This window comes from Akebia trifoliata, chromosome 5 (assembly GCF_017979445.1).
Source record: "Akebia trifoliata isolate Shusen 1 chromosome 5, ASM1797944v1, whole genome shotgun sequence".
Taxonomy (NCBI): domain Eukaryota; kingdom Viridiplantae; phylum Streptophyta; class Magnoliopsida; order Ranunculales; family Lardizabalaceae; genus Akebia; species Akebia trifoliata.
The window spans coordinates 33,718,937-33,790,316 of NC_141379.1; the positions used below are offsets into that span (position 1 = coordinate 33,718,937).

The 71,380-nt window shown below is 36.0% G+C and overlaps 5 protein-coding genes, 4 non-coding genes and 2 pseudogenes across 13 annotated transcripts in view; 6 read left to right on the forward strand and 5 right to left on the reverse strand.

Annotated features, from left to right (window-relative positions):
• Positions 1–584: 584 nt before the first annotated feature.
• LOC147402411 (U2 spliceosomal RNA) lies at positions 585–735 on the reverse strand (annotated as a pseudogene).
• A 505-nt stretch (positions 736–1,240) lies between these two features.
• Positions 1,241–1,400, reverse strand: LOC147402412 (U1 spliceosomal RNA). The gene has a single exon (XR_015178988.1). It is a non-coding gene; the product is annotated as a U1 spliceosomal RNA (small nuclear RNA).
• Positions 1,401–1,596: 196 nt separating this feature from the next.
• LOC147402413 (serine/threonine-protein kinase VPS15-like) lies at positions 1,597–8,775 on the forward strand. The gene is given in 6 exon segments (XM_086444058.1): positions 1,597–1,763; positions 1,765–1,798; positions 1,873–5,076; positions 5,167–5,414; positions 5,501–5,600; positions 8,281–8,775. Coding segments are annotated over 6 exon segments (3,915 nt in total). The 5' UTR covers positions 1,597–1,611; the 3' UTR covers positions 8,458–8,775.
• A 7,716-nt stretch (positions 8,776–16,491) lies between these two features.
• LOC147402414 (U1 spliceosomal RNA) lies at positions 16,492–16,652 on the reverse strand. Its single transcript, XR_015178964.1, has one exon. It is a non-coding gene; the product is annotated as a U1 spliceosomal RNA (small nuclear RNA).
• A 682-nt stretch (positions 16,653–17,334) lies between these two features.
• Positions 17,335–17,495, reverse strand: LOC147402415 (U1 spliceosomal RNA). Its single transcript, XR_015178966.1, has one exon. It is a non-coding gene; the product is annotated as a U1 spliceosomal RNA (small nuclear RNA).
• Positions 17,496–20,319: 2,824 nt separating this feature from the next.
• Positions 20,320–29,240, reverse strand: LOC147402416 (uncharacterized). 2 transcript variants are annotated; one of them, XM_086444060.1, is made up of 3 exons: positions 29,094–29,240; positions 25,460–26,227; positions 20,320–22,410 (listed from the first exon to the last, which is right to left on the reverse strand). In XM_086444060.1, exons 1-3 carry the CDS (start codon positions 29,094–29,096, stop codon positions 20,770–20,772), a joined length of 2,412 nt encoding a protein of 803 aa, XP_086300186.1. In that variant the 5' UTR covers positions 29,097–29,240; the 3' UTR covers positions 20,320–20,769. The 2 variants fall into 2 exon arrangements, with proteins under 2 accessions (XP_086300186.1, XP_086300188.1); XM_086444062.1 differs by lacking the exon at positions 29,094–29,240 and adding an exon at positions 28,944–29,082.
• A 3,026-nt stretch (positions 29,241–32,266) lies between these two features.
• On the forward strand, positions 32,267–47,490 carry ABH1 (ARM repeat superfamily protein). Of its 3 annotated transcripts, XM_086444064.1 has the most exons (20): positions 32,267–32,328; positions 32,476–32,572; positions 32,669–32,728; positions 32,846–32,902; positions 33,000–33,071; positions 34,335–34,397; positions 38,234–38,410; positions 40,009–40,140; positions 40,536–40,602; positions 41,081–41,280; positions 41,441–41,511; positions 42,034–42,118; positions 42,514–42,582; positions 42,859–42,977; positions 43,850–43,988; positions 44,490–44,990; positions 46,026–46,325; positions 46,575–46,753; positions 46,853–46,967; positions 47,235–47,490. In XM_086444064.1, exons 2-20 carry the CDS (start codon positions 32,489–32,491, stop codon positions 47,343–47,345), a joined length of 2,601 nt encoding a protein of 866 aa, XP_086300190.1. In that variant the 5' UTR covers positions 32,267–32,328; positions 32,476–32,488; the 3' UTR covers positions 47,346–47,490. The 3 variants fall into 3 exon arrangements, with proteins under 3 accessions (XP_086300190.1, XP_086300191.1, XP_086300189.1); XM_086444065.1 differs by having other exon boundaries at positions 32,277–32,572; positions 46,856–46,967; XM_086444063.1 differs by having other exon boundaries at positions 32,278–32,572.
• Positions 47,491–48,850: 1,360 nt separating this feature from the next.
• Positions 48,851–48,924, forward strand: TRNAT-AGU (transfer RNA threonine (anticodon AGU)). Its single transcript has one exon. It is a non-coding gene; the product is annotated as a tRNA-Thr (tRNA).
• A 3,785-nt stretch (positions 48,925–52,709) lies between these two features.
• Positions 52,710–56,925, forward strand: LOC147402419 (FACT complex subunit SPT16-like). Its single transcript, XM_086444066.1, is given in 3 exon segments — positions 52,710–52,861; positions 53,378–56,196; positions 56,199–56,925. Coding segments are annotated over 2 exon segments (3,195 nt in total). The 5' UTR covers positions 52,710–52,861; positions 53,378–53,486; the 3' UTR covers positions 56,684–56,925.
• Positions 56,926–60,926: 4,001 nt separating this feature from the next.
• Positions 60,927–62,146, forward strand: LOC147402420 (nuclear transcription factor Y subunit B-4 pseudogene; annotated as a pseudogene).
• Positions 62,147–66,274: 4,128 nt separating this feature from the next.
• Positions 66,275–71,380, forward strand: part of LOC147402421 (cyclin-H1-1-like) — a 6,007-nt gene continuing 901 nt past the window's right edge. Inside the window, exons 1-11 of one of the 2 annotated variants that reach the window (XM_086444068.1) lie at positions 66,275–66,451; positions 66,667–66,717; positions 67,451–67,529; positions 67,622–67,737; positions 67,833–67,906; positions 69,157–69,277; positions 69,367–69,435; positions 69,548–69,589; positions 70,339–70,416; positions 71,086–71,144; positions 71,266–71,350. In XM_086444068.1, the coding sequence (XP_086300194.1) occupies positions 66,392–66,451; positions 66,667–66,717; positions 67,451–67,529; positions 67,622–67,737; positions 67,833–67,906; positions 69,157–69,277; positions 69,367–69,435; positions 69,548–69,589; positions 70,339–70,416; positions 71,086–71,144; positions 71,266–71,350 (834 nt within the window). In that variant the 5' untranslated portion in view covers positions 66,275–66,391. The remainder of the gene's footprint in view (positions 66,452–66,666; positions 66,718–67,450; positions 67,530–67,621; positions 67,738–67,832; positions 67,907–69,156; positions 69,278–69,366; positions 69,436–69,547; positions 69,590–70,338; positions 70,417–71,085; positions 71,145–71,265; positions 71,351–71,380) is intronic. The other variant, XM_086444067.1, reaches the window with a different exon arrangement.

Below are 71,380 nucleotides of genomic sequence, written 5' to 3' on the forward strand. Positions count from 1 at the left end.
AAATAGTTTAAAAGGATTTCTCTCCACTCTTGGAGAGAGAGAAAACTCACATTTTTTTTCTCTCCTTTTCTCTCCCCACGTAACAATCCAAATAAGAGAAATAGAGAGAAACTCATATATTTTTTTCTTCTATTCTCTCTATTTCTCTCAATCCAAACAAAATGTTAGGGAGGACCAAAGTTAAAAATACAAATAAAAAAATCTTTTTCTGAGGGCACACCTCTTGTGATCTCTCTCCCTCTCTCTATTGTCTTCTTCTTCTTCTCTTCCTAACGATTCTTTCGCTCTGTTTTCTTGATCTCCTCATCCTTTTATTTCAATGTCTCTCCCTTTATTCTTCTTCTTCTCTGATCCCCCTCCCTCTCCTCTAATCCTCCTGCTCCCTCTCCTATGATTCTCCTCCCTTAAATGAGTCGAAATTAGAATTTCGTCAAAAGTTGATCGCTTGAGTCATCGAAATTGTTGGAGGGTGAGAGGAGTGCCCTTTGACATGGAGTGCTCGTACAAAAAAATCGATTGTGAAGGGCCCTTGGAGTTTCATGGTGTGTCAATATAATTTCCCAAATTTATAATATAAGATTTGGTAGGTGGGAGCCAGGCCATTGCAATAGTGCAACACATGAGCGACTCATGAGAACCCCAATAGCAAGTTATTGTTGTGGGCCCAATATCAAATATTAAACTGATAAGAACAATTATTACACTTGATCTTAACCAAAAGGCCGGGAAAGATATGCTTTGAAATATGCCTCGACCTACCAATTAGGGTATACTACACCTTCAGTCCTTTCTATATCTAGTCAATGTGGGACTATGTCCATGCCATGAATTTATGGCAACCAAAAGAAAACAAACAAGCTTCCAAGTTCCAACGATTAAAAAGTTAATTAAGTTTAAGACCCTCTGATGTGATCAAATCCCAAAATTAAACCCTCAAAATAATCATAGCCGTTTGATCATTAAATGTGGCTTGTAGCCTATATGCAAGTAGTTGAGAGAAAAGAGGTCTCTTCTGAGTGAGTGCGGAAGTACAAGACCTGTCAAGTGGGGCATCACTAATAATAGAATGGTGTAGTCCATACATGTGCAAGAAACACATTAAAGAAGTTTGATTCTAAGAACTCCCAAATATGCCTCAAAGGGATCAAACCGTTCCAAATATTACCACTTTGGTCATGATTTCCATGAATCATATTATAATTAGCAGATCAGGTAAACGATTTGAACTAAGAATTTGGGGCAGGGGCCGCGCGAACGCGTACCCCCACAGTAACAAATAATGACGTAGACTCTCCCACTTGGGGAGATCTTAGGCGAACACCCCTCCTAAGTGCAATGGAGGTCACTAACCTAGGCCATGAACCTTCTTGATCGCCCATTGACCCCGTCCAGGTAAGTATGTTTTACCCTTCATCTTTAATTCTATTTTATACATCACCAGATGCTTCTCTTTCCTCATATGTTACCGATGTGGGACTAAAAGTAAAGCACCTGCAACCTTGAACTATCATACTTTTTAGATAGTTTTATGACAGCATGAATAAATATCATACTTTTTAGATCTTTTTGTCTATTCTCACTTGAGTTATGTTCATAATCATCCGAGATGCTATGCTATGTTTGTGGGTGCAGATTCCAGATTCTGGAATCCGCAAGATGATACTTCATATGATTCAGTTGGATCCAGATTCCCGACTATCTGCTGAAGGCTACTTGCAGAGCTCTGCAGCTGTTGTGTTTCCTTGCTATTTCTCCCCATTTCTTTTCCTGCTTGATTCCTCTTGATTCTGATACGAGGGTAAGGAACTTCTGCAAACCTAATTCCTTCTGATGAGCGAGTCCTAGTGACTTCAACTGTAATTTTTGTTGTAGGTTGCAGTGACGCAGAGCGCCTTCCTTGACATACATAAGCAAATGATGATCAATAGATCAAGTGAGGAGATGGGCACTGTTTCATGCTTATCTCCCAACTCTATAAATAATGAGCCTTTACAACCGATGGAGAATGCAAAACAGAACAGGAATTCTCTGAAGGATTCCTTGGGGAAGAAAGGAGAACTACATAAAGGCCTCTTTGGTGATCAGTTTCGTCTTGTTGGTGATATTAGTACACTCCTTAGGGATGTAGAAAAAAGTAACCATAGTTCTAGCACTAAGTCAGTACTTGAAAATGTGCCTAGTATTGCTTTGGGAGGTTCTGATGCTGGATCCGCATTTCCACAAAATCCTGGTCACATTAGTAAGCAATCTCCAGGCGAGCTTCTCAAAACTATTTCCAAGGGATTTAAGGGGAATGAGCATCCCCTTTTGAGAAAATTCACTAAAAGTGACTTGGATTCATTAATGTCCGAGTACGATAGCCAATCAGATACTTTCGGAATGCCTTGCTTTCCTGTCACCCAACATAATATGATCTGTGAAGGTATGGTCCTGATTGCATCACTATTATGTTCATGTATACGAAGTGTTAAGTTGCCACAGTTGCGAAGGGGGGCTGTACTCCTGCTGAAGTCATGTTCCTTGTATATCGATGATGAAGATCGCTTGCAGCGTGTACTTCCCTATGTTGTTGCGATGCTTTCTGATCCAGCAGCAATAGTGCGCTGTGCTGCCTTGGAGACTTTGTGTGACATTTTGCCATTAGTTCGAGATTTTCCTCCCAGTGATGCCAAAATTTTTCCTGAATATATTCTTCCGATGCTATCTACAGTTCCAGATGATCCAGAGGAAAGTGTGCGGATTTGTTACTCCAGCAATATTTCCAAACTTGCACTAACTGCATATAGATTCTTGATTCAGTCACAAAACTTGACCGAAGCGGGAGTTCTTGATAGATTGAATCCGCTCCAGAAATCATCAGCTCCATCTGTTGAGACATCGGGACGACTGCAGAGTGAGAGCAGTGATGCACAGCTTGCACAGTTAAGGAAATCCGTGGCAGAGGTTGTTCAAGAATTGGTAATGGGCTCAAAGCAAACTCCAAATATCAGGAGAGCGCTCCTACAAGACATCGGAAATCTATGCTTCTTCTTTGGCCAGAGGCAGAGTAATGACTTTCTGTTACCCATCCTTCCGGCTTTTTTAAATGATCGGGATGAGCATCTAAGGGCAGTTTTTTATGGACAGATTGTGTTTGTCTGCTTTTTCGTGGGTCAAAGAAGTGTGGAGGAGTATCTTTTACCTTATATCGAGCAAGCATTAACTGATACAATGGAGGCTGTGATTGTTAATGCATTAGAATGCTTGGCCATGCTTTGCAAATGCAATTTCTTGCAGAAAAGGATATTGATTGGCATGATTGAGCGTGCTTTCCCATTACTATGCTATCCAAGTCAATGGGTAAGAAGGTTAGCTGTCACTTTCATTGCGTCTAGTAGTGAGAGTTTAGGTTCTGTGGACTCCTTTGCTTACCTAGTTCCGTTAATACTTCCTTTAGTCCGCAGACAACCAGCTTCTCTAGCTTCAGAGAAGTCTCTCCTTTCATGTCTCAAGCCTCCGGTCTCAAGAGAGGTATTGTACCAAGTCTTGGAAAATGCCAGGAGTTCAGACATGATGGAGAGACAGAGAAAGATATGGTACAATTCGTCGCCGCAATCAAAACAATGGGAAACTGTGGAGTTGAAAAGGAGAGGATCAGAGGAATTAAATCCCATGAAGATATGGCCTGGCAAACAACCTGATTTGCAGGGTCACAAACCTGCCATCGGTGTCACGCATCAACTGGGGCTACCTGAAGCTGAGGATGATGAGGCTAAGTTAAAAGCAATGGCAAGTTTCATGCAAAATGCTTCAAGTGCAATTGACATTCGAGATCCTCTATGCTCGGATAAATTGCAGTTTTCCGGATTTACTTCCCCACATATTAGCGGTGGAAACAGTTTCAACTGTGATGGATCATCAGAAGGCATACCTTTGTATTCCTTCAGCACGGACAAGCGAGCCATGGGAGTTACATCTGCTGGATCTGATTCTTCATCTCCGGGAAGCTCCGTAGGAATTGGCTCATCATCCTTGCCTTGGATGGATACGGGTAACAAATCTTTTAGTTTGGCAAGTTCAGTTGTAGCACCTAAGCTTGTTTCAGGATCTTTCAGCATCAGTAATGGCTCCAAACAGTTCTACAAAGTTGTGAGGGAAGCAGAAGGTAGAGAAAATGATCAAAATGCTTACATTGGGAGTAAAAGTCAAGACATGGGTATCTCTGGCAGCCTAAAGGGGAGCTCATCCATTAATGTGGATGTACCCTCACCAACTGATGTAACAGTACTGCCACCTTTTGGGCGAGCATCATCAGTTCCAGACAGCGGATGGAGGCCTCGTGGGGTTCTTGTGGCACATCTTCAGGAGCACCGGTCTGCTGTTAATGACATTGCCATTTCAAATGACCATGCCTTTTTCGTAAGTGCATCTGATGATTCCACGGTCAAGGTATGGGATACCAAAAAGCTGGAAAAAGACATCTCTTTTAGATCGAGGCTTACTTATCCTCTACATGGAAGCCGGGCACTCTGCACTACAATGCTCCGGGGTTCTGCACAATTCGTTGTAGGAGCATGTGATGGCACATTACATATGTTCTCTGTTGATTACATCTCCAGAGGCCTGGGCAGTGTTGTTGAAAAATACTCGGGCATAGCTGACATAAAAAAGAGGGATGTGGGTGAAGGTGCCATTCTCAGCCTGTTGAATTACTCTACAGATGGCTGTCCGAGTCATACAGTTATGTACAGCACCCAAAGCTGTGGAATTCATCTATGGGATACAAGAGCAAATTCAATGGCGTGGATGTTGAAAGCAACTCCTGAAGAGGGCTATGTGTCTTCTCTTGTAACGGGTCCTTGTGGGAATTGGTTTGTGTCAGGGTCTTCGAGGGGTGTGCTTACTCTTTGGGACCTGAGGTTTCTTGTACCAGTTAACTCATGGCAGTATTCTCTGGTATGCCCTATAGAAAAGATGTGTCTGCTCATCCCCCCTCCAAATGCCTCGCTGTCTGCTACAGCAAGGCCACTGGTTTATGTAGCTGCGGGTTCTAATGAAGTTTCTCTCTGGAATGCAGAGAATGGAAGCTGTCACCAGGTAATTGTTAAAAACTATTGTTTGTTTTGCTATCTTTAGCTCCCATCCCAACGTTACTCCTCTCAAAAGTGATACTACCATTGTTTTCAGGTACTGAGAGTGTCAAACAATGATAGTGAGGCTGAAATGTCAGACCTTCCTTGGGCCTTAGCTAGACCTTCTAGCAAGTCCAATTCTAAGCAAGATATGAGACGGAATACGAATCCAAAGTATCGAATTGATGAGTTGAATGAACCTCCACCGCGTCTTCCTGGTATCCGTTCATTGCTGCCCTTACCTGGGGGTGATTTGTTAACTGGAGGAACCGACTTGAGGATTCGTTGCTGGGACCATTTCAGGTTTTGGTTGGAATTCTATTTTCCTCTTGGTGTTCTATTGTATATCTGTTTGGTCTAATCAACTCCTGTTTGACATTGTGTTTCAGCCCTGTTCGTAGTTACTGTGTTTGTGGGCCATCATTAAAGGGAATGGGAAATGATGAGTTGTATGAAACAAGATCTAGTTTTGGGGTGCAAGTTGTGCAGGTATGTCAAATAATTGTGGCAGATTCGGCTCCCCCTTTGAGAAGTTTGCTAAGTGATTGCATTTGCCTTTGTTTGTTCCTCTTCTTTGTCAAAGCTAGGATCAAAATTTTGGTGTCGGATCTTAGCCCCAATGTTCAAACGTCCATCTATTGAACAGTACCATATGTTTAAGCTTTGATTTCTTGGCCAAATCTACCACTTTCCCATGCTTAGCCTGAGTTCACGTTCTCACCCTGGGTGGAGTCTCCAGACACACTACTCGGAGAAATCAATGTCAAAATCTTGGCTTATTTTTATTGAGCTTCGACGGTTTGGTGTTGGTTGGAGTCTGGCAAACCAGCTTACTATGCACGAAGTGCTCTAAGAGGGAATCAACGAATTTTTATTTTTTTGATAAGAACAGATTTATTAGAAGAGGACAAGACGTCCTCAAAGAAGAGTACCACTTATTTATCATCCTAGTGTGGAATTTTCTCTTTTCTTTTTTTGAAAAAGAGTCGTGATGAATGAACGTGGTTTTTGGTATGTGGCAAGGGCACAGTACCATTTATATTTTTCTTCGGGATACACAGGAAAAAGATCTGCAATTCTTTGCCCTTGCCATGTACCAAACGCGTACCAAAAACCGTGTGCATTCATCATTATTCTTTCAAAAATCTAGTTTTTGGCACCAATGAGTCTGTCCAAAAGAATTTTGGGGTTATTTTATTTTGTTTTGCAAGGTTGTTTGGTATGTATGAGGGGTGAAATCTTCTGAAGATCCTGATGTCCTATGCTGGGGTTAGTAGGAAAGATTTAAATATTAGGATTTTTTATGATTAGTACAAGAGATCCTTGCCTGAGGTCTGTTACCTTATTGAGGATCTAATAAGGGACTGGATGCCTATTTCTAAAGAATTTCAGGATATCAAATTGGATGATTTTACTTCTGATTGGGAATTCTTCCTGTTTGTTTGAAAAAGATGTAATGGAATTAAGAAAGAAAGAAAGCTGCAGAGAGACGAAGCAGCCATGGCTGGACTCTGGAGTTTGAATAACCAATAATCTTTCCATTGACTTGTCGTCTCTATATTCTTGTTTTCTATGATATCTCTAATTTTAATACTTTTGTTGGGATACTAAAACAAAGACAAACAAGAAGCAAGCAAGCTTGATGTTTCAAAATTTGAGACTTGTTCTACAGGAAAGAATGACCACTTCTTTAGGTCATAGTTAACAAGAAACTCCTCCTCATCATGAGTGTGCACATCTCTCACCTCTTTTGTGACATTATTATTGCACTCTCCGGAGTTTTTTAAACCAACTTGTTTCTTGTTTGAACTTCTTTCATTGTTATGTGATCTATTTATCACCTAGGAAACTAGGTACATGAAAACTCTGAAAACCGTAATTTGCACCCCAAAGAGGAATGGCGGTTTGGGGATTAGAGTTTATCTAATAGAGCCCTTCTAGGCAAGTGGTTATGGAGGTTTGGAGAATAAAGGGATAGCTTGTGGAGGAAGGTGGTTTGTGCTAAGAATGGGGAAAGGAGGCTCGGGTGGTATAGCGGGGAAGCCAAAGGGACTTTCGGTTGCAGTGTGTAGAAGGGGATTCTCAAGGTAGCCGGTGATTTTGAGAAAGAGATCAGTTTTAGAGTGGGTTTAGGGGATAGAGTAAGATTTTGGGAAGATAGGTGGTGTAGGAATTTAACGCTATTAACTCAATACCCATCTTTGTACGTTTGTTCTTTGTATAGAAACTGTTCGATAAAGCATTGTTCGATTCGTAACGAGAACACTATTTCTTGGGATTTGGGGTTTGAGAGGAATTTCAATGATTGGGAGATAATCGAGGTAACATCTCTTCTAAATCTCTTGAATGAAGTTCAAATCAGAGAGAGCGATCAAGATAGGTGGGAATGGGTCAAGACTAAAGACAGGAGATTCACTGTTCGTTCTTTCTACAAAGCCATGATCCCAAGGTCGAAGACTATTTTTCCTATTTCTCTTATTTGGTCATCTCTTCTTCCCTCTGAGGTATCCTTCTTTGTTTGGCTTGCCTTCGTAGGGAGGATTCTTAGTTTGGACAATTTGATATCTTGTGGGTGGATCACTCCAAATTTTTTCCCCCTTCGTATGAGTGATGGCGAATCTGTGGACCACACTCTTCTTCATTACTCTTTTTCTAGTGCTATTGGACGTTTGTTTCTTTCTTTATTTCATATGTATTGGGTTCTCCCCAACAATTTTCTCTTGATGCTTGAAGGGTGGGCTTACAACATCTTCTCTAATAGAAAAAGACGCCTTTGGGCTATTCTTCCAACGGCCATTTCTTGGGGTCTTTGGAAAGAGAAAAACAATAGGGTGTTCCGGAGCAAGGAGAGCAATTCACATATGGTGTACATGGAGATTTTGGGCTGCTATTTTTTTGGGCCAAGTTAAGCAAGGATTTCTCCAGGATCTCTTTCAAAGATTTCCTATTTATATGGGATAGCCTGTGTAACTAGTGGAATTTTCTTTTGCTTTTATTGTTTTATTGCTTTTCTGCCTGGGGGCTTTCTCGGCCTCCATTGTATTGTTTTTCTCCTTTGTTTTTTATAAAATCTTATACTTATTCCAAAAAAAAAAAACAGTTTAGTAGCTTAGGAAAGAAAATAATTGATTTTATGAGACTAAATATCAGTTCACTTGCTATCAAGCAGGAGACGAACAGGAGACCTCAGGCTAGCAAGTCGACACAGAAAGCGCTCCTCACAGTTGCGGCCACTGATTCTGCTGGTTGCCACCGGGACTCTATACTCTCTATGGCTTCTGTTAAGTTGAATCAGAGACTCCTGATATCAAGCAGCAGAGATGGTGCCATCAAGGTTTGGAAGTAGCGCCCAAGCATTTAGGAGACTCACTGTATATAGGTTGGTGCAGTTCATTAACAAATGTATATTATGTAGAGGAAATATAACCTTATATGAAATGATGATTTGGCACATTTCTTCGCCATTTTGAAGAGTTCCTGATTTGCCCTTGTATGGCATGCAGGCAGAGGGACAGATTGAACTTGAAACCCAGCTATTCTCTCCTTCTTTTTTCTAGTAACAATTATTTTTTTGTGTAATAGAATTTCATCAATTGGTGCATGCAGAAGAAAAAAAGGTTGATATGGCAATATAATCTATCAACTATTATTATTTGCTTTGCCACCTTACGTGTTAATCTTGCCACCCTTTTTGACACTTCTCTGGTTTAAGGTTTATTGAGCCTCTTGTGTCAGCTTTTGAGGATTATTTTTTTAAACTTTTCAAAACATCACTGAGATACAAGATCACATTATTTATGGTTGTGCGCTCGATGGTTTTTGCTGAAGTGCTCACAAGATATACTGGCACAGCTTCCATGTTGAGGCAACGTTTGGGTGAGGAGGAAACAGAGATGATCTCGGCCAAAACATTCCAAGATATTCTAAAACCTTTTTTTTCTTTTTTCTGGGTTTAATTTTTGTTATGTTTTAGGTCGAAAGTAGAGTATTGGATCAACTAAACATTTTAAAACAGAACTAAACTTTGAACTATACCTCTAGATGCCTCTATGTTGTCCTTGTGATATATTGAATGGCTATATGGATAGGAACCCAATAGCTGATTTTCTGTTCTTTCATTTGTGTTTTTTTTAATGCCACTCGGATGGAAATCAAATCTTCTATAATTGAAATTGTGTTTATATGTGTTTTTACTGTCTATCCACATTCTTTTGGGTCGGTCTTCAATTCCTTTAGAACCTTCAACTTGATTATTTCTTTTAAAACTTTATCTTAGACAAGTGGTGCTAGTGCTCTTAAATCAATTAATTAGTAACTGAAGCTTAATCATTTTCTTCTTAAAGAGATCAGTCTTTCAAGCTCATAACTAATCAAACCATTGAAGGTTTAGCTCGATGTGCTTCGGGCCTTGGGGTCTTCTACTATGTTGCAGACATGCGTCTTGTAAGGACTGAGAGCAGCCATTAGAGGCAAAATACATGGCTACAATGTCCTAAAGCTTTAAAGTTTGTAGAAGATTAAGTTAGCACCGATGATTTGGTTTGTTTTCACTACCAATTTTTCTTCCATTTGTAATAAAAGGTACGATCGATCGATCGGCCATGAAAGTCACAATACCCACAATCTGTAGTTCATGTCACACCAAATAGTGGGCCACAAGTTTGTCAACGTTGGATCAATTGACTAGTTTGATTATAATTCTAAATTGTAGCTTCCTTAGGACCTGTTTGGATTAGCTCCGGAGAAGTTATAAGCAGCCTTAAGAATGTTTTTTTCAAAAACAAGCTTCGAACTCTAACGGGAACGCTCTCATCAGACTTATTTACTAAGATTACAATATAATACTGTATAACATGTCTCTCTGCCTGATTACTGAGTTTGGAGGTCACGCATAATCTTTCGAAGCTAGTGTTTTTTTATAAAATTATAAACTCGATAATCAAAAACAACAGAACCAATTAATCAGATTGCAAAAAGATCAAAAAAAAAAAAAAATTGTATATCAATGATAATGATATAACCAGTTAATGTGACCCCTGGCCCATTAACGACCACCACCCTATATATTCCCTTCATTTGATCTGATGACTCTTGATCAAGGAATTAGATCAGGGTAGTGATCCAATAAGCTAATTAACTAACGCTTCAATGGATAAATCTTCCAAAGTGCTCAAATTGAATGCAGATCAATTTTCAGTTTTCGTGAATATTAATAATTAAAAAAAATGGTTTGGATAGATTTTGCCCAACATACATACTTTTGGTTCTATTAGAACACTTAACCATAGAATAGAGTGGGTTAGGGCCTACTGAAAATAAACCCATATAGCTAATCCAAATTATTCCATGTAAAAGAGTCGAGTGATAATTAAATGTTTATAATCATTAATTATTAACATGAACAAATTGCTTCACTATGAGTATCAAAAAAGATGAATACAAGTTCTAACTTCATAAATCCCAACCCTCGAACTCCTCCATACACAACCCTCCTTCTGGCTCTCTCTCAAGCTGCTCTTGCAAAAGATCGATGTCTGATGGTAACATTGTTGAATGGTATTCACAATAATTTGGAGCAAATGTCGTCGATGTTAATGGCGGTGGTGGCGTGGAATTGTTGACGTGGACTGGGTCAGTACCAATGTAGTTTCCTGCTGAATTCATTTGGAAAGATGATGATGTTGGTGCAGACAGGTCGAAAAACTTATTATTGGTGGTATTGCTAATGTTGGTGTTGGAATTGTCTTCAATAATGGATGAGTTGGAGAAGTAAGTAGGTGGCAATGGAGGAAGCAATGGCATCGGAGGTCGAAAAAATACTGACATATCACTCATTATAATCTTATGCATCGAGGAATCATCAACGCTACAAGTAAGAAGATCATGTACTGGTGTTGGTGTACTCAAAGGTGTAGATGATGACATATCAGTACGCATGATGGGTGGTGGTGCTGCTGGAGCTGTATGATCACATTCTCTTTCTTCATCTGCAAGTACTCTTCTTCTTTTTGAAGATGACGATGACAAGATTGTATCCTCTTGAAACCCTAGTCCTTTTGGAATGTGCCTTGTGATCTTACATAGAACCCATTTGTTGTTCTGTACCACCCAAAAAATAAAAGTTACCAAACATAGAATTAGATACCAAACAAAGAATGAGATATTTAAGTACGTAGTAGTAAAGAAGATACATAAAAGGAAAGGAAAAGTCATGCACCTGTTGTTGATAAGAAGGGAGGGTATATTCGATCATTGTAAATCTCACTCTATCTTTACTTGAGACCGTATGATCTTCACTCTTATGATGAGTGAAAGTCAAGTTGGCCTTCATTCCAATAACTTGGTGTTGTGAGTCGAATATTTTGATTTTTGATCTTTGAATCTTCCACGTTCCTCGTCCAACTGTTCTATTCTTCCTCTTATAATCCTTGCAATCATCATTATGGTTGTTGTCTTTGTCTTTAATCCGAGTAAAAAAGAACATCGTATTGTTATCTGCAGAAGTGGCTTCGAATAATACGGATGGTTCTTCCTCTCCGTACAGATCTCTTTCAATTATTGGACAATATTTAGGTAAGAAAAATTCATCAAGAACCTTATTACGAAGATAATGAAAGATGAGTTCTTGATCGGTCGGTTGGAAATGAAAACCCACTGGAATTTGCATCTTATTCATCTATCGATTATCAGTCTGTAACTTGTTTCTTTTCTACCAAGCTTAACCGTAAGCTAAGATGTTCGTGTTCTTGATGAGAAAATACGGAAACACGTAGCCTAGGGTTAGGTCAGGTCTAAATATTTATCAAACTTTTTCTCTCTACTTAAGATTAATGCAAATGAGAGGAGTATGGGTGAACCTACATTTATAAGTAAATGTTTCCCAGTTAGACTTGGACTTCGACGAGTCGTAATAAGATGGGCTACTATCAGCTACTACTTCTATTAGAAATGGGATCGGATTTGCTTAGTACAAGATTAAATGGATAATTATGTCTAATTAATCTGTTCCTTTAATTGAGGATGTGCATAATACTTACACGTTCTTATCTTGATTTTTAATTAAATTTTTTTTTTCACTCATTCGTGAACTTGAAACTTGGCTGAGTTGACTAAACTTGATTGGGTATGGAATGGACCCAAAACTTGATGAAATAAGTTCCGTGTCAACTCATCTAAGTCAGTTAGAAAACATAAACGAGCTATTTGATTTTATAAAATATTTTTTTATGGAGAATAAAAGATAAATTAATATATTTTTTTTATATTTGATTAGCGAGTTTTTTTTTTTTTTTTACTCAACTCATTGGATATTCTACTTGGGTTGATAATAAATTATAGTGTCCTCTTAAGAGTTTCTATTACAATACCAAATTTTACTAAGTGCACCTCAAGATGTATGCTAATTCTTTGATGATTTCATATGAATTGAGATGCTCATGGAAAAAAAGTTAGCATGGCAATAGAATCTCTCTATTTTAATTGGGAGCCGACTATTAGTTGCACACCTATCTGGAGCCAATTGCATTCCAATCCAAAAAATTGCTTATTTTTGCTTTTAAAAATTAAAAATTGATCCCATCTCTCTTGATTATATATTTTCCACCAGTCTTGGATGGGTCGTACCCTAGTTAAGTCTCATGACCCTCTTATATTCATAGTTCTCCCAATCTCCATAAGATGGTCTTTTGGTGTAGTTGGTTGGTTAACATTGTATCAGAGCATTAGGTTCATATTAATTGTGGGTTCGAATCTTTCCACTCTTATGGGTGAGGGGGAGTGTTGAGTGTATATTTTCCCCCACTCTTGGATGTATCATATCCCAATTAAGTCCCGTGACACTCAAGATTGATCTTTTAGAGTAGTTGGTTGATTGACAATCCCTACTTGTTATGTCCTACAACAAAAAAAAAAAAAAAAAATTACGCTAATATTGAAGATAAATATTTCATCATTAACCACGGTTCCTACAAATTTATATTCTACATATAGATCACAAAATTTTAAATTTTGAATTTATAATTTATAAAGTTTTGATGTTGTGGTCGCTCTATGAAATTTCAAGATGAAGAAAAACAATGCAACTTTTAGTTTTTAGAGATGAAATTTTGACAATGTAGTTCAAGTGGATTTTTTTTTTTTTTTTTTGTAAGTAGTGAAGTGCAATTAGTACTGAGTGATCTGCAACTAGACAGTCCATCATAATTATCTTTCACGTCTATTGAAAGGGTGCCTTTGGGGTGTCAATGGACTGAATTTAAAAAGAAACTTAATATTGCAACTATATATAATTTGATAAAATCTGCAGAGTCAAGAAACATATAATGTGATTTTTTCAGAGAGTTCATATTGTAACATCAACTTTTTATAACTATATGTAATTTGATAAAATCTGCATGGTCAAGCACATCCAAATTATATTTTTCTCTCGAGCTTCTACTCAAGTGAGAAAAACTATTTGAACTCCAAAGGAATTGATTACAAGGAAGAAATTGAAGGTTGGCTTTTGTCATATTGCCATTGTTACTTATCCCTTCTTCTTAAATAAGTTTAACGGATGATTATCTTCTCATCATCTCAACCATTTAAAAAATAGTAGGACCCCAAAATGACTAACACTCTTGTAGTCTGAAATTTTACGTGTGTTTGACTATATTTTTAACTCATCGTGTTGTAATACCACTGAGTTGGCTAAACTCGATTGGATTTGAAGTGACTCACCCACCCAACCTGATGTAATAAACTTTTTGAGCCAATTAGTATGAGTTGGTTCCCTCTTATTCGACTCAATGGAGATCTAACTTGAATGGAGTTATGAGTTTTAAAAAATGGGAAAATTTTTTAGAGACTCTGGCAGAGGGATTTTTTTCTAAATAACTTAAAAACTGTATCTGATTGATTGTTTATAGTAAGTAGTAATTATATAAGAGTTATGCTGGGGTGACATTAGATTTACTACGATATTTACACTTCTGACATAGCCTACACACATAACTATAGACGCATTTCCTCGAGACACAAGTAAAAGTATTTACAATTATGTGGGCGCTTTGACGTCAAAAATGTAAAAAATCATAGTAAATCCAATGTCACCCCAGCATTAGTGAGCATATAACTACATTGAAAAGGTAAAATTGTCTTTTACTCATTTCTTATGGAAAATACTTTTTTTTTGAAGTAAATGGCCATTAGTCTTTTTGTAGGCAACTGGACCGTAGCACCCATGAGTTTGATAATTGGGAAAATGATGGTGAGCTGACACATCATCCTATTCATTTTCACTTGTGTCTAGAATTTGACACTTTTCCATGCAAATCTTCTTGGTTTATTTTTCTTACAAAGTTGAGAGTTATTGATATGGTTGGATTTAAAAGGTTGATCAGAATATGAAACATTTTTATGTATCATTTTCAGTGGTCGTCTTCTCTCTTCCTTGTCGTGCCAAACTACTACAAAGCCTCACATTTTTGTTCTAAACTGAAGAATTTGATGCACCAAGAGAAGCTATAGAGGTGAAAATTAAGGACTTGGAGGCATTAAATAGAGGCTGAAAAATACTAATCTGAAACTTCTAAACCCATCAAAAGTGATTTACAAATTATTGGTAAAAAATCAACAGTCCACATTCTAAATCACTTTTGATGGGGTTAGAAGTTTTAGGTTGAGCTGATTTTGAGGATGATCTCTATGATGAGAAGATCATCCTTAAAAAAATCAGCCCAATCTAAAACTTTTAACCCCATCAAAAGTGATTTAAAATGTAGACCATCGATTTTTTACCAATAATTTGCAAAATACTTTTGATGGATTTAGAAGTTTCAGATTGGGCTGATTTTTTGTGAGGATGATCTTCTCATCATAGAGATCATCCTCACAAAAAATCAGCTCAATCCAAAACTTCTCATCATACGTATGTTTTTACTTAAGTCCCATGATCCACCCTCATATATATATCATGAGGAATTGGTGTATAAATCAAAGCAGTCTTTAAGTGCTTTAGGCCAGTTCACGATGTAGGGAATGGGAGAAGAGTAAGAAATGCACCAATCCTGTAATAAAATGAAAAATTACAAATGTTTAAGATATTGTATGTTTCGAATATTTTAGTATTGTTTCGGATTCTCAAGAAATCAAAACGAGATTTTAAACTATGAACAAGACCCATTTTAGTATAATCTAAACCTTCCATTCCAATCATGAATGTTGTTCAGACCCACAATATTTAACAAGGATCATTTTTTTCAATAGATTCTATGATAGGGATGTACATTTTACCTGAAACTCGAACAGAAAGATGGACTGAATCGAAATCGATAAATATCGGGTTGAGTCTGGGTTTGCCCCTCCAAAACCAGATTGAATCTGCTCTAAGGACTGAAACCCAAATCTAGAACCGATTTATTATATTAGGTTTATTTTTACTAGTTTTAACACAAACTAGTGCTTGGCGAGTTGGTAAGACACGGTGGCCATACCACATCCAAGGTTTGACTTCACTAAATCCCATTTTATTTAAAAATATTTCAATACAAACCTTTGAGATTTGGTTCTACCTGGACCAAACCCAAACCTTAAAAATCCCAAAAAAAATTGGTTCGGTTTAGATTCGGTTTTGACCTTTAATATTTGAACCTAGACCGAAACCGAGATTTTCGGGTTGGTCTTGGTTTTAGCCATACCCAGACCGAACTCGAAAATTCGGTTCAGTCCGGTTTGGATTTACCCAAATGTACATCCCTATCCTATGATGCTGTGTTTGGTTACATGGACATGGATGTCCAACTCTAGGATGAAGACCTGTTGACAATTAGAACTATGTAACGGACACTTATAAGGCCATGAAAATCCCTGAAAGGTCCAATTGTTTCCACTCTAAAGATATTTGAGGAATTCGCATATCTTTTTTGCGCGTAGCAAATCCCTGGTCGCCATTGAATCCTAAGATATCTTTTCTTCCTCAAAAAGAGCTTGCCCGTCTTATCCATGCACCCCTCTCCATCTAATTGTCTTGTCTCGTATCCTTTCACGAGACTTGGCATGCATTGCCTTTTGGATTTCCCATTGAGATTAACTCCCAATTTATGATCTTAGATTACTCACTCCAAAACGGCTTCGATATCAACAAGCAGATCAACCAACCCCCACCAACATAGCAACCCCTTCACTCCAAAACGGCTTCGACATCAACAAGCAGATCAACCAACCCCCACGAACATAGCAACCCCTTCCCCTCAAATGCAGTTCAGTCCCAAAACCCCCCCTCAAATGGAGTTTAGTCCCAAAATTTGAATGAAACAAGGCCCATGTTAAGCTTTTACCATCCCTAAACCATATTATAATTATAATTAGCTGCTAAGGTAAACGATTTGGACTTAGAATTGGGGCAGGGGCCGCGCGAACGCGTACCCACACAGCAACAAATAATGACGTAGACTCTCCCACTTGGGGAGATCTTAGGCGAGCACCCCTCCTAAGTGCAATGGAGGTCACTAACCTAGGCCATGGACCTTCTTGATCGCCCATTGACCCCGTCCAGGTAAGTATGTTTTACGGTTAATCTTTAATTCTATTTTATACATCACCATATGCTTCTCTTTCCTCCTATGTTACCGATGTGGGACTAAAAGTAAAGCACCTGCAACCTTGAACTACCCCACTCACTCGCCAGTCAACACATCAGTAGTGCGTGATTAATTATGAGAGCTCTTACTGGCTCTTCAACTTTTACTGATTCCAACCCGATTTGTTAAATTACTTATCACACCCCAATTGAACGTGATTAATTATAAGAGCTCTTACTGGCTCTTCAACTTTTACTGATTCCAACCCGATTTGTTAAATTACTTATCACACCCCAATTGAAGATTAAAACAGACCATTCAATCATTATTTGGCTCAAATTATAATCTTAACATTATAACACTCCTTCAAATCATTTTTATAGTTGTTTACAATTATGATTAGGCTCGTATAAAATCTTAAACCCAAAAAATAGAAGTCTAGCAAAAAAATAAAAAACAAGAGAGCTTCTAAATTCTAAATCATGAGCGCAGGAGAATTGAGGTGCGATTTGATGATATAAGTAAGTCTCCCATCTTTTACAATAAATTCAATTTTCATACATGGTTTTACTAACTTAATTATCCATCTTTCGCATTAAAATTAAATTGTCATTATGAGCTTTAGTTGTTATGTCTATCAGTACTATTTTGTAGGTTAAAATTGGTTAGGGACCGCATAAACGCATGCCCCTCACTAAAAAAAATAATGATGTAGATACTCTCACATGGGGAGATCTTAGGCAAGCACCCCTCCCAGTGCAATGGAGGTCACCAACCTAGGCCATGGACCTTCTTGACCATCCATTGACCCCATCCAGGTATGTATGTTTTGCTCTGGGTCTCTTCTCTGTTTTTATATATTGTCTTTTTTCTTCCGTGTATCTCATTTTCCGATGTGGGACTAATATCAAAGTATTTATAACTAGATGTATCATTTAATCGGAATCATTATTGAGAACCCTAGTTATGGTTCCCTCTTTATTGGAACCGATTAGAGTTGGGTCTAAAATAGAATCGGAATTGTCTTTTTTTTTTTTTTAATACTGTAGATGTTTTAGTGATTTCTTTTATTTTAAATTAATACATGTTATATAAAACTCTTTAATTTTTCATATAAACAATACATGGAGCCAAATATTATAAAGAAAAGAGTAATAAAAGGTGTTTGCATGGCATGATGAGTGCCGATGGAGAGTTGTACTAAGGAATTCAAACATGGTTTTAAAACTCGATTTCTCGTCTCATCTTGTCCAGGCCTAAGACCGAGTTGTCTAGGACAAGTGTTCCAATACGTTTGAGACATCTCATTCAAAAAATAAAAAAAATTGAACGTGAGGTATTAAATCTCAATTAAAAAAGTGACTTGTAAGTTGGTCTCGTTCAGCTCTAATACCGAGTTAACTCGGATGATATGTCTCGGTCTCGGACAAATTTTAAAACCATGGATTTAAATGGGGAGTTTGTTATTGGTTTTAGTGATTTTTTGTTTTTTTGTTTCTTTTTGGCAAAATTACTAATAGACTAATTTTTTGTGCTTAAAGTTGTAATCTATTCCCACCACATTATAACTTTGTTATTATTGATATGAACTCTTCTACTTTTCAATGTGGTTTATACGTGTGGGCTATCATTGGTCTATTGAGCATCAACTACGGGTCACTCTAGAAAGACTTAAAATTATAATTTAGACAATTTTTTCTTATATCAAGAGAAAATAATAAAGTTCTTTTAATGAGAAAAAAATAATTACAATGCTTTAGCATTGTTTGCTTAGAATCACATAAAAATAATGCTCGTTGTTAATTGAGTTTTTATTATTATTATTATTATTATTATTTTCTTACCCTTTTAATTACCTCCATCAAGCTTTCAAGGGAATAATTTTTGTTAATTTTTCAAAGGCTGTATTTGGATTGAGAGAAGTGGAGAGAAGAGAAGGGAAGAAAAACTCAAATTCTATCCACCATGTTTGGATTGATAGGAGAGAACTTGGGACAACTTTGAAACTTTAAAATACCTTAAAATAGATGTAGAGGCAAATTTGAAATTATAAAATATTTTAAAAGGGTTTCTCTCCCCTTCTCTCCATTTTTGGAGAGAAATAAAACTCACATTTTTTTCTCTCCTCTTCTCACTAATTCTTTTCTCTTTTCTCCCCATTTAACATATTCAAACATGAGAAATGGAGAGAAATTCATTTATTTTATCTTTTCTTCTCTTCTCTCCATTTCTCTCAATCCAAACACAGTTTTAGAGAAACAAGTTTGTGTAAAAAAATTATGTCCTAAATATACTTGGATTCCAATTCTGTTAGAAACCAAAATGACTTAACTAATAAAAGAGTCATGATTTTCTAACTCCCCCCCTGACAAATTCCCCCCAAACTCTCTTGACATGACTATGCATAGAACCATAGATTTTTCCCCGAGATACACAATTACACATCCCCATAAATATGTGCATGTGTGTATCCTGAGGAAATCTATGTAATTTCGGCCGTTCATTTAATTGTAGGCGTCCAACAACTAACGACCTTGTAATATTGAATTAAATTTTAAAACTCATCATGTTGAAACTCGGCCAAGTTGGCTAAACTTGATTGGAGTTTGAATGGTTCCAAATTTGATATATATATAATATGAAAAAACAAACTCTTTGAGTCAATTCGTCTGAGTCACCTAATAATAAATTGAGTAGCCGAGTTATTTGATTTTATATATATTTTTTTTTTTTTTTTGAGGAGAAAATGGGATTTGGATGTTTGTCACTTCCTGATAGTATGTTCATATTGGCCCTGCCCAAAAGTGCTGCCAAGAGAGTACCAAGTAAATTATTCTTCATAGAGTCATGCTGATGTGTTTCTCAAGATACAAACAAAAAAATATCTATGGTTATCTGTGAACCTCCATGTCAGAAATGTAAAAATTACAGTAAATCCAATGTCACCCCAGCATTAGTGTTCTTCATATGTGAGGTGGTATAAAGTAGTAATGTTATGGGACGTTTTTCATCATTAGAAATTCCTTCTTTTTTTTTGGTTTGGTTGGCTGGTTGGTTTGGGGAGGGGAGGGGGGGGGAGTGAGACGGGAAGGGGTGCAAAAGAATTTAAGGCTTAGGTTTGGAATTGAATTTTATTATTTTTCTTGAATCATTCTTTAATTATCATTGTGATTTAGATCGGACTGCCCATGGTTGTAGGCATTGTCGTGGAATCACATAAATCTTTGTGTTTGATTTTTATTTTTCATTTTTTTATTATTATTTTATTTTAAATTTTCCTTGCTATTTACTTTGTAATCGTGGATAACAAGAGAACGCGGAGTAGAAGTGATTCGACAATAAAGTTCATTCCCTGAATAGTTTTCTCAAGTATTAGTTTTTTTTTTTTTTCAACAGAAGATGATTGTATTAAAAAAGATCGAATATTAGAAATATAGCCCAAACTCATTAGAAGAGGTAAGCCTCAATAACAGAAATGCAATGACATTTATGGATCGTATTTGTGCAGGGCTAGATACTATCTTTCAGGAAGATTCAAATTATTATTCTTTATTTATTGAAATATAATTCATTTTTCTTCCATTCAAGAATTTTAACTTTGATCCCTCCCACATTTTCATTTTCGCCAAAGCTCAATATTGCAGAGGAAATTAAGTGAAGTACTCACAATAAATCAATTATAGTAGTTAGAAAAATCAATCCTTCTTCATATATGGGTTTGAAACAAACCAATATGAATGGCTACTGTAAGTTTATTTTACAAGAGAGGAGAATTATTAAACATCCATGTTAAACATTCTTATTTAAAAGGTACGACTCCAATCGAAAGCTCCCCCTAATCTCTTGTTCCTGCTTTTCAGAACCTCCAAGGTACTTCTCCCGATGTGCATAACATGTACAAAAGCAAACAATATACAATAAGTTCCAAGGTTCAGTCCCATGATTTCACCATTGATATGCACGGCATCTGCTTGCAAATGTGACGAGGATTGTTGTAGTCTTAAATAGAGTGGGTTACGAATGTGCACAAATCACCAAAGAACCACCCACATCGCTCTCTATATACCTACAATCCTTGAGTCATGATATTTCACGATGACTCATGCAACCCTTTCAGTCTGAACCTGGGGCCTGCTAACTACAATGGTGACACCATTACACTCTTCATCCACCTCTTGTAACTTGGACTCCACGGTAACAGAAGCAACACTATCAAAGTTTGTAGTAATGCCTACCTTACCTCGGGCCCGCCGGGAAGGCCTTGGTGTTGAGCTCTCTAGTGATACTGGCCCCACGCCTCTCCATTTCCGTTTTGTAGTTAAGAACCCACACGCAAAAGCTTCCAATGCTCTCGTGGTCAATGGCCGGTTTCTCGTGCTCTGCCTCCTAGCAATGAGGGGTTGAGGTCTCTCAGGAGAAACCTCAGTGATGAATGGTTCACCAGTTTCAAAATCAAGTTGGGTATGGGGTAGCTTCAGGTCGGTAGAATCCTCGGGTTGAGGTTTCTCGGGAGACACTGATGTGCCAAAGCAGTTCTCACTAAGAATGCCCTCCTCAATGCTGTCATCTGAACTGCCTTTAGTTGAAGAACTAAGTGATGCTTTCTCTTGAGATGGACCCATTTCAGAAAACATATTCTCACCTGCATCTAGTGAGTCTATCTGGAAATGGGGCTCCTCTTCTTTTAATTCAGGTCCAACCGAGAAGCTATTTGGGTTGTGGGTTTTCTCTGCATGGCTACAAGCAGTTAACCGCCGACGTTTCGTGGCGGGTGCTAAATAGTTTGACCGGCCACGTCCTTCCCTCGGACTAAATTGACACTTTATGGTCTTCCCCGAGTGCTTGTCATACATATCGGTATACTGAACCTTCTTGTTATCCATTAATACATTGGTGGGATTAGGGCCATTAGGCATACCCTTTGAGGGGCTGGAAGTATCGGTAACCTCTTGATCATTCGACGGCAAAACAGGAGAATCGAACTCAACTGCTGGCTCATCAGAGCTATCCCCATCATTCTCTCTCAAAAGACTAGTGGAAGTTGGAGTATTAGAAGCATCGACAGGTAAGCTTCTTAACTTTCTCAATCTGAATTGTTCTTCTCCATGAACCAAACTCGTATCCACAACCGTAAACTTCATGAGTTCTGCATTGCCATTCGGTAGTTTTGGCTGAAGATAACAACGGTGCTGATCATCCAAATGCCCATCTTGGTTCTGCTTCGTCTCTGTACTTGTCAAAATCTCTAGCTCAATAAGCCTCGGGTCTGATGCAACTCTGTTCAAGACATCCGTTACAGAATCGAAATAGTGATTTCCTTTGACAAGTTTCCTTCTCGAGAACTTCTTAACACCCGGAATGAGATACACCAAAGAATTCTTCGAGCCAGCGTAACTGCAATTCTTAGGCTGCTCAGAGTGCCACCCTTTTGCAAGCAAACGTGGCCAAACGGCTTCCCAAAAAAGATCGTTCGACCGGGCTTTGCTTAACCGAAAGTCTCCCGTTAGAAACTTGATGATGTCGTCAAATGTAAGAGAAGAGCATTCCTTGCCGACTGGTATTTCGGAACGAGTAGGGATAACTTGATTAGCCTTTACAGGCTCCATAACAATACCAGTGAGATCCTGCTTTCCCTTACCAATCCCTACTGCATCTACAAGAATTTTGATACCAACTGTAGCCTTCAAAGTGGAGACATATTCTTCTAGCAAAATTTTCCCCTCTCCAAATTTCTTGGAGACCTGCAAACACATCAGTTTTAAGGGAAGAGGACAGGTGCGATAAATAAATAAATAAATGTAATTTTGTCCATAAAATATGGCTCAATATTCACTACACCAAAGTAAACTATAGCTTCGTAATCAAAAACCAATATTGAGTAATAAGTTGATCAATATTTACCACATCAAAGTAAACTATAGCTTTGGCACAAAAAATTAAGGTATGTCATGGAAGAGTTTGAGATATGAGTCCCTCGGTTTCTTTATCCATAATCTTTGGCTTCTATATTCCCCAAATTGTTGTTTACCTAAAGGTCATCAAATGTCAATGTCACTTGGATTCTTCCATTGGAAGTATGCAATTGAAAATCCCATGTGTTTGCAAGTCAAAACACGTTAGACTGTTTGGAAATGATCCCAACACCTTGTTGCATATAAGCCAAGCAAATTGACAAGTTCACAACATATCTAAGTCTTAAAAATGAAACAACTTCAATTTATATGGTTTGTAATCCATGTAAATTGACCAGTTTACACCATATATGAACTTGTAAAAACAAAGAAACCTAGATTTATGTGGGCTCGTAAAGACCCTGACACAGCTCGGAGTTGTAGGACTTCCAATCATATGGTTGATGATCGAAGATGAAGATTTGTTTGAAGCCACAGAGAAAAAGATCCAAGAAACATGGTTCTGGACTTCAATCACATCAGGCCTAGATATCACGAATTCTTATTAAATTTCGGTTGGTGTCTATTTTGGTCGGCTTGAAAATAGAAATATTACGTAGCAATATTTTGATTAGAGTGGAAATTAATACAAGTTTAATAAAATGATGGAAATATTGAGAAACATTTTTTTGTTGAAGTTATATAAAATGATAAAGCAGGAAAGAAACTTAATTAAAAGTGGTCTTGAAAACAACATGGAAGATTGATTAGCATGATAATGCAGTAACTATCTACTAAGTACAAGCCCGACAACCAAAAACAACAATATTCTAGATGAAAATGAAAATAATAATGTTATCTTAACTACATATACATTCAAGTTAAAACAATTACTTAACTGAACAAACTATTAAGTACTACATTAACAAAATATTTTAAAACTATTTAGAATAACTTACTAATATATTCAAGTAATTTCAACATGGAAGATTGTACGCGTGTGATTTCATGAATGTTCTAGTATGATTCAATACATCAAAATAAGATAATCTTTAGATATCTAACTAACAATAATTCAATGAATTGAGTATTATGTACTATTTACAAGGCCATGTTATAAGAAATTTGTAATATTTACTATTTTTACAAATGTTATTAGTACTTCTAGAATAATTTTTTTTCAAAAAAGAATATTTTTGTTGAATTTTACTATTAATTGAATTATTTCCTCCAAAACCTTATACTTACACATGAATTTTTTTTATTACTTTTGGTCAATATTTACCACACACTAAAATATTTATTGAAATGAATAACGGTTTCCACCACAATTTATACTTATATGTGTGTGTGTGTGTAGAAGGGGGGAGGGGGAAAGGGGGAGGACTCGTGGAAATGGAAATATGTCAAAATTTAACAATAATGCCTAAGTACATAGATATCCAATCTCTTGAACATAGAGGACGGATTCCTTCTTCTCCAAGGAAATCCTAGATTTGTTGCCTTTCTCCTTTCCTCTTCCCCAGTTTAACCATTTTCCCGAATTCCTTTTCTTGGTGAGTAAGTTAGAATCAAACCCACGACTTCAAAATTGCATTGTGATATGTCAACCAATTGAACTATGGATCCAGACCATTCTCCTGTATCCTTTCTTTGGAGCAATGACAACAAAATGGCCAAAACTTGGTTTAGGCAGAAGTTGAATCCATCTTGTTCTTTTGATTCATCACACAAAGTGAACAAGACCTTTTCAACTACCTATCACAGAGGGTTGGTCATCTTTGCCTACTTTATTCATCAAGGGGGGGGGGGGGGGGGGGGGATCTAACAATTTATATCCTTATTTTCATGTTTCCATCTCAAATCTTGGTTGACCCATTGGTAAAGAAGAAAGAATCATTTCTCCATTTGAGGGTTTAATTATCATCTATGTATTAACTCAAGAATATCCTTACGATCTTAAATAAGTTGATCATTGATATTTACATAAGTTAGCCAATATATAAAGGTGGAAATTAATTTCCTACTTTGTCACTTGATCAACCACAAAGTTTGCAAAGAAAACTCCATCTCTTAGAAATTTGAAGGAATTTCCAAATAGGGTGTAGCTCTTTTCCCATCCATCTGAACTATTCCATCTCGATGAAACCTTTCTCTTAGAAATGGGGCAGAATAGTCAACAACATAAATGCCCATAAATCAACATAAAAACAAAATATGAAAGGATAGGTGCTTTGTTGCACTCTGCAAATCACCGCAAGTTTTTGTTAAATGCTTGGTTGTCGTCCGTCAATTGCAAAGGACCACAAAGTTTTGCTTTCTCCCACAAATTCCATTAAGAAATCATGCAAAACTTTTCCACAAAAAAGACCGCAAATTTGTGTGTTTGAAAATTAACGACAATTTGCAAGCATACCAAGCAAGATAATATTGTGTCCATCAACGAGTTATCCAGAAAATTTATAATAGCACAGAAATTGCAATCATATGTGCATGTTCAAAGAGTGGTTTTGTTTTTATTCGACCATCCCCTTTGCTAAATCTTTGTTTTATTTTTTGGTGGGAGGATAGCAGTAATAATCTTATCCAATTACACATGAGCTATTTCTTTAGCATGTGAGGACCAAACTTCCAAACACTATCACATTGAAAGTTCTACTGTCTTCTTAGATTTATCTATTTATTTTGGAAAAAAAAACTTTTAAGAGTTCTTTTAAATTTTAATCATGAAACCCAAGGAGAAGAAAAGCAAATCATCTAAAAGAAACAATTGGCAGAGGATTATTATATCCCAAAAAGTAATGCAGCACATCTTGTATTTGGATTGAAACATTTTCGAACTCATAGGCCATTGCAAATAAATATAAATATGCACATATATCAAAGTGCTGCAAATTACCTCCAACAAAGTATTTTGGCATTCCTCGGACACACGGGAAAGCAAACGTGATAACAACTCTCGTTGCCTCCATCCGGTAAAAATCCTTTGTCCTTGTATACGCTTCCTGCTTCTTATCTTTCGGCACTCTGACCATCTTCGATGTTCAATAGACCTATAAAACTTCCCATAATAGAAACACAACAAATCCCCCATCTCTCTACTCTCCATAAATTTCTTCACTTGAACAAGATTCTTTCCAAAAATATAGAGACCAAGAAGAAAACTCTCCTGCTCAATATTGCTCCAAGTAGTACCCAAAGAACCAGGAACAGGGCAGCGGCCTTTGCCCATGTGCTTCTGCTCCATGTTAGAAGTCTCATGTTGTGGCAAAGATAAGTCCACATCCATCTGACTATCTCCTTTGGTGTTTTGAGATTCAACTGACTCATTTGTAATAGATGCATCATTGGGATCAAGAAATTCCAGCATCTCATGTTTGATGTCATCGACTTTATCTTGGACCCACATAATTGGGATGGGTAATCCTATTAGAAAAGAATGGGCAACATCATCTAGGTCTTCTGCATCGGATGAGTTCTTCACAAGTTTACAGTCAGATTCTGTTCTTATGGGTGGAATTTCAGCCTGATACTGATCCCCGACTCGAGGAAGTATCTGTGGATCTCCAAATATATCACTAACATGGGGAGAATCTGGAGAACTTAACTGATCAGCAGATGTGTCTTCAATGATTCCATCACAAGAGGGATCCTCAACTGAGTCCATCTGTCAAACAGGCAATAGTGAAAACTATGAGGCCAATACTCGAAGTAGATTAAATACACCCCAAAGCAGGTAGAATAATTACTAAACAAATAGAAGCTGAAATAAGTTAGGCCCAAATTTTTTTCTTTTATTACTTCAAAGTTAATGTAAGCAAACCATAGGTCAATCAAAACAAAATACAAGTTGCATTGAGTATAGACCACCTCTAATTGACAAATAATGAAGCAGAGAAATGAATTAATTAAATATAAGGAGCTGAGGTGACAGAAGAGAACAAATATATTTCCAGTTATCAAAGTACATCAAATGAAGGTTGTATCACGTAAATGCAATTCACATTCATGGAAGACAGGGAGATGATTTGAATGCAACAGGTATTATCTTTGATAATTCAAGGCCTTTGGATTGTGCAGCAGCCCATCACACGGGAAATAAATGTAAAGCATTGTTACATATAAAGATGGGTTACCATTTTTACCCATCCTTGAGATGAGGGACAGAATACTAAATTATGAAGAACAAGCATGGTAAAATGTTGCAAGGATTCCATCTTTCAATTTTGAGGATATGACACCCAAAAAGAAATTGTTTTTTAAGCTAATTCACAATGCCAATGGTGACATGAGAATAGAATGTGATTCCCTATGCCGTAGATAACCATGGATCCATTGGTTTATAAGCATATATGAGACGGATAAAATTTTGTTTTGGACACCAGGTGCGGCATAACCACATAGATTTCCCATTGAGAGGCTAGTTAGATAAGACGTCATGTAGAGATAGTGGCAAACAATTTTTTTTTTTTTTTTTAAATGTAACAAATTCACCTACATCTACATGCATTGGCCATCTATCCTCATTTTTTTCCCATTTGCCATCATAGGAGATGTTAAGACACCAAACCTAGGCTTACTCAATCACCCATAGATAGCTGGCCAAACTAGGACTTTTCAAATATATTTTGACCTTCCCTTCATACATTGCCAACCAAAAGGGCAAGGGCACTTCCCATCGTACAACCTAATAACTACCAAGATTATGATCCAAGTAGGCCAAAAAGACTAATAGTTTAGCATCTATCCAAAATAACTAAAATAAATGTTGCTTCAGAAGAAAATGAATACTGGGATGGTGTCATTGCGTTCAATGTTAAAGCATTATAGAATGGTTTTCCTGTGAGTAAATGTTTCTACCTAGTTATGAGTATTGGAATACCAGCAATCATGACAACTAAAGGTGTGGTTCACAAAGTAATATATGCATTTCATACATAGAGCTGTTTAAACAGGAAAAACACCAAACACATAATGATTATTAGTGAGCTACCGTTACTAAGAAAAAGAGTAATTCCTACTTTTTATATGTTAAATCTTCATTAATCATTCTATAATATATTCAAGACTTAAAGAGAAACAAGCAGGAATTTTCTCATAAGCAACTCGTTTAGCCATACATTTGGTTATATAAGGGCGAAAAAAGTTCTTTCCTTCCATCAGAAAACCAAAACTAGGTCGACGATTTCAAAAGAAAGATGTATTAAAACTAGACACTACTTCAGTAAGAAAAATCCAACATCCCTCACTATACAAAGAGAGGGAGGGAATACTTGAAATAAAAAACCAATGACACTGACGAAAAGCATTGAAATAATAACCAGATTTGGACAAACTACCCACCATTGAAAACAAACACATACAAACAGAATAGTCATCATGTTGGGGTTCGGGAATAAACTGGCAAAGAAAAAAAATCGAAAAATATGATAAAAGCAGGGAAACAATCAGAAAAAATCATGAAAAAATCGAGCTAGGGTTCGTACCATGCAATTGTTCCTACAAGGTGTTGTTAATATAATCAAATACCATATTAAATTCCAATAATAAATCACCAATCTCAAAATTAATCACAATTAGTAACCTCAGGTCTACGACACAATTTATATTGTTCAAATTCAAAATATAAAATAAATAAAGAACAATCATGTGTAAGTTAAGATTCATCAACTGATCAAAATCAGTTTTATCTTCATTTGTATCCTCATTATATAACATTTCATCGATAAAATTATAACCATCATCTTTATCAAGGCCATCTTCTCTTACTAATCCATCAAGGGGGCATCTTCTATTTTTTTTTTCGATTTAATCACAAGATCGTGATTTAATCGTGAAGTTCGTATAAGTCAAGACTTAATGAAAAATCGCGATTAAATCAGTGAAGGAAAATGTCACGATTTAATTGCGATTTTTTCAATAAGTTACAGATTTCGGTGACTATGACCAACAGAGCTTCAAATTCACAAACCCATAACAAAATAACAAACCCCAAATCCATGTTGGAATCCAAAACGAAGACCCCAAGTTACCCCACAGATACTCGTACCAATAAAGTGAAAATAACACAAAATTAAAAGAAACCCAACAAGTACATAGAATTATTGATCTCTAGATACCCAAACACCAAATGATCTCAACACAACTAACAACATTTTAACCAAATAACCAGTCGAAACCGACAAAGCATCGTGAGCCCATCACTTATAACAAGAATTCCTATGTGATCTCATCAAATTCTACTTATTTACAATACTAAACATAGATTAAAAAACTAAGAGAACTACATTAAATCGTAGAATAAACAGAGATAAACATGCAGAAACAAGTAAGTAAGAAGATATACTAAACTCAATAGAAGACTATAAAACATCAAAACCTACGTGAAAAAAGCAAGAATGGAAAATGGGTCTTGATGGTTATGTGTCGATCAACCTTGATTGTCGTATTTTTCAATGAAAAGAGAACTAAAACAGTAACATAAAACGAAGAACAACACTCATAGATAGAGAGATGTAGAGATAGAGGTTTACCATGTTTCTAAAAAACTGAGTTTTTATGGCCGACAAATCAGAAATTGTAGGCACTTGTAGGCAAGTAAAAGAGAAGGAAGTCTAGGCGAAGACAGAACAAAAAAAAAAGGAAAAAAAAAAAAAGAATAAAAGAAAACCAAGTCGTTTGCGAGAGAAAGAGAGAGATATAGAGAGAGAATTTGATAATAGGTACAATGACGTTGGACACTCTGTGTCCATCAAACTACTGGGATGTTGTAAAAAGGGAAAGACGGATCTTCGAGTGTTCGAATAGGTTTTCGACAGATTTGTTTTATAGGGACACAGTGGGCTTATCTTGCCATATGAGTACAACGTTGGACACTAGGTGTCTAACGACGCTTTACATTAAAAAAATTCTTTTGTTACAACCAGGTTTGGAACGTGAGGAAGCGACCACGGGTTCGTAATCGGGCTGTTTTAATTAATTAAATGTCCATATTACCCTTACTATTTTTAGGACCTTTTTAACCTCAAACAACGTGAGAGGGAAAAACAATGGTTTCTAATTTGGATTTCCTTATGGATTGTGGATCATACTCACATCTCAAACATTTGCTTGATGGAGAGGAAAATATTTTCCTTATTTTTATTATTTTGATAATTATGTAAATTATACCAATTATTTTAATTAAATGATCAAACTATGGATGTTATTTTTATTTTATAGTGATTTAAACCGACCCCTCCACGTCCTCGTAGATATTTAACACATCTCTATGTTTTCAAACCCACCCCATGCCTTTAACCTTGATTTTAGGGGTGGATTTACACTAAGGCAAATGGGAGCACTTGCCCACACAAAAAAAAATTAAAAATTAAAAATGATTTTATATTACTACGACTAAGAACAATGATGGAAAAAAAATCCGTCGTTATTGTCCCTAATTTTGTTTTAATTGTCCCCACATTAATAAAATAAAATCACTTAAATGCTTTTAACTTCCTTTTCTAATAGGTATTTAAGTCATTTTATTTAGTCTCTAACAGAAGACGTATGCCAAGTGGCAATTTAGTCCTTTTTAGTCTCTGAGAGATACCTTCACCCCTTGTTTTTAAATTGACATGCCATTGACCTCGATCTCTTCTTCAATACTAAGTAATTAGATAAAACCTCCTTCATGTTTTGATAAATATTTGAAAAACGCATGAGTTTTCAAAATGATGACATACCCTTGCTTCAGCTCTCGTGTGAAATATTCATTTTTAAGATATAATTATAGAGCAAACATATCTGTTGCATATATTATAAAAACTTACTTTATGAAGCTTATTACTCAGCTAACCTTTATTTCTAAAAAATAGACTACCTTGAAATATTACTAATGATTGTTAGACTCACGTGAATTTTCTAATTAGCAATCCCACACAACAATCTTCTAGATCTCATGGAAAAACTCAGATTAAACATTAAAATCTTTTTTGAACTTGTTTTCAAAGTGTTAAAAATGGATGGCTACCGAACTCTCAATTTTAAAATTGAAATTTAACGATGAAAATTAATTATTTTTCTTTCTTTCAATAATTGTTACAATTATGTCATGTATGGCCTTGTGACAACAGACCACGTTTTTGGATGCCAATAATGGATGTGTGAAATTTTCCTTACTCAATAATGAAATTGTTTTTCTTTCTTAATAAATCTCATGGTATGACCCACATTTTTTTAATGCTACTACCTATGTTATCCCAAACATGAATGGGTATGTGATTAAAAAAAACAAAGGGTATTATAAGTATTTAATCGTTAAAATTGACATTGATCCCACTTAAGGTTCGTGGAGTAACAAATTTGGTAAAATAAGAGAGTTTTTATAATAAAAATGGGACAAATGGGTTTGTCCGATAAAACTCTATTTTTTCAATGTATTTTATATAACAAAATATCGATAATGATACAATGTACCGATTTTAGGAAACCGATGTATCAAAACGATACAAGATTTTAAACATTGCTCAAGACCACATAAGCATAGCTTGAGATTTGATTATTTTTATAAAATCATGGGACATTCCAATTGTTGAAAAAATGGATAACTAGTATTGGAGTTTGTCCATACCACGTCAAAATGTTCAAGAAGGCAACCTATATTTTTATTTTTATTTAAGTCATGGAGGCATAACAAATTATTCCCATCATCTAAAGAGCCATTCTTTATTGTAACAAACCAATCATACGAGAAATCTACTTATTTTTACCAATAAACCCAATTATGTGAAGTTGACGGGAAATAAAAAGGTAATTTGAAGATTTCAAAAACATTATAACGAGAAATGAGGTTTAAGGACTATTAAGATGCTGCTCAGAACTTAGGGATTATTTAGGAAAAAGTCCCTCTTTCAGAGTCTTTTAAGTAATTTTTCCGTGTTTTTATTTTAGTCAATGAAGGTGTAACAAAATATTTTCATCATTTATAGAGCACATTTTTATTGTAACACACCAAATTATATGAGGCTATCTGCTTATTTTCATCAACACACCTCGTTCATTTTTTACCACGTAATTCTATCCCAATTACGAATGTCAAATAATCTATTCCAATTCAATTCTTAAGGTACCTAGAATCAAAACCACTGTATTATTTTTATTACAATTCTTATTATTTTGATTTTGATTTTAAAATAAATGGAATCAGAATCATTCCCTCAATTCTAACTCATCGAAAGCCAATGAAAAAAAAATACATCAAATGATAATAGAATTTCATACTCTTTATAGTAAAACGTAGTGCGGTAATGTAAGTTTTCGAGGCATCAACACGTCTCGTTCATTTTTTACCCCGTAGTTCTATCCTAATTACAGATGTCAAATAAACTATTCCAATTCAATTCTTAAGATAACGAGAATCAGAATCATTGTATTATTTTTATTACAATTCTTATTATTTTGATTTTGATTTTAAAATAAATGAAATTGGAATTACCAAGAATTGTTCCCTCGATTCGAACTCACAGGAATCCAATGAAACAAAAATACATTAAATGATAATAGAATTTCATACTCTTTATGGTAAAAACGTAATGTGGTAATGTAAGTTCTCGAGGCCTCATTGTGCTTAGTTGGTAATTTTGATGCATAAACCGGTCGGATCCGAACCTTTACCCGGGTCACCACTCCCCGCGCAAACCCGATTTCGTGCCCTATCTGCCATTCTGTCCGTCCCTTCTGAAACGTTCGGGAAAAACCCTCGCAAATCTCATATTCTCTCCCGCGAAGGCAAACCCTAAACCTAAAACCCTAATAAATCCTATCTCCTCTCTCTATATCTTTAATTATCATCCTTTTAATCTTGTTTTGTGTTTTAGTTCTCCAGCAAAAATCCCATATTTTTTGTTTTTTGTTCTCAAATTTCGTGTATTTTAGGGTTTTGTGAGCGATGAGCAGTTGGCGAGCTCTTCTTATCAGAATCGGTGATAAATGCGCTGAATATGGTGGAATCACCGATTTCAAGGAACAAATTGTCAGTTTTTCTTCACTTTTAATTTGCTCAACATCATTTACTTCTGTTACAGACTTACAGTGTTAGAATCTCTCAAAATTTTCCTATAAATCGCAGGATATTTGCTACAGCGTACTATGGCGCGAGATGGAACACTATGAAGACGACGTCTTACATGTAAGCACAACCCTCTCTCTGGATTATTATTATTATTTTTTTTGATTTTTAATTCAAATAATTTCGTTAATTATTTGTTTCGTTGTGCTTACTTTTGTTCAATTTGCATTCGTGCAGTTCATTCTTGAATGTGCTGAACAATTGCCTCACAAGGTTCCTTTCTATGGGACACTGGTAGTGTAAATTTACACCCTTTCTTCTTCCTTAGTTCCCCCCTTTTTTTGTCTGTTTTTAATTATTCGTATATTGTTTTAATTTTCTTTGGTTACAGATTGGTTTGTTGAACTTGGAAAGTGAGGATTTTGCTAAAAGGGTCGTGGAGATTACTCATACCAATTTGCAGGTGAGCATGTTATGGGTTTTGATAGCAAATTATAATCTTTGGGTTGTTTTCATCATCGAGTACTGTGTTTTGTTGAATTATATTTAGTTTTGTAAACCATGCCATAGAACATAAACGAGTAATACAAACACTTGATCTGTATCCTCTAGTTGTTCTATGTTTTTGTACCAGGCTGGATTTCATTTGATTGGTAGGCATTTTCTTGTTGGATTGTATCGAAAAGATTGCTTAGAAATCACATTCGTAACCCTTGGATTGTCAAAAACACGGTGTACGCTATGAAATCTAATCTGTAAAATATTATAAGTAGATAGGAATTATCCGAGCCTTACTTATGCAATTAGGTTAAGGTGAGTGAAAGAATACATGCATAGCGCAATAGGCTAATGGAAAGTACGGAAGTATTCCATCGACATTCATATATAGGTCATCATCATAATCATGGTTCAAAATCTTGTTTTGTTACGGCCGAAATGGTTCGGGTTTTCAGCATTGAAAGGCGAAACAAGCTTGAAGAGACATGATCTTCCCAGAAAGACCGAGCCTTTTAGACAACAACCCCATGTTTTGCTAAATATTTGAGATAACCGTGTTTTCAAACTCATGACACGCCCTTTGACCACGGTCTCCAATGAAATATGAATTTTTAATGAAATGTTCCAATTGTTTCGGTTTTTGAAAATATCGAAACGAGATTTTAAACATTGATCATAATATGTATAGAATCCAAGTGTTACACTGATCAATGTAGATACAAAATATTTTGGCAAAAAAAGTAAGTAAAAAATTATACTTTCATCAATCTCATTTTGTCGATATCAAATTATATGAGTGACATCCTATACTATCCACGTGAAATAAATATGCTTGCTATTCAAATATTATGAACACTACTGTCATCCTGGTTGTTTTGATCTCATTTCTTCTTAATAAGTGTCTATTTTTGTTACCATTCAATTTTTTAGTAATTCATATGAGTTTCATAAACAAATGTATGGGAATTATATGTCCAATGTAAAGGAAGCATATTTTGTGATAATAATGGTTTGAGAGGGAACACACTCTTGCTAACCATTTCGGATTTCCATTTTTTTTTTTTGGGGAAGGATTTTATGTGATCACCTATTGATCAAGGGCTATATGGGATTGATAGGCTTAGAAAAGTAGTAGTTTATTTGCTCCAACTTTTTCATAGACCCTTACATTGAATGCAATGCTTGTTGTATAGGAACTCATAATTTTATGCATCTGTTGAATTTTCAGGATGCTTTAGATTCAGAAAATTGCGACAGGATTCGAATTTTGATGCGGTTTTTGACAGTGTTGGTACGTAATGGGAGTCACTCTTACTACTTTGTCTTTTACTATTCAGCAAGTTATTCAAACTTGCAAGGCTCCCAAGCATGGTTTAATAATTTGCTGAGACAAAATGACTTGGGGAATTCATCCTAGTCTCAAAGGCAACTGGGCAAGATACTTAATGTAAATGTCCATGACATTCACTTGTTTGAGATGACACATCCAAAATTTTGAAAATCTCGGCCGAGTTAATAAAACCCGTCCAAGATTAATTATTGATTTCATTGTTTATTATCTACATGGAAATATGATTTTGTAACTGAGCATCTTCTAATCCACCTTATAAAATTAAAATATATATATATATATATATATATATATATATATATATATATATAATTATTTGGATATAAGTAATATTAATAAATAATTTAAAACCAAGTTAAATGGTTTGTCTTGTCTCGTTATTTTCTTATTTTATGCGGTGTACCTGCAGCTGCTTGCATTTTTCTCCTTTCTTATTAATAGTCTTTGAAGTTTTTAATTCACTTTTCCCACGTAATTTAGTAATAGGAATTCATTGATATTGGACCTTGAGCTCAGTGGTTATTAGACTTGTGTTATAATGTGAACTCAAAGGCTCAATCCTAGATATTTTACCAAAAACAAATGCAGCAACTTTTCTACTTTACTTTATTTTAGTTGTTGATCCGATAAGCTGGCCATCCCTTGCTGCACCTGCCTGAGTGAGAGACTGACTGTAAAACTCATTAAGTATTAATGTAAAATATATAATCAAGGAAAAAAAGGAGGTTGTGAATACTTTTCTCATACAGAGCGGATGTGAAGAAATGAAGGAAAAAAACAACAGATGACCAAGGGGGACTGAACTAACCCAAATCTATGATGTCTCATTACAGACATGATGTTAGTTAGAATGTAAATTTTCAAAGAATACTCCCTTAAATTACTCAAATTGCTTGCACCAAAAGAACAAAAGCCCTATAATACTAAGGGTCTGTTCTTTACATAAGCTAGCTCCAGCTCCAGAAGCAGAAGCCCAGAGCTTGAAAAGTCATATTCAACAGAAGCTTGTTCGTTACAGAAGCCAAAAAAGCCTGTTCGTTTTACAACTTTTTATTGTTGGATTATGGTAAAATGACCATAATACCCTTAATGTTGATAATGCACCCAGAATGCACTAAAAACGACCAGAATACAATAAATATATAATTACACTAATATATATATATATAGGGTCGCGTTCACCTGTCAAATTCTTAGACCACCATCCACACAAAGCCATTCAATCGTTAGATATCGTGCGATCCAACAACCCAGATCGATTAAAAACAACTGTAAATCACTGAAAACAAAAGCACAATTTCATGCGTCAGAAATTTCAGATTATTTAAAAATAAACCTTTCCTATTTACAACCACCTCCCTCAATTTATCCCATCATTTTAACTTCATTTTCTCAAACTAACCGTAACTCTTATTCCTTCACCACTGAACCAGCATCCTCCATTGAAGACGAAAAACTAAATATATTCTCAAAGAGTCTGATATGAAAATAAAAAATAAAAAATTGAGAGCTCAATCCATTAGAAAAATCATTCTTCGGGGACTCTACTTTTGGGGATCAACGTGCGTTTTCGATTTTCTTTACTTAACAAGAATCGGTTACCTCTATAGTTCTTGCTGGTGATCTTCAATGACCCTTAATATGGGCTTCTATTTATGACATCTTCAACTAATATTTCAAAGTATTCCTTGAATACCTCTACAAGTTTATAATTATAATTTTTTTTTTAAAACTCCATTTGATTCAATTTCATCAATACTTATAATTCCATTCACCAATTGTCCGACGCATAAAGTTGTGCTTTTGTTTTCGATTTGGAGAGGGTTAAGTCGTTTTTGTCTTCAATGGAGGGTAGAGAAGGAGGTTAATTCGAGGAAGGAGCTGGGTTAGAAATTGTTGCGTAATTTTCGTCTTCAATGGAGGGTGCTGGTTCAGTCTTCAATGGAGAGTGCTGGTTCAGTGGTGAAGAAATATGAGTTAAGGTTAGTTTGATAAAATGAGGTTAAAACGATGGGATAAATAGAGGGAGTTAGTTGTAAATAGTAAGGATTTATTTTTAAATAATCTGAAATTTCTGATGCATGAAATTGTGCCTTTTTTTTTCAATGATTTACAGTTGTTTTTAATCGATCTGCGCCGTTAGATCTATCGTGATCCAACGATCACAATAAATTGTATGGATGTTGGTGTGAGATTTTGTCTACCGATCCCTTCCCATATATATATATATATATATATATAAATTATTAAAATAATTATTTTCAATTTAAATAAATGTATAAATTTCCATGTGCATTTTTATCTTCACAAGGACAATGTGGATTCATGATTAAAAAGCACCAATGAACCATCTTGTGAACATTCCATTTTAAGTACCTAAAGTTCCATCGACATTTTTATCTTCACAAGAATCCAATATAAAATTCTACTAAGTTCTACAATTTTTAAAACACTTTAAATGCCATCAACAATAATTCACTTAAGTTTGGTAATTTTACAAACACCTAACATACAATTCATCTAACCATTCACCTAATCCTAAATCAAAATCAACTCATAATTTAACAATCAAATAAAATATCAACCAATGTCACCAAAATCCAACTTACAAAATAAACTCAATTAGAAATCAACTAAGCCTTAAAATCAAAACTAATTTCCTAATTTTTTTTACTAACCAAATCAACCATCAATTTATAATTTACTTCAATGAAAATAATAGAAATTGAACTCAATCAGAAATTTATAATTTATTGGGTTGCCATTATTGTTCTCTGTATTTACTTCATTTTATCTTATTTTTGGTTTTACCCTCTCTTTGAAAAGGAGAGCAAGATTTGTGGCAAAAAGGAGTGAATCCAACCCTCTCAACCCATTCTCTGATTTTGCCATGTTCGGTAACTAAGAAGTGCTTACCTTGATTATTGGATCTGAAAAGCCATTGAACAAAGAACTCCCAGTAAAATTAGTAATAAAAAGAAACAAATAAAAAATTGATACCTTAATTGGTCGTTAATGGCAGAGAGCAAGGGACGAGATTTGTCGTTGCAGAAGAAGTCGTTAATGGCAATCTGTAATGAGACGAGATCTGCTGTCTGACGTTAGGGCTTTTCGTTTAGTTAGTTGTGTTGAAAAGATGAGAGAGAGAGAGGGAAGGGATCTTTGCGACAGAGGGAAAGATGAGAGAGGCGAGTTGCGACAGTCGATTGACGAATTTGCAGGAGATGAAGATGAGAAACATAAAACGTTTCTCGATTTCTTTTAATGTGAGGGAAAGATGAGAGAGGGGAGAAGGGATCTCGACTGTCGATCGTTTAGGCGAGGCTCTCGCAGGAGATGAAGATGAGAGAGGCGAGAAAGGTCACTACAGTCGATCGTTTTCGAGTTCTCTTTCGATTTAGGTTATATTTTGGTTGGAAATTTGATTAAAGGTGGGGGGCATTTAGGTAATTGTACTTGAACCGTTTTTTCGGTACTTGGCTTCGCGCAAGAGCCTTACGAAGAAGCGGGCACGGGGTGACTCTAAAAAAGAGTCATTTTTTGGCTTTTTTTTAAATTTGTTGGTGTGAAAAAAGCTCAAACGAACCTAGATGATCTGGCTTTTTAGGCTTAAAGGCCAAAAAAGCTAAAAAAGCAGGCTTCAAAAGCCCAAATGAACAGCCCCTAAATTAACATCATGATAAGTATGATACCATTCCCAGTTCTTTTATTTCTCATTGGTTCTATGTTGGTTACCGATATCTTTTCTGATGTTGCATTCTTGATATGTTCTATAGATGTGCAGCAAAGTTCTTCAACCAGCTTCTCTAGTGGTGGTCTTTGAAACATTGTTCTCATCAGCTGCCACAACGGTAGATGAAGAGACAGGCAATCCTTCTTGGCAAGCCCGTGCTGACTTTTACGTAGTTTGCATTTTATCTTGTCTTCCTTGGGGAGGGGCGGAGCTGATCGAGGTACTGTTTTGATGCATGGAAGCTTCAGTTATGCTACATTTACTTGTTTAGTTTGGGTCTGGCTATTCCTCCAAAAAGATAAGCCACTTTTTGGGTACTGTTTATTTATTTTTTTCGATAAGTAGAATTTCATTCAATCAAAGAAATGGCTGTTGAGGTAACGGACCAAATACAAAACAAGAAGAAGAAGATTACAACAGCCTCCCATTTAAAATCTTCATCTAGTTTGCTCCAATAGAAAAGCTACCCTAAAATCTCCAAATTCAAACCATGAATAGAACCTTCTACCCCTTGGAAAACCCTCCGATTTTCTCTCACGCCAAATAGCCCAGCATATGGCAAAGGAATAAGAGCCCAGAGAGTCCTTTTTTCTACCTGTTTATTTATGTATTTTCTGGATTAGATTCAATTTTTTCCCGGACTTTGTAGGAACAAGGTAAGATTTGCCTAGGTTCATATTCCAATATTTGTGCATTGATGCAAGTTAAAGAATATTAGTGGGTTGGCAAAACTGGAAATATCTATGCATGCAAACATACATAATATGACTGGTGACCTGGATATAGGTCTGGATCCATCTATTGAATTTCTGGGCCGAATGTATTGGATATGGTTATGTAACATAGCTAGATATTATATCAATATAATAATATTTCTTAGAACTTAGATTAAATGTAGCTGAATGTTATATAATAATACATGTATACATTCATGTCTGCTTTACAGATCTCTTGAAGTGCAGTGTCAGACATCGCATATTTATGTTGGACGCTGCTATACATAACCTCATTTTATTTTTTGTTCCGTCAGCCCCTTTTTAATGAGTTCGGTAACTCGGTGCTGGCGGGATTTAAACCCAGGTCTCTGGTATCATCACCCAAAGACTTTACCAACTAGGCTAGCTGGCACCTGCCACATAACCTCATTGTTCTTACATGGCTTATAAGAAATCAATCTTATCTTATGCCGTTGCTGTTTGTTTTTGTTTACGAGCTTGAAAGAAGAGTAAACTGATTATTTGGTAATTGGACATTTATAGTTAGTTTTGTTGTTTATTATGATTCTTGAAGCTTATGGAGCTCCGTCTTCATTTGAGAATTGGGGATTTAAAGGGCATGCAGTCTAACTTCTTTTAGATGGTTCATAAATAGAAGTGATGGTTAGGCATAGCAAGTATTGCTATACGATGCTTCACAAATGTCACAACTACTAGTTCTGAAACCATTTCAAAACTAGACCACCCAAAACCACCAAGCAATTTCTATCAACTAAATACTAAGAGGGCCAAATGTTGGGTTTTAGAACCTTTCTTATTAAAACTAAAAAAAAATCCTTGTAGTTACAGAGACATTCTAACTTTTTTTTTTTTTTTTGGAAGATTCAACCTAGTCACCACCAAAACAATGATAACTATTGAGTGAAAGTGTGTTAACATGGAACAAATTAAGAATCCTATTACTGTATGCAGTTGTCAATAGTTATTTTATATATCAAACTTTATTTTATTTATGCAAACACAATATCATATTAATGTGATAGTCTCTCTATAAAATGGTTGAGCCACCTTGTTTCATGACAAAGAAAGCATGTTTCTGCAGCAAGTTCCTGAGGAGATTGAAAGAGTAATGGTTGGCATTGAAGCTTACTTTAGCATAAGAAAACGTGCTAATGATACTGGTTTCTCCATTTTTGAATTTGATGATGAAAGTGAGAAAGCTCTTGATCACAAGGTACGAGTTTCATCACAATTGATCTTATTTGGAATGCTAATTCATTGTTTTATTCTTGTATATCAATGCTACTTTTGAAGGCAGTCTTGTATTATGATTTGCAAAGACATGATTTCAGTGCAGCCAATTTTTTTTTGTCATTGAGAAGGATGTGCATGTGATGGCTTGTGGTTTCTATTATTTAAATGGCAAATTATGATGGTTTGGTGCTCAGAAAACTTGAAGCTCAAGTTTTTGTATGAAAATGCTTGATGTTGTATGCTTCTATAACTATGTTCAATTTCGGATTATGACAGAAACTTGTCCGCTACATTACTTGCTGCTTCTTAGCTGTGCTTTTGTTACGACTGTTCTTGCTTGTCATTTTGCTTTTGTGATTGATTTTTGTTAACCAGGATTTCTTAGAAGATTTATGGGATCGGGTAAAAGTTCTTTCCAACAATGGATGGAAAGTAGATAGTGGTAAGTTTCTTTTGTCATTTACACATTAAGCAATTATTGTCTTTTGTTAGGTTATATTATATCTTCGACTCTGATAGGTTGGCAGCTGGTTTACAACTTTTGCCAAATTCTTTCACACGAATCATTGTATCTTGCTTTGAGGATAGAATGGAACGATGGAAGGGAGTATCCAACCCCAAATAATTGAGAAGAAACCTGGATGATGATGACACTGAGAGTCTTTCATTTGGATGATTTATTCCTCTATCCGGCTACCATACAGAGGCTATTATTTTATTGATGAATGATTTATGCAAAATACCTTGACGCATTCAAAATTTAATGGATCACAGAATGAATTTCTTAGGGAAACTATGTTGGCTTTGTATTAGTTATATTCTTAACCAATAAGAGAGTCAGATTTTACTTCTTTAGTATCATTATATATATATATTTGTAATTGCCTGATCAACGACTTTTTTTGTTATTTTGTTCATAGTACCCAGACCTCACCTTTCGTTTGAAGCTCAACTCGTTGCTGGAAAGTCTCATGATTTTAGTCCTATCAACTGCCCTGAGCAACCTGAGCCTCCCTCAACACTTTCTGGGATCACTTGTGGCAAACAAATGCATGAAGCTCAGCTTAAGTATCCTCGAAGGCTTCGTAGGCTTAATATATTTCCTCCAAGTAAAACTGAGGTAGCTTACTAGGTTAAGATCTTTCCCACTTGTAGGCTGTCATCCACATATTTAGTTATCTTTTTCAAAACTAAGGTGATGCTTTTGTTTTGTTCATAGAACATATCTACGGTCTTATCTTTCTTCTTCTTAAATGCTGTATCTTCGCCTTGGATTACAGGATTTGCAGCCAATAGACCGCTTTGTTGTAGAAGAGTGTTTGTTGGATGTGCTTCTTTTTTTCAATGGCTGGTTTGTAAACACTGCTGTCCTGTAACATTTACCCTCCCTAATTTTTCATCTTTATTGTGCTGTCTTTTAATAGAGCTCTTCTATTGCCGCACCAATTTTTACTAAGAGTACCCCAAGATCTGTCTTAGTTTTTTGGTGATTTCATATGAATTGGGGTGCTCTTAGCTGAAGTTGGTGTGACAATGGAATCTCTCATTTTAATTTTCAATGAGTTTGAGCTATCCCAATAGTTGGAATAAAGCTAGATGATGATGAGCAATGGAATTTAATTCATCAGTAGTCACCTTGAAAGGCTCCATTTAGATTTTCCTTCAATTGTCCTGGGGAAACTCACTAAGGGTTTTTGGAACAGAGAGTTCAACTCTTAGAGAGTGATTTTGGTATGGATGATGACATTATTATATGCTCATTTCTTTCCTCAATAAGATGGCCCTCTACTCACTTTTTGTGGTTTCATGCATGGTTTCCGCTTATGGGATTTCGGGACTTACTATTTCTGTTTCTTGTTTAATGCAAAGTTAGTCGCAAAGAATGTGCATTGTACTTGGCTGGCTTGCCTGTGCCCTTCCGATACGAGTATCTTATGGCAGAGACAATTTTCTCTCAGGTAAGCTTTCTTGATGATGAGCTTTCTGCGGCCCTTATTGTGCTATTGATAATATTCAAAGACTTTTTCAGTAGGTTTAAATGATTTTATGCTTATTCATAAAAACATAAATGATTCCATCCTTCTATGTTTTCAAGACTAGCATAAATGGTTTATAACATTTCCGTTGGAGAATTGCAATGTGGACAAGATTTGCTCTTCAAGGCATAAAATTTGTCACCATTTTGACGCTTGTGATAAATGGAATTTATATGTTAGTTCAGAGTAGTTTTTGCTTAGGGTCAGGGTTCTTTTCTCAATCTTCATAAATTTTGCACCATTTGCGTATCTTGTTTTGGTTGCTTATTCTTTGTGGGTTATCTAAAAAAAAATATTCTACTCTTGTCTTCATGCAGCTACTTTTACTACCTCAGGCCCCATTCAAGCCGATGTACTACACATTAGTTATTATTGACCTCTGTAAGGTAGAGTGAAGACTATCTTATTGACAAGTTATTTCCTATTTTTGTACAATATATGTCAACATATATTATGAAAGTATATTGATGCCCTAAATTATATTATAAAATATGAGATTTTGAATATCTTTCTTCGGTTCCTTTTTGGATAAAAAGCCTTTTGTTATTGGCCCCTAAAACTATTTCAAAAGGACATGATCTTCCTAAAACGACAGTTTACAGTTCCAAATTTCCAATAAACTCAAATGAAATTTTTGGCTTGACTTCGAAATTTATCTCTAGGCTCTTCCAGGGGCTTTTCCAGCTGTTGTAGCTGGAGCAGTTCGTGCTCTCTTTGAGAGAATTGCTGATTTGGATATGGAATGCCGAACACGGCTCATCCTCTGGTTCTCCCACCACCTGTAAGTTCCATGTTTTAGTAGTACCTTTGCAATTTTGGCACACACAAACACACACTTTGATTTTTATTTCTTTTAGTAGTAACATGTGTTGCTGTCAAGCATCATGAATTTAGAGTTCACAAACCCAAAAACTCAGTTTTGGGGATTCAAAGTCGAATTGAGCTGAAACTTGAGACCGAGTCTTGACATATTAAAATGATAGTAAAATATAAAAATAAGACAATTAAGAGGAAGTTTAGAACATAGGAAAACCAGGATAAATCATAGAAAAATATAAGATAAAATCCTATGCTCTAATTGTATTGTTTCTAGGACACGATAGGGAAAGCAAAGGAATCACTCTGACTGACCAAATTGTATTTGATCAAGTGCAGTTGTTCTGGTGCCTTTTTTTTACAACATGGTAATGGCAGACATACATACACAGTGACTCAGCTATGCTAGTGTTAATTTCCAAAGAAAGTAAGAAACAATAATAAGTGATGTATAAAAATCTTTAGATATTTATACTATTCTAGTAGTATATTACAAATGGTGATTTTTTTCTACTAACATGCATGTGCACGTATGTCTGACTTGTGTGGCAAGTCAATCTCTTGAAATACAAAATTACCTTGTTACATGTTTGCTATGTTTGAATCACATGTATATGTTAGCATCGTATCCAAGACAATTATATTTGATACAGTTGGGTTTGGTTCCAAACTTCCAATTGGACCGCGATGGTGATCATAATTATTTGATGTATATAAACTTGGGACCTAATCGCTCAGAGCTGGGTACTTCAAAAAATTTAGTTGGATTCTTTTATCTTTCATTTGTTTATTCATTTACTTCATTTATGTGTGCTCAATAACTCCCTGGTTTTGCAGATCTAATTTTCAATTCATTTGGCCATGGGAAGAATGGTCTTATGTCTTAGAGCTTCCAAAATGGGCCCCGCAACGCGTGTTTGTTCAGGAAGTATTGGAAAGAGAAGTTCGATTGTCATACTGGGACAAAATCAAACAGGTACCAAAATATGTGGAAAGTAGTTCATTTCCCAATTAATTACAGTTTCTGATCAAATGTATCTAAAATCAGACAATCTTCCAGACAAAAATAAGAATATGGAATGTATTAGTTATGATCCATTACTGTCATTTGATAGAACTACAGTAAATTTGTGGAAGATTGTGTCTTAAACTTGGTGTTTTTCCTTAGCTCATAATATTAGTGTAGTCTTGAGTGGGATCTATTTGGAAATTTGTTTACTATATTGCATATAAATCACTTTTGAATATAATACTGGTGTAGTCTCGAGTGGGATCTATACGGAAATTTCTTTAAATATTACATAGAAATCACTTTTGGAATTTTTGTATTAACAGTTGTGCATCCTTGCACGTGTTTGTGTGTATTTTTTTTTCTCAGAGAAGTTTTGATGTCCTATTATCGGCAATCTGATACATTCTTACTAGTGGTGCTGAATTTTGTTTTGCTAACTCTATTGTTATAATTTTGTATATTTAGAGTATAGAGAATGCCCCTGAATTAGAGGAATTGCTTCCACCAAAGGTAGGATCCTGCTTCAAATACAGTGCAGAAGATGGTAAAGAAAGAACCGAGGAACATGCACTTTCCATGGAACTTTGTAGCATGGTGAAGGGAAAGAAAATAGCCCGTGAGATTATTTCATGGATAGAAGAGAAAATAATCCCAGTACATGGCTCAAAAATTGCTCTTGAAGTGGTCATTCAGACCCTTCTTGACATTGGGTCAAAAAGTTTCACTCATTTAATCACTGTTTTGGAGAGATATGGCCAAGTCATTACTAAGCTATGCCCTGATCAAGATAAGCAGGTGATGCTGATAGATGAAATCAGTTCATACTGGAAGAATAGTGCTCAAATGACAGCTATAGCCATTGACCGGATGATGGGTTATCGGATGATATCTAATTTAGCAATTGTTAGCTGGGTTTTCTCCCCATCCAACGTTGAGAAATTCCATACATCGGATCGTACTTGGGAGGTGAGCTGCTAAATTGCAAATCTTTTCATTGAAGGATGAATACCTAATCCTTTTTTTGTTCGAATGAGATTGTTGATGCCTTTGTGTAACTAGTTTTTTTTTTTTTAATTTTTTAATTTTTTAATTTTTTTTTTATGACATAATTCCCTGATGTTCTCAGGTATGTAGAGAGAGAATTAGATTTCTCTCTCAATGCATTTGAAGCTGGTTCCTTTTGCCATTTCTTTTCTATATTTTATTGCTATTATCTATTATTCTGAGGAAACCCCTAACTTTCATCCTTTCCGCATAGTGATTCTAGTCTCTGTTATCTTCTAGCCTTTAAACCTCTTCACTTTCGACAAAACTACTTTTATATCATAGGTTAAACTCTTAAATTTGGAATGCCGTAGCAAGAAAAAACATGAAGAGATGTGCTTGAGATAAAAATAGCTCCCGGTAGACTTGAATGGTTACATGGGATTCATGTTACCGATTCCAAATGATGATGCCGAGGTTAAGTACTTATATTTCTTTGTTCTTTTGTATAGAGGCTATTTTTCTCCTTTTCTGGACTCGGGGCATTTAGGACTCTTCTATTTATTCATCATTAAAACTATCCGTAAAGTTTTTCCTCACCGCGCCGATGATAAGAACTCCCTGTGAGGACCAGAATAGCCTTCTACATTAATTTGACAATCTTTGTACTTTTGAATAACCGTTTTTTTTTTTTTTTTCTTTTTTTCTGATCTGTGATCTTGTTCGGCAAAACATATTCACTGGAATCAGCTCTTGTTAGATTAATCTACTTATTTTTAACCAATTTTTTTTCTGGAAAAATGGAATAGTTTACTTATCAATAACAGAAGATGTGGTTCCGGACAGAGTGGAAGGGAGGAACAGTATTTGTTTAGCCGCCCCAAATTTTGGGACAAGGCTTTGATGATGATGATGATGATCAAAAATATTTTATCCAGTTTATGGGTTCTTTATTTTGCCCATTTTATAAAATATGTCTTTATAAACTCTGTTGGATATTACAATCTATCTTGGCAGATTCTCAGAAATGCAGTTAATAAGACGTACAATCGCATCTCTGATCTAAGGAAAGAGATTTCATCCCTTGAGAAAAGTGTTTTGTTAGCTGAGGAATCTGCCTTAAAAGCTAAAGCAGAGTTAGAGGTTGCTGAGACAAAGCTTACACTTGTGGATGGTGAACCTGTGCAAGGTGAGAACCCGGTGAGATTGAATCGCTTGAAATCTCATGCTGATAGAGCGAATGAGGAGGAGGTATCTGTACGGGACACTTTAGAGGCCAAGGAGGCTCTCCTTTCTCGAGCCCTTGATGAAAATGAGGTACCTATCGGCTATCACCATTTGTCATTTGACTTGTCTTCTTCTGAAACTAACTTTATTACTCTCACCATTTTCATTCTGTCTAGGATTCTTTGACATATTATTTTTTACCAGCCTTAGATGGACTGAGTTGACATATTTCTAGCTGGAAAAGAATACATTAATTATACTCAATATTATTTACCTATGATCCTTGATTTTCTTTTAGACTGACTTTGACATGGATTGATTATTAATAATGCTACACAGCAATTGTTCATCTCTTTGTACAAGAGCTTCTCATATGCGTTTGTGGAACGCCTTCCTCATGCATCTGCTGATGGCACATTGCGGGGCCTACTTTTTGGAAAGACAGACACAATGGCTGTTGACACAGAGGAACCCTCTGCAATGGAGGTGGACAGAGACAATGGAAGACCCAAGAAAAGGTTCAGCTTCTATCACACAATCTCTGTTTCTCAACTAATTAGTATATTTTTCTACTTCTTACAAGAAACAAGTTATTCTATTTTCATCATTTCTCTCAGTAGTCAGGCAAATGGGGCTAGATTAAGCGATGGGTATAACGTAGGAGAGAAAGAGCAATGGTGTTTATCAACCCTGGGTTATGTCAAAGCATTTTCAAGGCAATATGCCATGGAGGTAAGTCTGGCTCTTCAAGCTTCATTTTCCTTTGTCACAATCTAGTTTTCAGTCATATTATATTTCGTTTGGGATTTGTACCACAGAAAGAAAAAAAGAAAAAAACATGGGTCATGGTGTGGATGTTATGAAATTGTAAACTAAAAGAGATCACATGGAGTTTGCTGAGGACCAAAACGTTGTCACATTAAGATCCATTTATGCAATTAAATTCTGCATTTCTTGTTTTGCTTCACTTGTATAATTATTTATTTACATGATTTGTAGATTTGGCCCCACATAGAGAAGCTGGAAGCCGAGGTATTTACAGAAGATGTGCATCCGCTTTTCCGGAATGCTGTTTATTCTGGTTTGCTTCGACCTATAAATGAAGTGTGATTGGGTAAATTATCCTTGTAACTTTATTGTATTCCAATTTTGAGCTCTAGTTCATTTCCATGATCGTACAAAAGCCTGTTTTTTCCTTGGAAGTTGAAACATGTAACAAAGAATCAAAAACAAAGGAGAAAGGAAGATTGATTTATCCTGGCTTGCTATCAGATATGTATTCTCTTGAACTTGAATCCGGCACAATTGATGGGTGGAAGCCTTGTTAGCAATTTGGAATGCAAAAATTTGATACGTGAAAAATTCGAGTTCTATTTGATTTTGGATTGCAAAAATCCGATCTAAAATTCGATAAATGGAAAATATGCTTCATATATGTATTATACGACTCATTTCAAAAATTCAGTAATATGATAGTGATGTTAACAGTGGTTGTGAAGATGAAATTGGTGATGATAATTCTGATGGTGGTGATTGAGGTTTATAAAAGAAGGTCAAAGTTAATGGACAAATCATCAATTTGAAAAATTAAGGTGTAATCTCAAATAAATGTATAAGATCTTGTCATTGTTTTATTATTATTATTGTTTTTTTAAAGATAAAAAAGGATATCTGTCACCTAAAAATGTTGAATTCCTCCAAAATTTGGAAGCATGGCCGCATCAAAGCCTGACTTGTGTTGCCCACTTTGCAACATTCAACAAGTTATGGTGGCTTTTTTTTTTTTTTTCGATCAAGTTTTATAAAAATTCATAAAAGTTTTAAAATTTGTTAAAAAAATAAAAAATGAAGGGTGCAAAAGAGGAATAATGCCTTCACCGCCACCGCCATCTTGGTCATTGTAATCGCAATCTCAAGGTATTCCGTGTTCATCGTGTTTTCCTTTGTGGCTAACACCATAAAAAACCTTAGATATCACTGCTGCCATTAGTCTTTCTTGTAAAAACATGATAATGATTTTCTCATCATTTGATGTTATTTGCTCACGATTACCTACATCCCTGGCAGTAAAGCATCAGAATTCATTTTTTTCAGAGCCATTTTCCCCAGGAATCCATTTTCCCATGAAAACGTTCTTAGCGATCGTACCAACTGTTTCTTCTTAAAAGTACCAGTAGGTGGCACGTGCAAACACACATGTATTATATAAGGTTTATTTTTATTTTATTTTGTTCTTGTTTATTTTTAAAATTTTGTAATTTAAAACATTGGCTGAAGAAATGCTAATAAACCAAAAAATGCTTGTGATCTGAAATATTTTGTGATTGATTGTTCGTTAAGCCACATTATAATTGAAAAATAATACTTTAAATTCAAATATATTTTAATGAAAAATTAAATCAATTTTGAAGGGATTGACTCAGAATTTTCTACAATGGCATGGTCGCCAACTCCAAATTACGGACGAATTAATTTTTCGTACGTTTGGCTGTCCAAGAATCCGAGTCTTTCGGACTATTGGATTTATTTGATTGGCTCCACTGATTGATCAATTTAGATAATTAATTGTTTTATATCAAAACTTTTTTAGAATTTTCAAGCATAGAAAATCAATGGCTTTCATAGCTCAGTTGGTTAGAGCACCCGTTTAGTAAGCGGGAGGTCTTGAGTTCGAATCTCAATGAAAGCAGTACAGAGTTTACTTATCCTTTGATTTTTTTAGGTAACCAATCTTTGATTTTTCGTGAAATTGACCAAAATGCCCTATTTTTGAAAGAAAAAGAAAAAAAAAAAAAACAGATCTTGGAGGAAATAATAAATGTTTGGGTGATTTTGACATGCCCTTACTTTTTTATGAATATTAGAGATACCCGCCACATTTTCAAATTGATAACTTAGATCCATTGACTGTTGTCCAAGAGATCATACTGTTAAAGAATAACTACTTTTCAAAAGACTGAAATACCCTTCCAATTAAGTCATGCCCACGTTTGGGAGGATAAGGAATTGTCAAAAGATTAAAATACCCTCACAATTAAAATTTAATAAAACAATCAAGATCTCTAAAATCAAAATTAATATGGGACATCGGATTTAGGATATAAGATTGTAAGTTTTGAGTTTTCATTTTTAGAAAGTATGTTATCATCTTCAACCTCTCCTATTGATAAATACTAAAATCCTATAGAAAATCGATCATCATCCATTCATTTTTTGCATGAATCACGCAATATAGAAGAGGTAAGATCGCTTCATTGTCTCATTCCAAGCAAAGGTAATCTCAAAATCATGATCATGATCGTAAATATCAAATTTTTTACATCTTTTTTTTAAAAAAAGAGAAAAGAAGAATCTATTTTTTACTTGAGATTTTAATTACCCATTTATTTTTGTAATTATTTATTAAATCTAATGCAGCCATGAAATTGTAGCATGTAAAGGACGTTGACTACAAAATAAAATAGGTTGGCGAAGATGAATGTGTTATTAAAAACATTTTCCTTAATCAGTCCAAAATGATCAATTTTTTAGTTAAGTTTTTTTTAATCAATGTTTTTCCATGAAATTTAGAGTGTTGTGGTGTTGGAATGCAAATGTGGTGATTCACGTGGGCCCAAAAACCCTTGGTTAAGATTTGAAATCTTACTAGGTAGTTTTGTTAGCCCACACTACCATCTATGTGGGTTGCCCTTATTAATTCATGGAGTGCTTTTATAAGTACCTTAGTTGAAAAGAATATTATTTCATTTTATGTTTCAGATTCTTTTAGATGCACTAGATGATGTTTCAATTATTCAGTTTCTTTTAGATGTACTATAATTGACATTTTTTCAATGAGGGTATTTCAATAAATTTAAAAGACATTGATTCATGAATAAATTTAGTGTGAGGTGTTTCAAAGTGTCAAAGTATTTAAGTGTTTTGACAAGTACTTATTCACCTAAGCACCATCTTTTGCTGGTCCCTCATTAATGACAACAGTCAAGGGATTCATGTCATCAATTTGAAAATGTGGAGGGGTTATATCTCTAATATTCATTAAAATGTAGGGGGGTATGTCAAAATCACCCTAAATGTTTTTGGAAGGTCGTAGATGAGGGTTTTGGTCATTTTACGTTAGAACATGTCAAATATTTGAGTAATTAGAAGTCCTTTGAATGGATTTTCTAAAGGAAAATGTAACCCTAGGAGAAGATCAACACCAATCTCTAGGAATTTTATTTTATTTTCTAAACTTTTATTATATCTTATTTTTTTAATCTTAACTTAGATTATATCTTATTTTTTTAATCTTACAATGTAATTTCAATTCATTCACACATAAATTGTGATTTCAATGGTTTTGATTTGTGGTTTCACAAAAATTGATTTGAGGAACTTAAGTATAGAGATCATGGATTTAAAATTTTGGAAACAAGGGTTTATGTTACTTTTTTGGGAGCACGGTTTCTAATAAGTGAGAGCACTTGTTTCATCGGATGAAAGGGCCAAAAAATCACAGACTCACTCTAAATCTGCCAAATCGCAGTTTGAGAGTGGGAATGTTGGCCTAGTTAGAAGGTTTGGGTTACTAAGGTCGAGATGTTGATTGAATCCAACGGTCAAGACTTAGCGATTCAAGTGTTTGCTTGAAATTTAGTATGTGTTTGGTAACAATTCTAAATTCTGAATGGAAGTGGTCTACCTGTAAAATTCAAAATTTCAAAGCTTTATTTTTATTTGTTTCATTTTAAATTTAAGATTTCAGAACTAAAATTTAGAAGTTTTGAACTAACGATAGGGGGATGATAGATAAAACTCCTAAAGTATGATTTCTAATTTCCAGACTTCGACTTCAAAAGTGTTACCAAACAAAAATAAAATGTAAAGCTTTGTACAACAAAGTAGTTAGGCTTACAAAGAACTAACTATATTAGGGAAAAAAAAACTTAAAAATTGTGAATTAAAGTAAATAAGAGAGGAAATTATTCCTTTCAAGAAGAATGTCCAGCAGTGGTACAAAGTCCAATCCCTAATGTGCAAAGCCCTAGATTCCATTTCTAGGTTAGATGCCAAGGAGGGAGGGGAATCTTGTCAAATGTGGCCATTAAAGAAAATAAAAGATATAAGATGACATTAATTGCTTTTTTGACTTGTAACACTCATTAATTGGATATATTTGACACATCTTCCTCCTCTGAAAAATATTAATTTTGCTTCCTTTAACCGAGTCTAGTTTCAACAAATAAAATTACCTTTTTGCTTTTATACTTTATTTTCGTTTAAATCGCTTCCTCTCACACCATTGTGTTTGGATTGAGAAACATAAAGAGAAAAGAAGATAAAATAAATGAGTTTCTCTCCATTTCTCTTATTTGGATTGTTAAGTGGGGAGAGAAGAGAAGAGAAGATAAAGTTTTTTTTTCTCTCCAAACATGGAGTGAAACCCTTTAAAATATTTTGTAACTCCAACTATGCCTCTAGATCTCTTTTAAGATATTTTAAAATTCAAAAGTTTCTCTTCTGTCAATTTAAACATGGTGGAAAAAAAATTAAATTTCTCTTTTTTTAATTCAAACAAGGTAGGTTGTCATTTGAGTCAGTTTTCTATTAAATTCAATTGGCAAGATAGGGAGGAAAGTCTAATTTTTTTTAAAACTTAAGGAGACATATTGAATTTGTCTTAGTAATAAGGGTTGCGATAAGGCTATGAGATAAATCCTAAAAAACCTTTTGACTTCTGACAAGGACTTTTCAGCTATCTTTCATTAAGATTAAGATTAATGTTGGAGTGACCTTAGTAGGGGACAACTTGACATGGTGGTGAGTGCGCCTGTAGATGTGTTTCCTTCGAGATAGGAGTAAAACACATCCACAGACATGCGTGCGCCACCGCATCAAGATGCCTCCCACTGAGCTCACTCAAGCACGACTCTAATATTAATGCTTATACCACTTGAATAGGAGTGTCATTAGTTTAAAAATGAGTCGCACTGGAGTGACCTCAAGATTAGACCTCATATCGCATATTTTGACATGAAAGTGGATATGGACCATATATGCCTTTTCACTTATATCTCAAGGAAACATCTATGATTTCTATCCACTTTCACGTCAGTGCGATGTGAGGTCAAATCTTGAGATCATGTCAATATCATTCTTTAAAAATATTGGTATCTTAAATATTTACTCAAGAATAAGACTGCAGTGACCTCAAGATTGAACCTCACATCACACACCTTGACATAAAAGTGCACGAGAAGCATGCATGCTTTTTCCTTGAGTTATGACTGAAAAACACCAATGGTTCCTATCCACTTTCACGTCGGGTGTGGGAAGTGAGGTCTGAGCTCGAAGTCACTCCAGCTCGACTCTTTACTCAAACATGAGGAATTTCTCCTTAAAAAAAAAATCAAGTCTTTCAGAGGAGACCGCATTCAATATTTATTCAGACATGATGGCTTTCTTACCAAGTCTTCCAGTGGAGACTGGAGTCAAGGGCATCATCTCCCCTTCGAATTCTTTGAAGAAAAGAAAGAAAAAAAAAAAAAAAACACAGAGGAGGAGAAGAAGAAGAAGAAGAAGAAGAGGAAAAGGAAGAAGAAGAAAGAAGAACGTGCGGCAAAAATCTGATGATCTAGCCACGGGTATTTCTCTCTATATCGAATATTTCAATTTCCCAGTAGTTTCGTCTCGGAATGTTGAAAAACCGAGATGTTTCGGCCGAAACATTCCGGAACGAAACGAAATTTTGCACCGTGAATTCTCTGCAAATCATTAAAAAAAAAAAATTATTGATTGTTGGTTTGTTTTTTCAAATCTTGATGGAGTTTAGAGGTTTGAAAGTAATTCTATGAATCTTGCACCAAGAAAAAGTAGATCCGCACTTCTTGATGTGGAATTCGACCATCGAATCTTGGGCTTTTCTTTGCAATTTGTTTGGATTTTTAGTTTTTTTATTTTTATTTTTAGTGGAGCCTAAATTATCAGTATTTAAACATATTCTCTTGAAAATAGAGGAAATTGTGAGTTCTGTTCTTTGTATCTCACCTTATTCTGTGGTTTTTTTTTTTTTTGTTAATGAAGTTATGTGATCCCTAATTACTAATCCTAAACTTAATTCTAATCCTAACTGTTACCCTTTTTAATTTTTTTTCTTTCAGATCGAGTGGAAAATTATAAATTAATTTTCCAATTTCTATGGTTATCTGTGCCTTGAGCTGCTGTTTGTTTTGTTGAGGATTTGAGCATTTATAGATACAGTATTTTTCAATGGCGGATCATCGAAATGGGAATGCTTTGGGAGGAAGCAGTAGTTATTCAATCAATCTTGAAAACTTCGCCAAGCGGTTGAAAACATTTTATTCTCACTGGAAGGAACACAAAGACGATCTCTGGGGCTCTTCTGATGCACTTGTTATTGCAACCCCACCTGCCTCTGATGATCTTCGATACTTGAAATCCTCGGCTCTAAATATGTGGTTGCTTGGTTTGGAGTTCCCGGAGACAATCATGGTTTTCATGAACAAACAGATTCACTTCATGTGTAGTCAGAAGAAGGTCTCTCTGCTTGAAGTCTTGAAAAAATCGACCAAGGAATCTGTTGGTGCTGAAGTCGTGATGCATGCCAAGGCGAAGAATGATGATGGAACTGCATTGATGGATGAGATATTCCAAGCTGTCCGTGCTCAGTCAAAATCTAATAATCACGAATCACCTATTGTTGGGTACATAGCGAAAGAAGCTCCCGAAGGGAATCTTTTAGAGATGTGGGCTGAGAAGCTGAAAAGCTCCAATTTCCAACTTAATGATGTAACAAACGGGTTTTCAGATCTGTTTGCTGTCAAAGACGCCACCGAGCTTACGAATGTGAAGAAAGCAGCGTTCTTGACTTCTTCTGTGTTGAAGCATTTTGTGGTGCCGAAGGTTGAGAAGATTATTGATGAGGAGAAGAAGGTCTCCCATTCATCTTTAATGGAAGATACGGAGAAAGCCATACTGGAACCTGTAAGGGTTAAGGTGAAGTTGAAGGCGGAGAATGTTGATATATGTTACCCTCCAATTTTTCAAAGTGGAGGGGAGTTTGATCTTAAGCCGAGTGCTTCTAGTAATGATGCCAATCTATACTATGATTCAACTAGCGTGATTATATGCGCGATTGGGTCTCGCTATAACAGCTACTGCTCGAATGTTGCGAGAACGTTTCTGATCGATGCCAATGCAATGCAGAGCAAGGCGTATGAGACTCTTCTAAAGGCCCAAGAAGCCGCGATTGCTGCGTTGAAGCCAGGGAACAAGGTTGGTGCTGCCTACCAAGCGGCATTTGCAGTGGTTGAAAAGGATGCTCCTGAATTTGCTGCAAACTTGACCAAGTCGGCTGGAACGGGCATTGGCCTTGAGTTCCGTGAATCTGGGTTAAGCCTGAATGGTAAAAATGATAGAATCGTGAAGGCTGGCATGGTTTTCAATGTGTCACTTGGGTTTCAGAACTTGCAAGCACAGACTAACAATCCCAAGACACAGAAATTCTCGTTGTTGCTTGCAGACACTATCATTGTCAACGACAAGTCACCAGAAGTCGTCACTTCAGTTAGCTCTAAAGCTGTAAAGGATGTGGCCTACTCATTCAATGAGGATGACGAGGAGGAAGAAGAAAAACCGAAAGTTAAAGATGAACCTAATGGAACTGAATCCTTCTTGTCCAAGGCAACACTGAGGTCAGACAACCAAGAGATGTCAAAGGAGGAGCTGAGGAGGCAGCACCAGGCCGAACTTGCTCGCCAGAAAAATGAAGAAACCGCTAGGAGGCTAGCTGGGGGTGGGTCTGGGACGGGAAATGGTCGTGGTGTCGTGAAAGCTTCGAGTGATCTAATCGCCTATAAGAACGTCAACGATATCCCTCCTTCAAGGGAATTGATGATTCAGATTGATCAGAAGAATGAAGCAATCCTCTTGCCAATCTACGGGAGCATGATTCCATTCCATGTCGCAACTGTGAAGAGCGTGAGTAGTCAGCAGGACGGTAATCGAAATTGTTACATCCGGATAATTTTCAATGTACCGGGGACCGCATTCAGTCCTCATGATGCGAACTCCCTGAAGTTCCAAAGTGCCATCTATCTGAAGGAGGTCTCCTTCCGCTCAAAGGACACGAGGCATAGCAGTGAAGTGGTGCAGCACATCAAGACCCTCCGCCGACAAGTTGCATCTAGGGAATCAGAGAGAGCTGAGAGGGCCACCCTTGTTACTCAGGAGAAGTTGCAGTTGGCCGGAACCAAATTCAAGCCGATGAGATTGACTGATTTGTGGATCCGCCCCACGTTTAGTGGGAGGGGGAGGAAATTGACTGGTACTCTTGAAGCTCATGTAAATGGGTTTCGATATTCTACTTCGAGGCCAGACGAGCGTGTGGACATCATGTATGGGAACGTCAAACATGCATTTTTCCAGCCCGCAGAGAAAGAAATGATTACCCTTCTACACTTCCACCTGCACAACCACATCATGGTGGGAAACAGAAAGACCAAAGATGTCCAGTTTTATGTCGAGGTGATGGATGTGGTTCAAACCCTTGGAGGTGGAAGAAGATCTACCAATGACCCGGATGAGATTGAGGAAGAGCAGCGTGAGAGGGACCGAAAGAATAGGATAAACACGGACTTTCAGAACTTTGTTAACAAGGTGAACGACCTCTGGGGACAGCCTCAGTTAAGAGGGCTCGACCTTGAGTTTGATCAGCCCTTGAGAGAGCTTGGTTTCCATGGAGTCCCCCACAAGGCTTCAGCGTTTATTGTGCCGACTTCGGGTTGCCTGGTTGAACTAATAGAAACGCCTTTCCTAGTAGTCACTCTTAGTGAGATCGAGATTGTGAATCTTGAGAGGGTAGGGCTGATGCAGAAGAATTTTGACATGACGATTGTGTTCAAGGATTTCAAGCGGGATGTACTTCGGATTGACTCAATTCCGTCTTCGTCACTTGATGGATAAAGGAGTGGCTTGATACCACAGACCTTAAGTACTATGAGAGCAGACTGAACTTGAACTGGAGGCCCATATTGAAGACGATCACTGATGACCCAGAAAAGTTTATAGAGGATGGAGGATGGGAGTTCCTCAACATGGAGGCGAGCGACTCCGACTCCGAGAATTCAGTGGATTCGGACCAAGGGTATGAACCATCAGATGTGCAGTCCGATACAGGTTCTGAAGAAGAGGATGACGATAGTGAGTCAGTGGTGGAGTCTGAGGATGATGATGAGGAAGATTCTGAAGAAGAGTCGGAGGAGGAGAAGGGGAAGACATGGGAGGAGTTGGAGAGGGAGGCGAGCAATGCTGATAGGGAGAATGGGGTCGAGTCCGACAGTGAGGAGGAGAGGAAGAGAAGGAAGATGAAAGCTTTTGGAAAGAGCCGGGTTCCTGATAAGAGGGACTCAAGGGGTGGCCCTCCTAAGAGGGCCAAATTGAGGTAAAATGGTGGCACACTGGGTTTACCTTATATTGGTAAAACTATGCAGCAGCAGCAGCAATAGTTAGTTTGTTTGTCCTTCCTAGTTGGAACTAAACTCTAAAGATCTTGTACGAGGATCACTTATGATTCTGTCTTTGCTTTTTCTTGCTTTCATTTTTTTTGGGGCTGAGGCATGTAAATTTGGGGGGCTGTAGTTTTTTGTTGGAAGACACAGGTGGTTTATTGATCATTAATGGCTTTTGACGTCTCTTACTTATGTTGGGATTAGTTGTTACCTTGAGGGTTAAGCTCTTTAACAACCAAATAAGCTTCATGGTTTCAAAACTCGTTCGTGGTTGAGATGTATCGCCCAACAACGAGATGGACATGATTTTTGGGTTTTGCGGAATCTTGTGAGACGAATGATACATCTTGGATGAGACATCAAAAATCTCGTCTGAGATATCCAAGACGAATAAGATAATACCAAATCGATAAAATCGATTTTTTCTCTTTTCATCCAAGTCAACTAGAAAACAAAGGGGTTTGGTAAATAACAAACCAATTGAAGAAATTGGCTATTGTCCTTCTCTAAGGTTTCTCTTTTGTGATAGAGAACTGAAAAGGACGTTTGGAGGAGGTGGTGATGATTTTGGCAAAATTGACAGAAGTGGGGAATGAGGCATCGACCTTTTTTTTTTTGAGTCATGATTTTTTGACTCACCCTCTACTTTGTTGACATGGCATGTGCATAGAACCGTAGATTTTTTCTTGGGATACAAAACTACATATATTTATGAGGATGTGCAGTTTTGTATCCCAAGGAAAAATTATAGTTCTTCGCACATGCCACGCCAGGAGAGTAGAGGGGAGTATGTTAGACAGGGAGTCAGAAAATCATTATTCCTTTTTTTATTTTATTTTAATGAAACACTGTTTTGGACTTGAGAAACGTTTCTCAGTGCTAAAAGCCAAATGAACGACTTCAAAACGCACTTTCTGACCATATAGTCGAGAAATTATAGAATTAATTCCATATAAGAACTTCTATTGAAAAAGAAGTTACACCAACAGAGCACGTATTGCCTTCAAATATTTCTAAAGCGCGATTCTCTTTCTAAACTGTGTAAAGTCTTATCTTTTCAATTAACATCCGATCTTCTTAAGATCCGTTATCAATTATAAGTGTTGCACTGTGTGTACTAAAAAAAACGACAGAAGGAAACTTATTTAAGAGATGTATTTGATTTAGTGTATCATACAAAGTTATAAGCAAAAGAAAACAGGTTATTGATAAAAAAAATGCTAGCCTCGACCCACACATTGAGGCTCTCCACCAACATGACTGTTAGGATGTTAGGGATTCCCAAGAAAACGTATCCTTAGGAAAAAGCGTGTGAATCCCTAGAAGATTGAAACTAAACTCTAGGAAATCTGTTTTTTTTCCTCAAATCCTAAAGGTCATGTTGATAGAGAGTCTCAAACTGTGCAATTGGCATGTTGTAAAAACTGCTGAAATAAATGTACTATATGGATTATGTTTGTTGTAGGATATGTAATAATAATAATAATAATAATAAACTTATTAGAGATTACATATTGGGTTCAATGTATGATACAAATAAGAGAAAGAAAATGACTTACTAATAGAAAACAATTTGACAAAGTGTAAATCTTGATTGTTGTTCATGGCATTTCACACTCTCGAGGCTAGTTCGTTATCACTTGGTAACGTGTAAAAGCTTGGAATTTGGTATATAAGAGAAGCTCTTCAAGGTTGCCGGACTACCCATGGTGGAGAATTGCATGTCTGGGTATAATAGTTGTATGTTCGCTTACGGTCATGTATGGTGTGATCCCGAGGTCTTAGGTTTGTTTTTTTTTTTTCTTTCTTTTCGAAGTGGAGTATGGGTTGAATTCAAATATATTGGTTTCTCTATATACTATGATGGGTGAAATAAATGAGATGGAATGCATAGTGAAGATTGTCGGATGACAAGTATTTTTGAATATCTGTTTTAAAGAATTAGAGCTGTAAGATACCCATGAATCCTTATTGATTTCCATGACTGCAAAATTCAAGATTCTTAGACATTTCTGTTTATTTTGGTTTAAGTTCACTTTTGATTCAGGAAGAGAAGGACTGGAGGGGTGTTCAGAAGTTAAAAGTACAGTTGTAAGTGTTCCTTTCTTGAGAGCTGAATTTGACGAATTTACGATTTGAGCTCACTATTCATTTTAATTACCAAAACGTGAACGGTAACGAACTCAGAGGTTTTAAAGTGACTAATAATTGGAAATAATCACTTTAAATCCTTCGAATTTTTTTACTGATCATATTTTGGTAATTAAAATGACAGTCAGCCAGAATTGTAAATTCATCAAAAGTTGTTCACTTTTTCGTAAAATCCCTATTTATTTTTCTTGGAATCTTTTAGATTTGGGATGATCTCAGTAAATATCATAAGTTTTAAATAATATCAAAGGTAGTTCTCAAAGAGCTTATCAGGTGTCACTTTAAGATGACGGTATGCTACATATATTATTCTTCATAGATCGTTACCTTCCTTTTTTTTTTTTTTTTTATATTATAATATATGGTCAACTTTCCTTGGTCTGTTCCATATTAATTGGGTTCTTCCTCGTTGTTAGTAGAATGGACTAGTAATACTTTCCACACCAGAAAACGAGTCCTGTGGACTATGTTTCCTTCGGCTATTGCTTGGGGGGGTCTGGACAGAGAGAAATAACAAAGTGCTCAACAATAAGATTAGTAGCGTCTATGCAGGTTTTTTGGACATCCTGGGCTGTTCATACATGTGGTCTAAACAAAACATAGAGTTTGTGGGGACTACTTTTGATGATTTTGTATTTAGATGGCACTCACTATGTAATCACTGAGGTGTAAATTCTTTTCTTTATTGTTTCCCGTGAGACCTTCTCGGCCTCCTTGTATCTCATTTGCCTTCTTTATCAATATATTATACCTTTCAAAAAAAAAAAAAAAAAATCTCTCAGTATTTCCTTAATTGCTTCTTATAATTATTAATTGCTTCGAAATAAAATTGCTTCGTGTGACCTATTTGTTATATCTTCCTATCGTGTTCAAATTGTTGGAATGATTTGTTCCCTTTGTCAAGTGTTTGAAATGGACGAGGAGGTAGAAAGATATCATTTGATAAATAATAGATGATTTAGAACTAGAACTCCATGCCATGAGGCATACAAGGTTGAATGTTGAGAATGTCATGGAGAATACGGGTTCAGAATATTCAAATGTCGAACAACTGAAAGAAAGATCAAACTTGATCAAGGTTGAAAACTTTACTTGTATGGTTCATACAAAATAATGTTTTTATTTATTATTTATTTTCTGATCGTGATCTTTTTGGTTCAAAGAACGATAATCCCCATTTTCAGGTTCATGGATGATAGAATATTGGAGCCTAGCTACATGGTTACACTATGTGTATGCTAGAGATCACAAGCTAGGGGTCTTGGCCTTTGTTGTATCTTATCTCATTTTCCTAGATCCTGGAGTTATGGGCCCCAATTGCAAATAGAAAACGTTTGGCTATCATATTGGGAGAAGCTCTTTCAATTAAGAGAGTTACTATTGCCACACCAACACTTGCTAATACCACACCAAGTGTGAGCAATTCTTCTTAGGAATTAGTGTGGCAATAGTAAAAGTTGGTCTGGCAATAGCAGCTCTCTTAATTAAAACCTTGACTAATTAAATTTATCTCTCAACTATTGGCAAGGACCAGACTATTGGATGATCTATGGGATTTGTGCATTTGGATTTTCAAGGATTATCTAATGGTCTAGACTTTGGGATGGATGACGGTAAGCTGGGCCTGATGGCGACAGTGCCCAAACCCTAAAGAGTTGTGATGAATGCATGCGATCTTGGTACGCAGTTGGGTACGCGATTGATGTGTCAAGGGCATAGAACCATATATATATCGTTTTCATCGGGATACACAAGAAAAAGACGTGCGGTTCTGCACCCTTGCCATGTCAGCCACGTACCAAGACCGTGTCCATTCATCATTAATCAACCCTAAATAGTAGGTAATCCAACAATACAATTACTTTAGGTAGGTTGTGGTTGGATCCACACTATCACATGCACACGTGCATGCATTTAGTCCATATGTTGTTCTTTGAAACATAATTTAATCCTACGCAGTGTTTGATTTATTGGGAGCATTAAACATTAAAGATTGGTAGAAGGGGACCATATGGATAGTAGATTATCACTTTAATTATCCTTTTTTTTGAGCTAGTAGGGTATCAGCTTTGTGCCTAACACTCGACATTCTCTCTCTCTCACACACACACACACACACACACACACACACACACACACACTCACAAACACACACACCATGGTGGCATCATGACATACCACTCAACTAGAAGACTCTTAGTCATATTTTAGAACCTTTATCATAAACATGTTCACATGCACATGTACATACACATATTTTATATAGACCTGAATTGGGATCAAGGGGGCAACGTGTCTTTGTTTGAAAGGGTCAAACTCATCTGTTTCCTAAGATGGTCGATAACATAGGTGGTAGCCCTGATTCCGAAGGCCATGAGTACAACGTTGCAGGTGTCGGTACGAATAGTACCTTAGGTGAGTGTATCAATCAACAAGATCGTTTGTTGCCGATTGCAAACGTGGGCAGGATCATGAAGCAAATCCTACCACCTAATGCTAAGATCTCCAAAGAAGCAAAAGAAACCATGCAAGAGTGTGTATCTGAGTTCATTAGCTTTGTTACTGGTGAAGCCTCTGACAAGTGTAACAAGGAGAAGAGGAAGACAGTTAATGGGGATGATGTTTGTTGGGCTTTTGCTACCTTAGGCTTTGATGACTATTCTGAGCCATTAAGAAGGTACTTGCATAAATATAGGGAATTAGAAGGAGAGAGAGCTAATCAAAATAAGGCTACCAACACCGATGACAAAGGTGAACCGTTGATCTTTAGAAGTGATCAACCAAGGAATAAACATTTAGCTCCTAGTGATGCTTTGAGCTTCAATTGGATTGAGAGGAGTAATAGCTCTAACTCAAGGCCATTTTAGATCTTATGGAACATATGATGTAAACTCTTAACATCTAGTCTTTAATCATGTTGTTGTTGATGAACACAATGATAGGGATTTTTACATATATGGGTGTTTTTATTTGTAGTAGTTTAGGAATCTTGGGCTTTATTACTGACTTTACTAGTTATATGTGTAAGAATTAGGGATTATTCCATTAACGGCTAATCTTGCATCTTCATTCTTCTTTCATTAAAGAATTTTGTTGAAGTAAATGGCAAGATCATTCCTAGGTTTGTATTAGGGAATCAAGTAAGAAACTTGGGGTTTTGTAATTTATTTACTTGTTCTTGCTTATGGGTTATGCAATATTAGGGAAACTGTAAATTTCTCTCTAACTTGTATCTTTTGGTCTTATTTCATCAAATTGGAGGTTGGAGATAAAGGGGATCATCTGCGCAATTTGGGAACAAGGTCAGTATATGCTCTACCCATATTAACCATGATTGTTCATCAAAAAATTATGTAAACGTATATCGAGAATGGAATCGAAAAATGTTATTTTGGATGATTAAGCTTTGAATTGAAAAAAAAACACACATCTAACTTGACATCATTTACATCTGATATGATTTTTATATGCTAAATAATTAGGGTTTTCCTGACCCTTGTTTTATAGATGTAATACCCATATGTATGCTCTCATTTGTGTTGGTCTATATTGTTTTAGTCATGAGAGAGTCTACATGATGACCATTGTTCATGTACTACCATCAAGTCCTTGGGACTTCTTCTAGCTTCACATAAAAACTTAACTTCATTTCAAGCCCCATCTCTGCTTTTTCTATATCCATTAAAGTCGCTATCTAGGTTTATGTCAGTCTCCATCCATGGGTGTCCTTATTTGAGTCCCCATCCAAGTGATGTCCTTGTATGTAGAATAGTCAAAGTTGACCATGGTTTTACAGGCTTGGGTCAGGGTTTCCATAACCCTAGCTAAATCCCCGGACCACTTCTTTATTAGTGGTTCCTACTCACATATTTTGCTTTGAAAATGGCCATAAAATCTTAGGCATGTTGACATTTACTTATATTGAAATGGTTTGAGTCATCTTCCCACAAGTGAGGATGTTTTGAATGTTGAGATTATTGGAGATTCTTTTAGGGTTTCTCTCATGAATTCTTAGCTAGGTTTTCTTTTAAGGGGTGATGAGGGGACCATTTTAAGTAACTTTCTTGATGGTGTTGCCAACTTGAAGACACCATTTACAAAGGTTAAAACTAATGTCAAGTGGCAGTCTTAATAATGCATATATATATACAAAAGCAAAAAAAAAGAAAGAAAGATACCGTTGAATACAGGGATGATCATGTGGCCTAGGAATTCTATCTTCATGTGAAACCAATGAGCATGGAGTGAGCAAGTTGTCATAATTTATGCGACACATGCTGAAAGGCGACATGCTGAGTTAATTAAATGCAATTTGATATGATCTTCTTATGATTCATAATGTTCTTTTCTGGCCTCTTGACACGATACATGACTCTATATGTATGTATGTTGTCATATAACAGCACCATGCAGACATGGTGTGATGTTAATTCTGTCATGGTCTACTCATTCTATAGTGTAGTTTGCAGGCCACTTGAAATTGTACATGACTCTATATCTAATGTTGATGTAAAATGGTGCCATGGGTACATGCGCATACTGCACCATGTAGATCGACATGAACATATATATAGCACCACTTAACACCACTGTTTTCATAGAGAGGTAAGCCATGGTGCATGTCATGCTTGGCACCAATACTGAGTTGCCTACAAATTGACTAGGCAAGAAATGTCATCACCTCATCGGTACAACAGATCTTAGTAAATACCATGGTGGGTTCTTAATGGGGTTGATATGGTTATCAAGGTAGTGACCACCAATAGGACATCAAGTTAACTTTGTCTGTTATATGGCATGGAAGTATTCCAATCATTCACCTGATCGTCTCTAGAAAGTAGGAATCATCATTCACCATTGAAACACATCACCTTGCTCTCCCTGGCTCTTCCTAGATCTCCTCTCACCTTCTCATCAAGTACTCTTCTCTCCTCCGACCCCCTTATGTAATGATAATCAAATGGTCATTGACTTGGTTTAAGTAGAGATTAGAGCAATATCTCTCACTCATACTGATATCATTTGTTCTCAAATGTAGGTCTAACAAACTAATATTGTAGCTTCTTGATGTAAGAGATTAATTTTTTTTTTTTTTGCGGAAGAGATGGATGTGAACTGTTGGAATTATGTTTTTGAGGTAGACCATCCTCAATTTGGATTTCAGGCTTCAAATGGAATTATATATGTATAGTGGTTAATTTATTTCTTGCCTACATTCTTTGAGTTCTAGACGAAATTACGATGATTAATGTAAGGTTCTGATCGCCATGTTAGCAATGCGTCAAACGATGTCAATTTTAACGTCACTTCAGCATTTTCCTTATTGTAATCAATTGCTTTTAAAGCTCAAATAGCTTTTCTCACACAAGTAGAAGCCCAAAAGAGAAAGTTGATAAATTGATAAATGCATTAAAATTTTAAAACATAGAATGTTTATCGATCTGCACCTAACATTTTTAAGATTAAACAAAGGATTCACAAACAAAAGTTCTAATACTTCACCAGTTCATAAATTGTCAAAGTTTCCATAAAGGTCTCTAAGCAATAAAGTATCTCGTATTTTACATTCGGTCATTGGTTTTATTGCTGTATATTCTACAGCTTGGCCTGCTAGCTTAGACACCAAATACCATTCCATTGTTTGGTGTGTAATAAAAAAAGTTAGCGTGACAATAGTGGGGGACACCTTGACATGGTGGCACGCGCATCTCCATAAATGCGTTTTACTTGTATCCCAGAGAAAACACATCTATGGGCATGCATGCATGCATGCGCCACCACGTCAAGATGTCCCCCTTGTGTCCCCCATTGAGGTCACTCCAACATTAATCTATTATAAATTAGTCCTAACCAAAGTAAGCAAGGATTTAGACGATCAAACGAACTTGACAAAGTAGTTTAAAGCATAGTTCTAAAATTCATAACTCAACTCAACTCAACTAGAATCTCGCAACTCAAAAACTCCTGAGTCAACTTACTAAAATATATATATATATATATATATATATATATATATATATATATATATATATATTAATTTAGTTTTTATTCTATAACAAAATATTTTATTAAACCAAAAATTCGTGTATGTTTTCCAGTTGAATCAGATGAAATGACTCAAGAGTTTATTTCATCAAGTTCCAGGACCATTCAAAACCCAATTGATTTTATCCAACACTGCCGAGTTATCTATAAAAGTAAAACTATCCATTTAAACTTGTACTAAGCCATTCCAATTTCTAAGGTTTCAAAGTCTATCTGGACACGAAACAGTTAGACAATTTTCTTCCTTGTTGCACGTGGATGATACACACGTATGAAATTTACTTATAAACACATAGGTTCGCATCAACAAACCCTACATATTCCAGTATTTTTCTTTTTCCATCAAGAGCACGAATATTTTACGTTAGGGTTAAACTTGGGAGAAAAGATTTTACGTTACAGAATGATAATAGATAGATGGGAGTAAGATGCATATGCCAATGGATTTTCACTTTCAACCTACCGATTAAGAATTCATCATCCATTATCTTCTCAATAAAGTTTTTGATGAATCTTTCTTGTCCAACAACTGTCCAATAGTTGAAAGAGATCTCTACGGAGAAGAAGAACCATTCGTTGGTGATAATGACAATGATTATAAGAGGAAGAATAGAACGGTTGGACAAGGAACATAGAGGATTCAAAGTTCAAAAATCAAAGTGTTTGACTCACTCTCACGAGGTTGACTACTCCCACGTGGCACACTCAATCAATTGACTCCCTTGACATGACACGACTCTCCTGACATGACAAGTTCGGAAACCTTAGATCTCATGACACTGATTACCGCACACTCAATTGACTCTCCTGACATGACAAACACATCATGATACACAACTGCACTTCCCCATAAAAAATGTATCTCGAGTGAATGGTGTATAGATCTTACGTTCCCAAACTCGTGATGTTAGGAGAGTCAATTGAGGGTGCCAGGTGGGGTAGTCAAATTATCACGACTCTAAGACGAAATAAAAAATCTATAACTAATATAAAAATATTTCTATATATTAGCATATCCTATCAGATTGAATTGGATCGTCTGATTGACCCTCAACCCGAAATGAGTTCGGGTTGAGATGTTCCAATCTGGCTCAACTCATTTTCTACGTAACTTGGCCCAGGCTCGCTATCTATTGGGTTGAGCTAGTTGAGTGCGGGCCAGCCCGCCCAGTTGCAGCCCTAATTTCGAGCTAAAAATGGCCGATTCAAACAGGAGATCTATGAAGCCAAGTTGTTACCTAATTTTGTATGGAGAGAAATCGCTTGTCCTGAGTCCTGACTAATACCGTTATGACTCAGCTGATCCGAGATATTAAAGCATGACCTACCTACTCCTGCCATGGCCAATTTCTTGTTCGCTTTCGAAAGAATTGTTAAAACCCTAGAAACCTCTCTCTCACGCACACACAAACACATACGGAGAGAGCTGGTTTAGATTTCTGAGTCTCCATGGCCGATTTCCTGACCTCGACTCATCGAACAAAGTGGATTTTCACTCCACACGATCTGGTAATCCGACTTTTTGTTACAACTTCCATTCTTATCTGAATTATCTATATTATATACATGTTTTCTGCTTCGAATGGTGATGCAGAACTCATAACATATCTAGATTAAGGACCTGTTTGGAACAAAAACTACAATCTAAACAGATCCTAACTTTAAAGTTGCTTAATTTCATCAGTAAAGTTTTGATTTTGATAATCCCTTTTCGCTCTGTTTAGATGGAAAAATACCGAGCTGCGAATCAAAGAGCTATAGAAACACTGGACCAGGTACGTCTCTATCTTCTATTCATTCCCCCCCCCCCCCCCCCCAAATTACTACTTTTTTTGTTCTTCAAATTGTGTGTGAGTGTGTGTTCGTGCACGTGCGCATGTTGTTATTGGGTATTCTCATTGAAGTGGTTAATCCATAAATGAGAAATGCTGTACTTGTTGCATTTTTTTTTTAAAAGGTAATTTGTTGCGAATCTTATAGAACCTCTACAGGTTGTGTAATTTTGGTGTTTCATGTTCTTCATGGATTTGTAGAATAACGTGAATAAAATGTTGTGTTTTGAGGCATTTCACATTGCAGTTTAGCAAAGAAAGAAAATATCGGAAGTTGATTGCAAGTACCCATAATTACCATTAGGGGTGAAGCTAGGATTTTGCCAACGTAGGGGCAAGTGGAAATTGTTTTGTGGGGGCAACTAAGAGCGATTCGTTTGTGTGGTGGCAATAGCAGCTGATTTCTTTATCCACCGTTGTTATCTGTCGCAATAGTTCATAAATACTCAAGACTTTCAAAATTCTTGTGGGGGCAAGTGCCCCACTATAAACTCATACTTGATTACCATGCATATCATATCTGACATATTTAATTCATTGAAAATTATGCCAACTTTTTTTTGGGAGCCCCTCTGCCGCACCCTAAAAAAAAAAAATCATTTTAGTTTGGTGTTTCTACTTGTATTTGAATAGCGCATTGTTTCTCATTGATCTTAATTGCCTATTCTTTTTGAAGTACGGAACAACACGTATGGAAGTAAATGATGACGGGTCATTGTCTTACCCAGAACCTCAATTTAGTGCAAAAGATTATGGTAAATAATCTTTCAAATTACTAACTTTTAATCTTTATTTCTCTTGCCTTTTATATACTTGTGACAATCACATATTGATTGAACCTTTGCAGAAAAACCTTCTCTCCCTAAGCCACTTAGCACTGAAGAAGAGCAGCTTATGCGGGTATTCTATGAGCACAAGATACAAGAAGTATGTGGTGCCTTTGGATTTCCACATAAAATTCAGGTATCCGATACTGTTTCGTAGAGATCAAAGGTCTTATATGTCAGGTTGTGCCATTGTCCCTTTGCAAAAATAAGAATTGGCTCATGTTTTTGCAGGCAACAGCCATCATATACTTTAAAAGGTTTTATCTACAATGGTCCGTAATGGCCCATCACCCAAAACACATAATGTAAGATCTAATATTGATAGTTTCAACATTTTCTCTAAGATTTTTACCAATAAAACTAACTAATGTGAAATTGTGCATGTTTCATTAGTAAAACTGTATTTGAAGCTATGTGACAAGGACATTTCATTTTTTACGAATTTGTTTTGTTAGATAGATGATGATGCATTTTCAAACAAATTTTAAGTTATTCAAGTATTTTCATTTTGGCTATTATTTAAATTGTTTATATGATCGCACTATATATTAGCTTATTTGAATAGATTCTTTTTATATTGTTGACTAACATGTACACGAGTTTTCCATCGTAATTGAAAACATTGGAGAACAATATTAGGGATTGTGGGATAAGTTAGAAAATTGGACAAGAAATAGTAAGGAACGGTTTGGTTTACTATGCGTGAATGCTAGAGAGAAAGCTCTACGCTTACAATCAAAATATGCATACATGTTTTTCACTTTACAAAGTAAAATTAAATGGCAAGCAATGTAAACAAGTCTTACAATTATCCATTATTGTCGACCAAGTAGATTGTTTCCTTTTGGCTTCTCTCGGTATGGAAACTGTCCAAGCTCTCTTTGTATTTTCTTTTGATTTGCACAATGGTATGGAAACCATCTAAGCATGTGGTCCATTTTGTCATAGGGAAACTCAAGAATGTTTTCAACCTGATAAACACAAGTAGATCACCGTGCGACTCCATATGGTAAATTTGAAGCGTGTTGTACATGTGTGGTAGAGTGCATGTGCATCACTCGAACCTCTAACAATGCAAACCGTATTATTTTCAAAGCTACCTCTCAAAATATGAAAAATTAATTGTATGGTTGTGCTAGTGTATTGGGTTTGTAAGGAATCAATATATTTGGCACTTTATTTCAGTGTCAGATGCCAGCACATATGTCTCTGTCTATGTTACATAGAATAGGAGTCATGTTAAAAAGAAAAAAATGTATTTTGTGCGCAGTTTTTTTTTTCATACATAAGAAGATAAGGACGTTGAATATTCATGGGATTGATACCTCCAACATGGATCTTTATATACTACTATTGAGGATTTCTCATGCGATAGATGCATCTAGAAATTTTCATTCTTGATTTGATTCTTCATTTGTTAGACAATCAGAGGGATTTCTTCTTTTGTTGATTTCCCTTTCAAGTTATGTTCCTTATTCTTTATATTTTCATGATATTTCTTTATTGTTTCATGATATTTCAGTCATGGACTATAATTAAAACTTCATATGTACAGGTTAACTTGTGTATATGCATCATGTAAGGTAGAAGAAAATCATGTATCAGCAGAGGAGCTTGGTAAAGGGATTCAACAGGATCATCAAGTTATTCTCAAGTACGAGATGATAGTTCTACAGGCATGTCCATGTCTCACATGTTCTTGTTGTCTTATCTTTTGATGATTGGTTTGGTTTTTATTTGAAGTAATTAATGAACTCTTTTGCAGAGTATAGATTTTGATCTTATTGTTTATGCACCATATCGGTCAATTGAAGGTTTTATTAATGATATGGAGGTGAGTTATTCATCTGTATTATGTCAGCAAAACTGTGGATTGTCCTTGTAGTTGTGTGACTTTGATTTTGTTTTTTTGTTGTACTCAATAACATGTGCCATTGGCTCTCTAGGATTTCTGTCGATCAAAGGGTGAACAACTGCAAATGTTGAAGGTAATGACTATCACATTATTTTTTATTATTATCCTTAGATTCTAATTTGAGTTCTTGGGTCCTTAGTAGTGTCTCAAAGATGCCTAATATTGATGTATCATATAAATGTGTTTTAGAGTGGTAAGTTTTTTTTTTGTGGCTTATTGTGGGAGTCAATTTTTTACACACGGTGCAATGTGTGCCAATCTTACTAAACCCTGGTGCAATGTGCAATGTGCACACGACCATCAGTGCACAAATTTTCTGCCTTTGTTTTGTGCACACGGCTTCTGCACCATTAGTATGGAGTTTTTCTGCCCTGACTCTCCTGCCCCCCCGGTTGTCGTTCGTTTCCAGTTGTAGAGCTTGAATTTCTCTAAATAAATGAGCCGGCATCTCTGTATTCTATGCCCCTTCTTTGGAAAATTTGGTTAGTAAATAAAGTTTTGTTTGAGCAGTTGCGTACAATATAAACCTTATGAAAATTGGGAATACAGATCTATGGTGGATTTGTCCCATGCTTTTTCTTGGTCATTGCATAATACTTTCATGGTTTTTTGTAGGTTGGACTATGTCTATTTACTTTATATGGCGAATTGTAAAATTTCCCATTTATAAGTAATATATTCATCACTATGTTTCTTTGTGTGTAATGGGGACAAATTATATAATTTGCAAATTTAGGATGGCTAGTTAACATAGCGTTGCCATTTTTTTTCACTTCCATCTGTGGCATGTTGTTTATGCCTTTATGATTAATATCTTTGTAGGATTTGCAAGAAACAGCAAAGTTAGAAGTGGATAAAATCATGCTCACAGATGCATCACTTCTCTTCCCTCCTGGGCAGGTATACTAAAATCATTTGGACTCCTTTTGGTACCCAAACTTTTTGTCATTTTTGGAAGGAGCCATGTTTTCAGGCATGAGAAGCTTCATGTTATTGCTTTTCCAATACAGAGCTTTGTAGAATTGCATTGCTGGTCCCAAGCCCCAAGAGAGAGGGGTTTCTTGGGTTGGCATACCCTATAAAAATTTAGAATAATGATTTTTTGACATCCCCCTCTGACACGCGCCCCCAAACACCACATGATGTGGCATGTGCTAGAACCATAGATTCTTTCCTCGGGATACACAACTGCACATATTTATGGGGATGTACAGTTAGTGTATGCCAAGGGAAAAATCTAGCCCATGCCACGTCAGGGGACGTGTGTCAGAGGAGGCATCAGAAAATCATGACTCAAAAATTTAACCCAGTCATTGCAATATATTTTGACACATTGTTTGAAGATGCTGGGGCATTAGGATCTGGCCCTGTATAGAATGGGATTCACATATCCAATCCCAAATAGTTGGACAAGGTTTAGATGTTGGTGATATTTATGAGTCCTCATTAAGACATATCATCGTGTTTTAGGGCTCATGTTTTACTAGAGTGAATGTTGTTGTTACAAGCTGAAGAAAAATACTACACCCTACAGCTTATGTTGGGTTCATTTTCGTTCGATTTGTGCAGTTAGCATTGGCTGCTTTGCGTAAGTCAAATGAGGCACATGGAGTTCTCCATTTCGAGAGGTTCTAAACTGCTTCATAAATTATCTTTTAGATATCAATCAATATTTTATTATTTCCCATCGAACTGTATTTTATGTTCTAAGTGATGATTTGATCTTTTCCAATTTTCATATATTTGCAGATACTTAGAGAGCATTGTATCTCGTCAACATTCTGTCCATACCAGTTCAGAGCTAATTGAATCCCTGGATGCAATAGACTCTTGGGTACTACTTTATAACATCTCACTATAATCT

Coding starts and splice junctions, on each gene's coding strand:
- LOC147402416 (XM_086444060.1), bottom strand. Junction 22,411..25,459: donor GCCAAAATACTTTGTTGGAG/GTAATTTGCAGC, acceptor ATGTGTTTGCAG/GTCTCCAAGAAATTTGGAGA.
- ABH1 (XM_086444064.1), top strand. CDS start 32,489: ATGAGCAGTTGGCGAGCTCTTCTTATCAGAATCGGTGATAAATGCGCT. Junction 33,072..34,334: donor TTACTCATACCAATTTGCAG/GTGAGCATGTTA, acceptor TTGAATTTTCAG/GATGCTTTAGATTCAGAAAA. Junction 38,411..40,008: donor GAGGGGCGGAGCTGATCGAG/GTACTGTTTTGA, acceptor ATGTTTCTGCAG/CAAGTTCCTGAGGAGATTGA.